The following is a 72,089-nucleotide window of genomic DNA, read 5'->3' on the forward strand; positions in this document are numbered from 1 at the left end:
ATTGTTATCATGTGATCGTTGTGACCAATTATAGCAATTAAATGATACTCAGATAACCAGACCAGGCTCAATCACATATACATGCTGTAGACATGACTATATACACATGACTGAGCCTGCACGTGCCACCCTGTTGCAGTTTATGTACTGTGTCAATAAGTGGTTAAAAGTGTCTCCATTGCTCCTCAATCCAGAGTGGAGACACTCTAAGACAGGGAGTAAGTTACTGGCCAGATCACCAGGTGAAAACTAATTAGAAAAAAAGCTGCAATATATTATAATTGAGCTTTTAGGTTTAACCGGTTCCGCACCACCCTATAGCAGAAATACTGCTACAGGGCAGCACGGGTGCACAAAATCACATATATATATACATGAGTTTGCAGTTCCAGGTAGGGGGCCCTACCCACGTTGCCATTCGTGGCCTCGGCTGTCAATCACCAGGTCCCGGCCGGTGATTACTTGCCGGCACCCAGTGATGGCCGAGTATCTCCGGCCGGGTGAGAGACCTGTGTATAAACAACACAGATCTCTCCCCTGTCAGCCCCTGCAGAGCCATACAAAGCAGTGCGCTTACAGTAAACAACACACACAGCCAACATAGTGAAACAGCCCACAGTTAACCCTTTGATTGCCCCATATGCTAACCCCATCCTGCCCAGTGCCACTGATCACTGTATTGGTGTCACTGGGGATGTCAGTGACACCAAGTCAGTTCGCCCCAGTGTCAGAATTCCAGCCACAGTCCTGAAGTCCTGCTGTAAGTCGCTGACCGCCGCCATTACTTGTAAAAAAAAATTCCAGTATCTATACCGCCATTTGTAAACGCTATAACTTTTGTGTAAACCAGGAGCAGACTGACCATTCGAGCACTCGGGCACCGCCCGAGGGCCCGGAGTCAGTAGGGGGCCCCATGAAATGCCCCTGGTACCTTTTATAGGCTTTTTTGGGTGTGTTTTGAGTGTGGGCAAGGACACAGGGGCCCCATGATCCCCTATTGCCCGGGGGCCCCATGAGTTGTCAGTCCGCCCCTGATGTAAACCGATTAATTTACACGTACTGGGTTTTTTTTTTAGCAAAGACATGTAGCAGAATACATTTTGGCCTAAATTTATGACAAAATTTGATTTTTTTACTGGACGTGTTTAATAGCAAAAAGTCGAAAATATTGTGTTTTTTTCTCAAAATTGTTGGTCTTTTTTTATATAGCGCAAAAAATAAACAGTGCACAGGAGATCAAATACCACCAAAAGAAAGCTCTATTTGTGGGAAAAAAAGTATGTTAATTTTATTTGGGTGCAGCGTTGCATGACCGCACAATTGTCAGTTAAAGTAATGCAGTGCCATATCACAAAAAATGGTCTGTTCAGGAAGGGGGGTAAATTCTCAGGATGGCAAATGATTAACAGCGCTTTAAGAGTGGAGTAAGTAGATCAAAACGTCTGCACTATAGACCTTACATTTTGATCCTTTTTTATGCTTGTTGTTTTTTTACAGGTGAACCACTTTCTTACCTGTAATGCTATAAATAAAGTTGTTGAAGTGGCCGGAGATGTGTTCCACAAACCAATGCATGTGCTTTAGTACACAGTATTGTGAAACCATATAAAAAGGCAAACATATTACAACTACAGAATTCATATTGTTGTTTAATGGTGTCACTTAGATGAGTCTTTTTCTTTACCTATAGATTACTACCCAGGGCCTTGACATTTAAAAAGCAGTTCTACCACTAATTGAACTGACAATTGTATGCTTCCTTTACCTATTGTCAGAGCTGACCTCCCACACCTTAGAGTGATTTTGGTTTATGTTAATTGGCTCCCAAGGGAATTCTCCATGATGAGTGAACTTCACAGAGGGAAACAGGAAGATCACTTCAAGACAAGACATTGGTTGTCACTGGGACAGGAAGCTATGGGATGCAATGAGCCACTGGCCACTGTTTACCTCCTGGAACTCAAGGATGATCTGGTCCTTTATCTCCGCCTTCTCTTGTCCTCTTAGTGGTTCAGGCAGTCATCCTGTGCTAAGGACAGGGTACATGAACCATCTTCTGGAAGATATTTAGCTCTGCAGCACATTGCTGACATCAATCTACACCAAGGTTGTAGCTGGCTTGATGCACTAATCGAGTGGCCAAGCAGGTTTTGGTTTGTCTGAAGTTGACAGGTATTCTTGTGACTGCTCCTTCAGTTACATCTTGGCTCGTTTGTGACACCTACTTCTGAACCTGTTTCTGGGTTGTCTTCTGACCACTGCTTTGTTTGACTGCTGTTAGTTATGATGAAGCAGTAGCCATGGAGAAAGATGGATGGCGTGATCTCATGCTGAGACTAAAGAGATCAACAAAGCTCAAGTATAGTCCAAATTCTGTTTAAACCAATGTAAATAAAACCATTAGCAACTCTTGGAATCTTGCAACTTTACCACAGTGAACCTGGAATTGATGGTAATGGTTTCATTATACTGTACATAAATCACATGACTTTAAAATATCATGGAGGTGGTGATATCCTCAAAGTTTGTGTCAGCTATCGAACAGGGGCTGAGTGTGACTTTAATTGGGATTGTCTCTTTAAGAAAAACACCAAACAAAGCTCATATATGTAGGATAAAAACCATCTTAATTAGTATCAGCCCAACCTTACATGGATAGGCTGGAGGTTAGATAAAAATCAATGGAAACAAATACATGCATCATCATAAATAGAAGATTAAACCCCAAGTCTTTTTTCTATCCCATTCACAGCCTAGATACAAGAAACATCAAACTGCTCTGAAATAAGGCCATAATCATAGGCACATTGGATATATACCATTTACATACAGTTCATATACATATTACACTTTCCATCAAAGAGAGCTATGGTAGGATGGCAGTGTCTCAACATGTTTCGTGAGATAGCTTCATCAGGAGAGGGAGTATTCAATAATTATATCCTGTTAGGCACCAGGCTACAGCCACCAAATGGCCCTCATCATAATGCAGGGGAAAGAAAAGAAAGTCCAAGCAATGACCCCAAATCCCTAAAGTGGCCAACTAAGGAAAATCCAAATTAGTTCCAAGTACCAGTATATGTAAGAAGCCAGTCCCTCCATGGGAAAGCTTGCAAGGTGCACAAAATAAGCACCTATAGAGCCAGTGGAAAGATAGATAGCGTGTAGTTTATCCACAACCATACAAATACATAGGTTTTGTTGGATATACACTTTAATTGTATTCTCTAACTAAACTTGTCTCTGGCCTGCCTTGATCTCTGACTCTGGATCTCTGACCACAACTCTGCTTTACAATTTGTCATTCGACTATTTGAGTGTCAACTGTTGCCAGTAAAACATTCCAGAAGACCACAGCCTAAGAGTTCCCCGAAAAGCAAATCCATTCCCACCATTAGGGGCTCTGGTGAAAAATAGACACTTTTAGAGCCTGGGCAGGTGATTTACTAAAGGCAGATAAGCACTTCATAAGGGAATGTGGTAATACTTCATTTTGCAAAGAAGACCCAATTAGTTGCAAGGAAAAAAAAAAAAAAATATCCTTGTTGATTGCACATGATGGGATGATGGAAGTCAGCAGAGTTTTTCCTCATTTACTAAGCTCTGGGGAACTTCGTTACAGGGGCAGACTGACTATTTGGAAACTCGGGCACTGCCAGAGGGCCCGGGTCAGTAGGGGCCCCATGAGATGCCCCTGGTACCTTTTTCATAGGCTTTTTTGAGTTTGGGCAAGGACACAAGGGCCCCATGCTGTTGTCAGTCTGCCCCTGCTTCTCTAGCAACATCTCTAGCAGCGTAAACAGCCTTTTTAGCAAATCAACCCCAGTGTCTCAGAAAGAACACTTTGGTGACACAGCAGGGTTGATTTATTAAAAACAGTTGCTCCAAAGCTTAGTAAATGAGCAGAAGCTCTGATGACTTCCTCCAATCATGTGCAAGCAAAAATGTTTTTTTTTTTAATTTACGTTGCATTTGATTGGGTATTCTTTGCACAGAGAAGCTTAGCCTCAGTTACTAAGCTCTGGAGCAACTGCACTTGCAGAGGGCAGGGGGAGATTTACTAAAACTGGTGTTCTCAGAATCTGGTGTACCTGTGCATGGTAGCCAATCAGCTTCTAACTTCAGCTTGTTCAATTACGTTTTGGCAATAAAACCTGGAAGCTGATTTGTTTCTATGCAGAGCTGCACCAGATTTTGCACTCTCTAGTTTTAGTGAATCCCCCCCCCCCCCAGTCTATTTGCCTTTAGTAAATCAAAACCAGTGGGTCAATAATGCATGGCAATGGAAATTTCTCCCAGCAATAAAAACCTGACAGAGTATAAAACCCTTTCATGCACCTCCCATTTTTTTTTAAATTGTATGGCATTACGCTTAACATTTGGGCTCCTTGAAAACTGTTACAAAAAAAAAAAGTTGACTGCATTGATGTTAAACCACAAACAGGCACCTAAACACACTCCCCACAACCTCACTAACACCCCCTTCCCTCTCTCTGACCACAACCTGATTACCTTCTCTATCTCCTCGTCCTCCAACGCCTACCCCTCCAAATGTCATACTACTACCAGCCGTAACCTCCGCAACCTTAACCCTGCCTCCCTCCACTCTGCAGCTGATCAACTCCACGACCGCATCCTCCCCCTGTCCTGCCCCGACTTGGCTTTGACCGCCTACAACAATGCACTCTCAACAGCCCTTGACTCACTAGTGCCTTTAACCACACGCAACATCAGACCCCGACCGCTCCAGCCTTGGCAGACTGATCACACCAAAACCCTCAAACGACAAAGTCGTGCCCTGGAGCGACTATGGCGCAAAACCAAATCCCAACAAGCCTTCACCCGCTATAAATCTGCCTTCCGCACCTACACCTCCTCCCTCCATGCTGCCAAACAGGCCTACTTCTTGACCCTCATCAAGGCCCTCTCCTCCAATCCTCACCGACTCTTCTCTGCCTTCAACTCTCTACTCTCTCCACCCCCACCTCCACCCAGCACCTCACTCACTGCCCTTGAGATTGCCAATCACTTCAAAAACAAAATTGACACAATTCGCAAGGACATTGCCGCAACTCACACACCCTCTCAACCCGTCCCCTCTCACACAGCTACCCCCTTATCCCCCCTCCCCCTCAACATAACCCGCAGGGACTTCGCCGCTGCTCAAACTCTCTCCAACCCCCTTCACCCTCACTCAGCTACCCCCTCATCACCCCTCTCCCACAGCCCCACCACTGCTCTGACCTCCTCTTCCACCCCACCCTACATTCCTCATACTGAAGCTCCCCCCACACTCCACACCTTTGACCTTACTACCATCGAGGAAGTCTCCAAGATCCTCTCTGATGCCCGCCTCACCACCTGCCCCCTCGACCCTATCCCCTCACAACTCCTACGACCTTCCTCCTCCTCCATCCTACGCTCCCTCACCCACATCTTCAATCTCTCCCTCTCCTCAGGCACTTTCCCCTCCCCTCTGAAACATGCACACATTCCCACCATACTTAAAAAGCCCTCCCTGGACCCCAATGACCCGAACAACCTCAGACCCATCTCCCTGCTCCCATTTACATCTAAACTCCTCGAGCGCCTAGTCTACACCCGCCTATGCTCTCACCTCAACGACAACAACCTCCTCGATCCCCTACAGTCCGGCTTCCGTCCCCTACACTCCACCGAAACTGCCTTACTCAAACTCTCCAACGACCTGCTAACCGCCAAAGCTAATGGCCACTATTCAGTGCTCCTACTCCTTGACCTCTCTGCGGCCTTCGACACAGTCGACCACCCCCTCCTCCTCAAAAAACTACACTCCCTCGGCCTCAGAGATTCTGCTCTCTCCTGGCTCTCATCCTACCTGTCACAACGCTCCTTCAGCATTACCTATAATGCTACCACCTCCCCCTCACTCCCCCTCTCTGTTGGGGTCCCTCAAGGCTCTGTCCTCGGGCCCCTTCTCTTTTCCATCTATACCTCCTCCCTTGGCCAAGTCATACACTCTCACGGCTTCAACTACCACCTCTATGCTGACGACACACAAATCTATCTCTCAACCCCCCACCTCACCCCCTTGGTCTCAGCCCGAATCACACACCTACTGAGCGACATATCAGACTGGATGTCGCTCCACTTCCTTAAATTGAACCTCTCCAAAACCGAGTTTCTTGTCTTCCCCCCAGCCCGGACACCACCCCCCATTGATTTCTCCGTCACATCCAACAACGCTACCATCAAACCCGCCCTGCAGGCCAGAGTACTGGGTGTCATTCTGGACTCCAACCTATCCTTCCAGCCCCAAGTCCAATCTTTAACAAACTTGTGCAGACTCCACCTCCGCAACATCGCCAAAATCCGCACGTTCCTAACCCCAGAAACCACTAAACAGCTCATCCACTCCCTCATCATATCACGACTCGACTACAGCAACTCCCTCCTCACTGGCCTGCCTCGCCGCTGGCTATCCCCGCTTCAGTCCATCCTGAATACGGCTGCCAGACTCATTCACCTTTCCAACCGCTCTGTCTCCGCCACCCCCCTCTGCCAATCCCTCCACTGGCTTCCGATTGCGCAACGGATCAAATTCAAAATCCTAACGCTGACTTACAAAGCTGTCCACCATACTGCCCTGTACTACATCTCTGACCTAATATCCAAGTACCGCCCAGCACGCACACTCCGCTCCTCACAAGACCTCCTTCTCTCTAGTTCCCTGGTCTCCTCCTCCCATGCCCGCCTCCAGGACTTCTCCAGGGTGTCACCCATCCTCTGGAACTCCCTGCCCCAACCCATCAGATTATCACCTACTCTCCTCTCCTTTAGGCGCACCCTGAAAACCCATCTCTTCAGGGAAGCCTACCCCACCCCCTGCTAACTTGCCGACCTCCTCCACTCTTCCTACCACTCCATCCCCCACAGCTATCTCCTCCTGTGCCACCATCCCCTCCCTCCTAGATTGTAAGCTCGAAAGAGCAGGGCCCTCGATCCCCTCATGTTTTGCATTGTATTGGTATTGTTCTGTCACATGTTCTGTCCCCCTTTGTAATGTACAGCACTGAGCGAACTATTGGCGCTTTATAAATACTGTATAATAATAATAATAATAATAATAATAAACACGTGCACATGCAATATATTGCAGATATACACATCACTACATACTCACTAATCAGTATAAATACTTTTGGATTCAATTCTACAAAATATAAGTTTTTCCTTTCTAAAGTAGAATTATTTTACTGCTCACGGTATACATACATGTATCAATATTATGTTTTCATTGTAACAAGGACTAAATGGGATGGAGTCTAAGCCACTTTTACAATGCTGTTATGGCCACCCAGTCTCATGAATCTCCTTTAAAATAAATGTGTGTTCTCCATGCAATGACCTGCTAATTCTTTATCATTTAATCCTTGCATAAAAAAGGTTTACATAAGAAGGTGCCCTGAGTCCTTTACATCCAAAGGCCCCATGTATTTTACCCAGAACATTTCCTTGCTTAGCTGGATCTATTCAAACACAACATATTGTGACAGTTAGTTTGAGTCGATTTTTCTTTGCTGATAAGGAAAAAAAATATTTTGCAGTACAAAGTAATCTTCTAGCCTGGGCTGCCCCTAGGCACAAGCCTACTGTGCCTAATGGTAAATCCTACCCTGTTTGGCATCATGTTTTTTTTTTATCTAGTTTGGTGGGGTTTTATTCTGTTGATGTCCCTCCACAAAGCCGTATAATTGAATAATCCCCAGATGAAAGTATAATGTGACAGATAATCAAAGAATGAGTATTCTTGTTTGCTTTATTAGGAACTGATGTTTTGGGGCTAGAGGAAAGGGTCCTAAAAATGACATGAAAGTAGCTGAACGACTAAAATTTGTAATTTAAGAAAAGAAGGGAGAACCTTCTTAATAAAGGCCCGGGGAATTATTGTTGGGGAAAAAAAAACGAGGTGAAAAAAAAAAGCGCCTCTGACAGTTCCGTCTCCTAAACGAGAGATGACAGCACCCTCATTAAAAGAATTAATAGCGGGCTCAGCAATGTTAACCTCTTCAGTGCTTGAGGCTGGCAATATGTGCTCTGAATATTTGCTGATGCCGCTCTTCCCGAAGTGATGTGTGTGCATGTAGAAGGCGTGTAGCAAAGAGTATAAATACATACGTTCTTTACAAGGGGCCTAGCTGCAGAATGAAACCCTACCGCCTTGCTGTGCTATACCAAATCCTTGTTCAGCAGAGAGCTCCTGTCTGTAGATGATCACACATACTTTTCAGCAAAAGCACTGACTGCTCATAAACATTTGAAAACAGTGCTGACAGTGTGTCAGATACGCCGCAATATACCTCTGCAATTGCATAGCCAAGGATGCAGCTTTCATGAATCATATAGTTGATGTCATCCTACAGACACATACAGGATACAGCCAGACTATATAGTAAATGATGGGAATGGATACATCACATAGAATGTGCTGCATAGAAATGCCTGCAGTGGTCTTGTCAAGGAATATATGTGTGACTAATCTTTATTCTGCTATCTGAGTGGTGCCACTAATGGGCCTTATGTATAAAAATATTTTTGGAAGATCTGCTTTGTGACCTATGGCAAACAACCAGTTTCCAACTGTCGTTTTTGAGGGACATAATTATATTTATATGTACACAATATTTTTTTTGGTGTATATTATGGTCTTCTCTTCTTCACAATTCCATCAATTTAGCTCAACTTGCTATCTTCTTAAAGTCATGATAATTTTCTTCTAAAATTGTTCACGTTACAAATATAAATATTGTGTACAGTACATGTGTAATTCTTTAAGTATATCAAAAGGGGTTTTTTTTTGCTTTGGTTAGAGTGGAGAGGGATTAGAGCCTCTGTCGGGTTTTATTGCTGTCTTTGCCCGTTAGGGAGATTCACTCCTCTTGTTATCCTGTTTACCATTATCATTAATAGTGAAAGAAGAAGAAAATCCCAAATTTTGGGTTCTCACCAGAGCAAGAATTTAACAGAAAACGTCCAATGGGGACCTTAGTTCTTGTGACAACCAGGGATTCCTCTGCATTGAAAGCATTTCCTCCCACTTCCTATTTTGGTTAAAGAACAAGAAAAAACAATAATAGATAAACATATACATATACCAGTCCCAAAAATATAGACCCAGTGCTGGTGCTGGGATATCATCTTAGGAGTATAGGAGAGTATAGGATCATAGTATTGGAAACCACCGGCATTTTGGGAATTACCCCGGATAAGCGTGAATGACCATTCTAGAAATAGATGGTCATTGATTAGTGGTGAGTGTCAGTCCACGTGGGGTACTTTTGTCAAGCACAGTGGAACACTTTTTTGAAGATAATATATTGAGCACCAGCACCTGGTCTATATTTCTGGGACTGTTATATGTATATGTTTATCTATTATTATTTTTTCTTATATTTTTAATCATGCGCAGTCTCATTGTTTTCTATATTATTTGTGTTAAATTACACAAGTGGAGGACTGCAGCAATAGGTTTCTCTGGATATCACTTATATTTAAAAAAAAAAAAAGCCACACATCCAATAGCGCATAAGCACTTTGTTTATTAAAGAACAAGAAAAGAGGGGAAATATCCACATTGGGAGACAGAAAAAAATGACAATCATCATGACCCCCATTCTCTATCCAAAACGAAAAAAAAAAGTTTTGCCTTTAGTGTTACTTTAATTTCATGCATGGAATGGACAGTTAAAGTATATGTAAACCCTCGATACAAATGGAGAAACAGAAAAAGGGCGCACCGACCTAGTGGATTATCGTTTAAAATAATTTATTGAAGAAACAAAATAGGTATCATACTCACAATGGACATAATAACACAGGCATGTCAAATCTTTGGTTGGCTCTGAGGAAGAGGTTGTGTCCTCGAAACGCGTTAGCCAGTTGGTCATCCAGGGTTCCATCGTATGGATTCAGATGTTGTTTGGATCATACATCTTGTTCAGTTTGACATGCCTGTGTTATTATGTCCATTGTGAGTATGATACCTATTTTATTTCTTCAATAAATTATTTTAAACGATAATGCACTAGGTCGGTGCGCCCTTTTTCTGTTTCTCCATTTGTATCCAGTGTATTTGGACCACTCCGGTCTGTTGAGGGCAGCAAGCAGTGCATATTCCAGAAAATTCCAGAACATTCCTATTGGGTCTACTGAGTCCTTTCCTAGCGCAGGAGTAAAGTGTTTGTTGCGTTGGATATGTAAACCCTCACCTTGTAAAACAACCCATATAGTTTAAAATAGAAATGGAAGGTAAAACATTTGTGTATAGATATAGAAAAAAATTATAAATATTTTTTTCCCTTTTTTTTATAAGAAGTGATCACATACTCTCTGTTCTCAGCTGCACACAGAGGTGTAGAAGGAGAAACAGCAGGACACTGATCTTCCTGAATGGCTGTGTAGGCGGGGTGCGGGTGGGGTTTAATCTTTGGAGGAAAACATGGTAGTCAATCAGCTTCTAACTTCAGCTCGTTCAATTAAGCTTTAACAAAAAACATGGAAGCTGAATGGTTTCTATGCAGAGCTGCACAAGATTTTGGACTCTCCATTTTCAGTAAATCAACTCCACTGAGTTTCCAGAGTAGTTAGAGAACTGACCACACTGTACTCTCATGCCTAGTGTGGTCAATTTTTTATGGGAATGCAAAGGGATTTGCAGGAACACCAGGAATTGCACACAAAGGAAGCAATACAAAGAGAACAGGATACTTTTTCATTCAAGTACATAGTCCAACAAGCACATATCAGGAATATAAAATGTTGAGTTTACATATTCTTTAAAGCTGAACTCAAGGAGGATATAGAAGATACAATTAATGCTGATATTTAATAATTTATACATTATAAAAAGTATTATTTGTAAATGCAAGCAGTCTAACTGGTGTCAGCCTCTCGCAGAACTCAAGTGTGAGAAGAAGAAGCACAAGGAGCCAATCAGTTCATGTGCTGACAAGGAGCATGCTGTTAAGAGGACAAAGCAGAATGACAGTGAGATGAGCTCATCACTGTATGGCTTCTTCCAGGACTACCTGAGCACAGAAGAAGCGGGTTGAATTATTCTGGTCATCAGACTGAGGACATCTTGCAGCAGTAAAGAAATATGGGGGATGGAGAAGGCAGCTCTGGATCGAAGCTGAATATTTAAGAAAAAAATATTTTTTTATTGTGTCTTTCAATTTACTATTAATTTTTATCTTGTTATTTTTTGGAGTTTTGTTTATTTCCACATATTTTTTTTGCTTTATCTCCTGAAGTGTTAATTTATCACCAACCTTTAATGGCTTCTTTCACGATTTCCTGAACAACACCTTACTGAAACACAAAGTTGACACCAGTCTAACACTGCTATTTTAATGAGTGTGGTAATCTTTCTGAATTGACTTTTACTTTTATCATCATGCCCATGAAAATAGTGCTGGATATTTGGAAGGTATAGGTCAGAGGCACTGAATCTACAAATAAATCAAATCTCACTTTGTGGAGCAAAGACTTGATTACATGGGCAGCACAGTGGCAAAGTAGTTAGCACTTCTGCCTGGCAGCACTAGGGTCTTCGGTTCAAATTCCAACCACGGCACTACGTGCCTGGAGTTTGCATGTTCTTCCTGTGTCTGTGTGCGGTTCCTCTGACGTTCCAAAGACATGCTGGCAGGGTAAATGCTCCTGTCTAAATTGGCAATGTGAGTTATCGCCCTTTGATTGTAAGCCCCTTGAAGGTAGGGACTGATGTGAATGTACAATATCAGGGGCGGACTGACAACTCATGGGGCCCCCGGGCAATAGGGGATCATGGGGCCCCTGTGTCCTTGCCCAAACTCAAAAAAGCCTATGAAAAAGGTACCAGGGGCATCTCATGGGGCCCCCTACTGACCCCGGGCCCTCGGTCAGTGCCCGAGTTTCCAAATGGTCAGTCCGCCCCTGTACAATATATATGTAAAGAGCTCTGTAAATTGATGGTGTTATATAAGTACCTGTAATAAATACATTATGGAGTACAATGACCCTAGTTAGGCTGTTCAGAAAGACATCTTTGAGGGACTTTAGAAAAATGAAGGCAATATAGGAAAGAGAACAGCAATCCAAAAATTGATAGTCCAAGTATATTTATTTAATTATACAATTCTGTAAAGGCAAGACAATGTTTTTTCTATGTTGATGAGGGTCCTATTTCATCAGGGGTAGAGATGCGAAGGCCTGGGGAAAAAAATTAAAAAAACGTTTTTCCCTTTTTTTTCCAAATCCGTTTTTTTTTTTTTTTACAGAAAAACTGGAAAGAAATAGAAGTGTGGAATATGTTCTTTTAGAATGATAAATAATATATATATGGCATTGTAATCAAACTATATACCATAAAGACCTTACTGAAAGGTTTCTGAGACTTTATGTAAAGTCTTAAATTATTGCAAGTTCTCTCAGCTGAAGACAAGCAACTCCTAGAATACAATTCAAGTAACACTGTACTTCTCAATGCACTTCTCAGACAAGAGAAATATGCATTTCTACCACTAGGGCGCACTGCAGTCAAAAGGATCCAGTTTAGTTTGCTTTTGGGCTCCATCTTGTACCTCCTACAGTTGGGTGATTGTTGGAATACAGTAGTTTCTGTCCTCTCAAGCATTCATTGACAGGTAAAAGGGTAAATTTGTCTGACAAATTAGTTTATCTGTATAGCCTTAAAAGTATATCTAAAGGCAAAACTTTTTTGTTTTTAGTTTTGGATAGAGTGGAGAGGGATTAGAATGTTGGTTGCTGTCTGTGCCCCATTAAAGAGATCCGCCCTCTCTATTTTTCCTGTTTATTATAATCATTGAAAGTGAAAGTAAAAGAAAACCCCAAATTTTGTGTTGTCCCCAGAAAAGTAAAAGAGGGGACATCTCCCAATTGGGACACTAGCTCTGGTGACCAGGTTCCTAAAGAATTTACCTAATTTGCAGAGATTTTCTCTCCCTTTCAGTTTGACTATGGGACAGGAGGGGAAGGGAAATCTCTGCAATGGGATACAGTTGGTGAAAAAACTAAATTTTACAGGGGTTATAACCCTTCCCTAATCTATCCAAAATGAAAAAAAGTTTTGCCTATAGTTCTACTTTAAATGATCCCTATTGATGTTCTCCACCATCATAGTATAATGTTTACCTATAGTCTGGGCTGTACATTGGTTATTCTTTTCCTCCTCTCCAACATTTAGAGTTTGGAAACATTTCCACAGTGCAAGTTCTGCTGAGAGCAAAGCTACAATTTGCAAATATTGTTGGAAGAACAACACTTCTTGGCATGCCAGAGGTTCTCTAAAGCAGGGGCGGACTGACCATTTGGAAACTCGGGCACTGCCCGAGGGCCGGGGGTCAGTAGGTGGCCCCATGAGATGCCCCTGGTACCTTTTTCATAGTTTTTTTTGAGTTTGGGCGAGGACACAGGTGCCCCATGATCCCCTATTGCCTGGGGGGCCCATGAGTTGTCAGTCTGCCCCTGCTCTAAAGACATTAAAACATACTTTATGGAATCAAATAATGGAAACCAAAAAGTACGAGGAGCTGTTCCCTTCTGAATTCTAATTCCAGAAACACTATTTCTACTGCTTCTGGATCATCACAAAGTGTTTCTTAACCAGCAGCATCTTCAAGTAAGGAAGTGTAAGGCTACTTTCACACTGATCTGTGGTAAAAACACAGCAAAAACGCACAGGCTATTGCCGCTCTTTGTGAACATTTTTAAAGGACATGTGACTTAAAAACTGCACCAAAAACGCTTCCCAGAGGCGCTTTTCAGGCGTTTTTCAGGTGGTTTCTATTGAGTTCAACGGGAAGAGACATTTTTAGGGTGTTTTTTTTTAACTCCCAAAGATGCTGTGATCAGGAGTTTTTTCACCGCACCTCAAGCGGAACGCTTGCGAAAACATAGATATATATTCACATACAAAATGTTGTCAAGAATGTTGGTAACACTAGGTCTAGAATAATCCACTATTTGAGCAAAACGGAATAAGGAACTTAAAAAAAATGGCTAGATTCTTTCTACATGCTTTTTACCAGCTTTTGTTTTTTTGTTAACAGTTATTTATGCTGCACTCTAACATCATCATTTCACACAAGTTTTCCTTGTCTTTGTCCAATATTCTCTTGATACTGCACCTTACATACCGGTAACTCATATCACAATTCCGTTCATCAAGGTGCATAACATTTTATTTAGCTTGTACTTTCACCCTCTTCCTACCCAGGCCAATTTTCAGATTTCAGTGCTGTCACACTTTGAATGACAATTGTACGGTCATGCAACACTGTATCCAAACTAAATTTTTATCTTTCTTTTAGACAGAGCTTTCTTTCGATGGTATTTAATCATAACTGGGTTTTTAATTTTTTGCTAAACAAATGAAAAAAGCCTGAAAATTACAAAAAAAATGTCTTTGTTCTGTTTTAAAAATTAGCAAATAAATCATCTTTCTTCTTCACTGATGTGCGCTGATGAGGCTGCACTGATGGGCACTGATAGGCGGCACTGATGAGGAGGCACTGATGGACATCGACATGCATCACTGATGGGCACTGAAAGGCAGCACTCATATATGGCACTGATAGGCGGCACTGAAAGGCAGCACTGACTGGCACTTTTAGGTGGCACTGACTGGCACTGTTAGGTGGCACCGATAGGCGGCACTGATTCACACTGATAGGCAGCACTGACTGGCACTGATAGGCTGCACTGGCTGGTACTGATAGGTAGCAGTGAAAGGCAGCTCAGATGGGCACTGATATGTGGAATTGATGTGCACTGGTAGGCACTGATATGTGGCATTGATGTGGCACTGATGTGCACTGGCAGGTGCAATTGATGGGCACTGGCAGGTGGCATTGATGAACACTGACAGGTGGCACTGCTGGGGCTACACTGATCATCAGGGCACACTGATCATCAGTGCCCTGATGATCAGTGTACATGTCCCCTCTGAGGAATGCCGATTACCGGCTCTCCTCTTCATGAGCTGTCAGTGTGACAGCTCATGAGGAGAGGAATGCCGATAACCGGCATTTCCTTATTTACCTGTGATCAGCTGTGATTGGACACAACTGATCCCATGTCATCGGCTCTTTCCATTGATCGGTGATCCGCTGTGTCCCAGGGACCCAGCGCACCACCAATTGCCACGCTGCGCGACTCCGGGGTCGCGCATGAGCGGTTAGAGTGGGAGGACATCATCCCAGAACGAGAGAACCGCCTTGCGCCCGTCATTTCCTTGTATGGTGGGCGGGAGGCGGGTAAAAATGAAGTTATTGCTGAATCCATAGCCCCATACCAGAAATGTAAATATTGCTCTGGTACATAAGGGATATACAGGTACAATGACTAAACTTTATATGAGATGCCTGGTATCAAGGTATAGTGTCCAGCTCCTCTTTATGGGTGTTTGTTTTTGTCTAAGTGCAGATTTTCTGTTATATTAAGGCTATTCTAGGGAGCTGTCTCACCCCTGAGAATTTGATTCTGATCATAATTCTGAGGAGGATGATCAGATCTGCATATTTGAGGGACCTTGGCCAATCCATTGGCAGGAGGCTGGACATAGTGACCAAGGCAACCCTTAAATATGATAGAGCCTGTGGCATTGAGAGGATAGTCGGGTGGAAGATGAAGTAAGGAAAGCTGGAGTGTGGAGCCTGGAAGAAGGCCCCAGAAAGGGGTCCTACCTACAGGCTGATTGCTGGAAAAGAGGATCTCAACTGCCTCAACATCCCCAGGATGTAGAGCAGAGAATGAGCCAGCCTAGCGTAAGGCCTAAAGGCAGCCACCAACCCACTAAGCAAACAGGAAAGGACAGAGTGAATACTTTTATACCCTCCTGGGCCAGATAAGGGGAGAGGGTGGTCAGGTGCAAAACCCAACTAGCTTCTCATCTGGAACTGTTCAGTTGACAGCTCTTGGGCCCTTTGATCAGGGATACCCTCAGAAAGCTGGGTGAAGAGGAGGAATCATCAGGGGTATCAGGAAGTACACCAAAAAGCCTTTAGTGCTCTTCAAACAGGCTGTTGCTATCCACATTTTTGCACATAGTTGCTCAGAAGTTGTTCTCAAGTTTACAGATCCTTGGGCATCCCATATAATTATAGACCCCATCCAAGTTCTTAACCCCTTAATAAAATCACAAAACCAAGCTCAAGGACTGTTTACTGACTCCCCTGTGCAAGGTGTGAAAAATGCTTGTTGCCTGGCTGTGCATGGCTTAGGGGGACCCAATCAAATCCAGCAGCCCTTACAAGGGTAGTGCTACAAATTAAAAAAGGGGGAAAACTACTCCCCAGTCTTACTGTCTCCGACATGCCCCTTACATTCTTTGGACTTCAGTTCTTTCAATTATAGAGGCTCAGCATCATATGTGGGCATTTTCTGTGGCAGGCTGCATGCACATACAGCCTGCTTAGTAAATGAGCCTCCCACATACTGACATGCATCCATGAAGGCATATTGATATTTGCATAACTACTTCCTCCCCCAAGAGCCAACCCAGTGCTTGCATTAGGGCTGAGGGCTCTTGAGAGAAGTACTGAGGCAAGGTGAGGTGATGCTTTTATGAAGCTATAGTATGTACAGCACCCTGCTGACCCCTCCCACCAACCATAAACTTATTGCATTGCATAGAGAAGCACAGATGCCCTGTGATAATGAAAACAGAAATGCTTTATTTAAAAATTTCATTAGCATATTGGAGAGGAGGGTGAGAAAGACCCTGGGAAAGCAAACTATAAACAAATTAAGTTTCATGTTTAAATTACAACTGAAGACAAAACTTTTTTTTAGTTTTGTAGAGTGGAAATAGATTAGAACCCCTGTCAGATGTAATTGCTGTCTGTGCCTCCATTTTGGAGATTTAGCCTCTCTATTTGTCCTGTTTACCATTATTGTTGAAAGTAAAAGAAAATCTCTAATTTTGGGTTGGTCCTCTAGGGATTCCCTTAAATTACAGGTATTTCCTCTCACTTCCTGTTTTGGCTATGGGATAGGAAGTGAAGGCAATTCTACCCCAATAGGATGTAGATGGCAAAAAAATAAACCAATGCTATCCAAAATGAAAAAAAAAGTTTTGCCTATAGTTCTACTTTAAATTATTTGTAAAAATAACCACATGAACTGTCCTCAGTTATGCAGTCATTACTGCGTAGGTGGGGGTGAACCAATTATTACTATTGTATTTTTGGTACAATTACTGTTGCTCCACAAGTCCTATTTCTTAGAAGCCCTGACTTCATATTGTACACTGACAACAATTATGATCTTAAAAAGAACAAGCTACTATTTCTTATTCAATCATTTTTATTGGTTTTCAAATATACAGACAAGAGATAATTAGAATAAGACATAATGGGGTTGATTTACTAAAGACACATAGACTATGCAAGTGCAGCTGTTCCAGAGCTTAGTAAATGAGGTAAAGCTTCACTTTTTAAAGAATACCCAATCACAGGGGTGGACTGACAACTCATGGGGCCTCCGAGCAATAGGGGATCATGTGGCCCCTATATCCTTGCCCACACTCAAAAAAAGCCTATAAAAAAGGTACCATGGGCATTTCATGGGGCCCCCTACTGACCCCGGGCCCTCGGGCAGTGCCCGAGTGCTCGAATGGTCAGTCCGCCCCTGCCCAATCATGTGCAAGGAAAATAAAAAAAATGCATTTTTGCTTGTACATGTCACGGCAGGAGCTGTGGAATGGACAGGCAGGCCTAGTGGCAGAGTCACGCACTGACTGACGACAACCACCACCCACAGACCGGAGTCCCTCAGGGCGTGGAGTCTAAGTCCCAGGCTGCCCTTCACCAGGGCCCCTGATGGTGGGGATGGACTTGACGCAGCCAGGAACCAGGTCGCGGCCCCCAAGACACCCCAGCTGCGGTAATGGCCGCCGCCAATGGCGTGTAGCTGGTAGGAACCAGATCAGACAATAGCGTAGTCGGGCAGGCCAGGTCGACAACAATGGGACAAACGGTACAGAACAGTAGACAAGAATAACAGGTCACAGGCCGGGTTCAGCAACGGGAGCTCAGATCAAAGGAAAATGCAGAGAATGGTCTAGTCAAAAGCCGAGTCAGATTCCAGGAGAGTCACGAGAGTATAAACAGAGCTATTGCTACACTAACACACAAGACACGAATGCAGAGGGCATTTGCAGACAGCAGGCTTAAATGTGATGAACCACACCCTTCTGAGGAGGAACCGCAGAAGCCTGAAGGCATAAAGGTTCCCACCATGCTTTGCAGAAACCCAAGATGGACACCAGCACATGGGATGCACAAGCTCTGAGGAAAGGTAGGACCTTGACAGTACATGATTGGATGATGGAAGTCAGCAGAGCTTCCCCTTATTTACTAAGCTCTAGCGCAACTGCACTTTGCAAAGTGCTCAGTCTATTTGCCTTTAGTAAATCAACCTCAAAGTGTCACAGTTGTACAGCACCTCCACTGTGTAATATAGGTCTTAGAAGTAAGGAATAAGGTATTTCATAAAATCATGGTACCAAATGGGAACAGATAAGCCATGGGAGGCAAAAACTAGCATAAGCTAAAGGAGGTGTCAGAGAAAGGCCTCATGGGAGAATCCAAAGAGAGACAGTAGAAAATGAGGGCAAGAAGGGGGGAGAGGACATAAAACAAAAATAAGGAAGAACTGGTAGTGGGTAGGAGTGGGAGTAAATGACAAACAGGCCCAATGGAAGCATTTTACAATTATACATAACTATATGTTGACTGTATCTCAGAGCATCTGAGACACTGCTGACTATAGGAGCAAAATTGATGGTATGCCTGTCTTCTTGTACAAGTTCTGATTTTATAGTAAACTTCTCTTCCCCTAGATTGAAAAGTGTATGCAAAAGCCAAAAATTTATTTTTTGCAGTGCTGGATAGCTTATGGAGTGGGTTACTGTAAGGTAATTTTTGCTGAATGTGTCTCACTGGGGAGAAAATCTCTTAAAAATGTACCCTCACCTCCTGTTTTGGTTAGAGCTCTAAATTGCTGGATGTCCCATTATTTTCTGACTCAGCGAAAATGATCACCAGGACTAACACAATGGGCGAATGTTCCTAGAAGGCTCACAGACAGTAATATAAACTTGACAAAGAATCTAAATCTTCCCATCTCTATCGAAAACTAAGAAGAAAAAAAAAAGTGCATTTACATACACTTTTAGAAGGCAACTGCTGTAGTTACTGTAATATTTATCACACAAAAAATATATAAATAATCAGTGAATCACTGAATTATAGAAGTCTTCCTGCAACTTTGCCAAACATATTTTTTTCTTTCTGCAGTAGCTCCCTTCTGAGTTTTACTTTCATCAACTAACAAGATAAATAGGCAAAATACATGAGCTTTCATCTTCTAAAACATACTGCAAACCTGCCACCAAAACTGTCTCCTGCATGTAAAGAAACCCAATTAGGCCTTCATAATAATAAGGCCATGCTAGCAAAAAATTAACATATATGATAATTATGGAAGCCGTTCTCTTGCTAGGATCATATTGATGAGGTCAATCTATCATTATGACATAGTGGGAAACAGCGACAGCTAGACTATTCTAATTGCATCACAAATATCACTACACTTTAACTCTTTGATTGTAGTGGGTTGTCCAGCTCCTGGCAGAGGTAAAGAGGAATAACACCAAGTAAATAGGTTTTAAGGTACCAATAGCCCTAAGATGGCGTTCACACGATCTGGCTTTATTTGGTTGAATTCAGTGATAAATTAAGGTCAATTAGAAATGTTGAATATCTGTTATTGGAATGATTAGTATTTGTCCACTTAGGCCCGTTCTCTCCCAGCATTGCCTCTCTACTGTTTCATATTGAAAACATGTACACTTAGCTAAGTTTGCATGGACATGCCTGGGAAGAGACAACAAATCAGATTTGTGGATCATGCTTACGTGTTCATGATCCTTCTAATAACTATATCCAATATAATATTGCTTCATATATTAGTGGGGCATTATTTTTGCTAGCCTCCTGCATCCGAACGCACATGGCTTTATGAAGAAATTGATCAAGCAACTGTTCTCCCAAAAATAAAAATAATTTTTTTTGGGGGGAACCAGGGGCGGACTGACAACTCATGGGGCCCCCAGGCAATAGGGCATCATGGGGCCCCTGTGTCCTTGCCCAAACTCAAAAAAGCCTATGAAAAAGGTACCAGGGGCATCTCATGGGGCCCCCTACTGACCCCGGGCCCTCAGGCAGTGCCCAAGTTTCCAAATGGTCAGTCCGCCCCTGGGGGGAACAAGTTCTGACACTCCCAGGAGGTGTGCATAACATCACATGCCTCAAGGCAGAGCAGGTCACTCGAAATCCTGCAAGAATGCCTTTCTGTAATGGGATGAAAGTGGTAGAAATTGGAGTGGTGTATTTTTTTTTTAATTTTTGTGAGGAAATGGTATACTGATCAATAACATGTTAAAGACATTTAAGTTGGAGTAAAAAAATGAATATTTGCTGTTCATGAAGTTACATTGTCACTGGCTCCTTATTTTATTCTCAACATGCCAAGAATAGCAATGGAATGTACACAACATGGTGCATGCAGAGGAAAAAACAAAAAATTACCAAGGGGTGGGGAAAGTTTTTTTGGCAAAAGAGACTTTGCATGTCTCTTCTACCATATAGCTTTACCTCCTGGTGATTTTTTAAAATAATATTTTAATATTTTCTATTACTGAATTCTAGGCATTGTAAGCCCAATCTAACAACATAGTTACTGTACTGTATAAAACATTGTAATAAAAAAATCATATAAAATTAAAATTAGGTTTTTGGAGACATACATTTTCACATCTATTAGACTTCCTACAGAACTCCTACTACACCTCTGGAAGCATAAGATGTCTGCCAGCAAAAGAAATGAAACTATAGCTCAGGCACAATAAAAAGAACTAACACTGCACTAGAAGTCACTAGGAAATATGAATACTAAGCCAAATATTTCATGATGTGCACTGATATGTGAAATGTACATGATATCTGTTAGAAATATAATTGAATGATGTTGAAGCACAGTGGCTTAGGCCAGCCATAGGCGGTTTGAATCTCGGCCAGTCCAGCAGGAACTGGCTGAGATTTCGAACCATACATGGGTAGGCTGTATTTATCCAAGTTGAGAGATGGATCAGCTTGGGTACAACCTGCCTGCCAGATTTTACATTTGATTATTGCTAGTGGCTGTTATAGGCACTAGAAAAATGACTGTGTTCTCCTTGTTGGGACAGCTTCCCCTGCCCCACGACTGGGAGAACACAATGGCTCCATAGGAGGGATTCCCCTGTCAACACTGTCTGTGTTGATGAGGGGATCAAGCAAATCGCATTCCTGCAACCCGCGGTTGCAGAAAAGAACTTCACTCCATCTATGGCCAGCCTTGGTGGTTCACATCTCTGCCTTGCAGCACTAGAGTCATTGTTTTGAGTCCCAACCATGACCCTACCTGCATGGAATTTGCATTATTCTCCTTGTGCCTACGTGGGTTTCCTTTGGGTACTCCAATTTCCTCTCACATTCCAAAGACTTGCTGGTAGGCTAATTGTCTCCTGTCTAAATTAGCCCTAGTATGTATGAATGCAAGTTAGGGACCTTAAATTGTAAGCTCCTTGAGGGCAGGAACTGATGTAAATGTACAATATACATGTGAAGCACTGTGTAAAATCTTGGTGCTATATAAGTACCTGATAAAAATGCGTATTTTGGTTTACTACTCCCATCCTTATAAAGAACCAAACACTTGCTCTTTTGTTGAACAATTCTGCTCACTGTAGGCTCCGGAATGATGAACATTTGTTTTTATTTATTTCCTGCCTTTAAATGTTCTCTTCATATCAAGTAAAGTTAAACCCTTTATTCAATTGATTAAAACATCAACCTGTCTAAGGAGAGCATAAGCCATTAAGAAATGCAGCAACTGCTTTCTTAACAATAACATTGACATAGAGGAGCCATTGTGTATGAAAATCCTTTCTAAACTGAATCTGGCTTTCCAAAACATAACAGTTTCATGCTTTTGCAAATATGGAGATCCTTTTCAAGGAAGGGGATTAAAATATCTGAAAAATACAACCTTGAGTCTAAACTTTGCTTAAACTTAAATCCTTTTGTGCAAACAGAAAAGTTGAGATTGTAAATCAGTCAGGAAGAAAATGCAATAATGTATGACCCGCAGTTTCGACAGGCCTGGAATGTGTAGAAAGGCATTGTATGGAAACTGAAAAACCATTGTCATTTCTAATAGATGACATGTTGGTTAAAGGCTGTGCATGCAAGGCAAGAATTGCAGGGTGTTCCTTTTGGCTGAGTAATTTCTCTTGCCTTCTGAAACTGAGCAGATCGGACAGGAGGAGAAGGGCATGGGCTACAATCTACATATATGGCTTCTCAATAGGAACTCATTAAGGGGATCTGTGCTTATCTAGCCAGTAGAATATTTGGACAGTCAGTGGCTGGTTATTGGGCAGTGGACAGGCTAATGCCGGTCCTGTCTGAGTCTGCACATACACTCCTAATTAGAGAGACCTGTTGTCCAGAAGCATAGCAGGCTTGCTGTTTGCATTTTCTACACATCCCATTAGCTGCCTTGTGTCATGTCGAGTTACGGGACATGTGCTGAGCCCTGCTGCTTCTTGTTGAGACACAGGATGAGCAACATCCCAACTGATTTAATCAGAGCAGATGGGTAAAAAAACAGGAGGGTAGACTCATTTTTTTGACCACAGTGATTTCCATGAGACCCCAGCATTCTGCCAAGCTAATTATGTGAAGACGAAGGCTTGGCAGGTGACGGCATAAAACAGGTCATTGGAAAGGAAACTCCAAAGCTGACAATACAAGGCTTTCACACCAGGCCGGCATAGAAAGAAGGCATAGCAGTCATAAATGCAGAAAAAATATGGAGGAAGTGTTTGGCAAGGCAAATCACAGAAGCCTCAATCTGACATCGCAGTGGCGGCACCAGATACACGCATTGACGCTTGGCCATCAGCTGACGTGTTTTGTTTAGTGGGCACAAAATTATTTATGATAGAATGCACAGAAATACATTCTGAAAAAAATTAATTAGACCTCCCAGGAGGAACAACATTTTATTTTTCTTCAGTACAGTTAGTTTAAATTGTTACAGTTGTCTATACCTTAAAGTAATTTTTGATGTGACTGTTACATTTTTTTTTGCTTGCTGCTCTAGATGTTAATGGATGTATTGTATATACAGCTGTGCAGCATTTTCCACTGCTCCCAAGCCCTGAGCTGGCTCATCTCCTTAGCTTAAACGTTCTTACACCGATACGCATTCCAGTAAAGTAAAATTCATGCAATGAAAGAGTCATCTGCACTCCATGATATACTGCGTGAATGAAACTTTATTGTTCCACAATGATACAGGATATAACCCCGCCTGGGACCTCCCTGACTCATTTCAACCAAATATGGGTCAAAAAGTATCGTCCAGAACAATAAAGTTTTATTCACACCGGGTATCATGGAGTGCAGCTGGCTATCTTTCTATGCAGGGTATTGCATATATGAGTTTGTAAATGCTTGTTTTATTGGTCATCTGTATTACAGGCAGTTTCATGAGTATTAACTGTTTGAAGCAACTCTTTCACTTGAAAAAAAATTCTAAGAAAGAATCATGCCTGCAAAAGAAGACTCATAAAGCAGTACTAAACTCAAAATCAAAAATGCAATATGTTGCAGCTTACTAATCATTAGATGTGGTGGCTGCATTTGTTTTTAGTCTTTTACCTTCTGTTTTCACTTGGTGATCTAGGCAGTATCACACATCCTGCACTAGAGTGCCCCCACTCTGGATGAATAAACACAGGGGGCACCTTTGGACAACAGCATTGCCAGGCTGGGGGGAGGGGAGTGTTTGATGCACTAGCAGATTTAAGTACATTTACAAATTAAAGCCAAACTTCAGCTAATACTTTATTAGCAGTTACAGCATTTTTTTGGGGGGGAGGGTAAGGTTTTACAGTAAATAAATAAAACTGATCATTGTTAGCACCCCTGCCAGTGTTAATTGGTGTGTCTCATTCCTGTAACTGATACATTCTGCTGGAGAGTAAACAAAGACACTGCTATGCAGATAGATATACCATTGCTAAACCTATGCAACCAATAGAATCTGTGCAATCAATACAACATGCTACGCTAGATTGGAAACATGGAACCTCAAAGATATATATTCTTACTAAGTTAACAAGAATGGTACTGGCATATATGGAGAGATGGGAGATGGGAGAGAGAATTAGGAATAAAAATAGAGGAAGATAAACAAAAGAAGATTTATAAGTTAACAAACGAGATGAACTATAAATGTCTGGTGAGGTGGTATATGACACCAAATATAGTACACAAACAAAATAGGGAGAAATCACCTTTATCTTGGAGGGGGTGTGGGGAACAGGGCACAGTAGGTCACATTTGGTGGAAATGTCACAAAATTCAAAAATATTGGGAAGAAGTACTTCACTTGACACAAGAAATAACCGGGATAAAAATATTAAAGGAGCCAGGGGTATGTCTCTTACATGGAACAGAGTTAACGGTTGAAAGGTATAAAAATTCTGGGTTACTACACTATATTAATACAGCAAAGGGTCTGATTACTAAATTCTGGATGGAACAGGAAGCACCAAGAATATCGGACTGGATTAAAAAGGTATTATTATTATTATACAGTATTTATATAGTGCCAACAGTTTGCTCAGCACTGTACATTATAAAGGGAGATCAGATATATAGGATGGAAGAACTATACCATATAGAGGAGGACAAAGTGGAGTGTTTTCGTGAGAAATGGAAAAAGTGGGAGGAGTTTAAGAAGGTTAAATTAATTGAAATTGTATAGGAAAGAAAAATTATATGAATACCCTAGGACTCCAAAAGAAAGAGAAAAGAGGCTGAGAGGTGGGGGTGGGGAGGCAAGGGGTGGGATAGGCAGGGGGAAGGGGGAGTTTGTATTTTTTGTATGTGGGGTGAAAATAATGGAATAAGTTATGTTGAAATTTTAACTGATGGAAGAGATAAATCATAAAAATATACAACCAAAGATCTGTGCAATCCATATAAAGTGCTACATGCAAATTAAAAATTCACAACAGTATGTGACAATGAAGTTCAATAAAGTGCTCTTAAAAGGTGTCATAAAGTGTTCATTGTGCTTCTTTTTATGTCATAAAAGTTCTCAAGTGTCAAAGTAAAGTACCATTTTTTCACTCCAGGTTCCGATTCTGTTTTCTTCCTTAACACACAACACACTCACCACCTATCCATAACCCCTTACACAAAAAAAAGGGTCTATTTGTGCTTGTTATTGCTCCTCCAAACTCTTCACTCTCCTCTCTCTGGTTATATGCGAATACCAATCCTTGTCCTTCAGGGATCCGGTACAGGGATACATAAAACAGACAAACAACGTTCCTAATAGTGCATTAATGATGATTTATTAAAATGAAAACACATAAAACCACTCACATTTTAAATATGCTTGACAATCGCAAGCTAAAACCGCATTATGATATGTCCGGCACATTTCTGTGTTCCACGGACCGGAAACGAGCAAACCGGATGTGACGTGGGTGACTTAAGGAAGCTCTGCTGGAGAACTTGTTCATTTGAAAAACAACAGACTTGCTGTCTAGATTTCAAATTAGAAGTAAGAAAGCCTAAAAAAGAAAATGAATGCAGCCATCACATTTAAGAATCGGTAAGCTGCAATATAAAAATTGTTTGCTTTTGGGTTTAATACTGCTTTAATACATAGCTCTCTGGGTGCCAGTAAATCCTCACTTTGTTCTCTTCATGGGTAAAAGCCTCAAGCAGTATCTTCACATCTGACTTTGGAATATATTCATAAAAATGTATTTCATCAAACATTGAATGGTGGTAAATCAGTCACTGTCATTTTGCACATATGCGTTAGGAAGATTCACTTGTAGTGAATGTTTGGTGAATATAATATTCCTTGGTTCATAGATATGCCCTTCCTGTAGTTTCAGATGTCTCCCCAGGGACACGTTTCCGCCCGACAATGCTGTGATCCTTCTCACTGGCCACTATGTCACTTCTGTGTCCTGCATATATGCAGGGGTTGGTAGATGAGAAAAAACATCCAGTCACTCTCTGTTCCAGTTGTGTTCCAGTCATTTTTTACTAGGTATTTTTATAGGATTCTGGCAGGCATCAATGACATTTTCTTAATTTTTTTTCTTGAGAAATTGGGGGTTATTTACTAAAACTTGGTGCAAAATCTGGTGTAGCTGTGCATGGTAGCCAATCAGCTTCTAACTTCTGCTCATTCAATTAAGCTTTGACAGTAAAACCTGGAAGCTGATTGGTTTCTGTGCAGAGCTGCATCTGATTTTGTACTCTCAAATTTTATTAAATAACCCCAATTGTGTCCCTGTCATCCCTGAACTCTAGGAATTTGCCCCTGTGATTCTTCCCTAGGTGCATCTTTGATATTATCAATAGTCAGTGCTGGAATAATTGTTTCCGCATCTTTAGAAATGAGCATTAGATTGCTTTAGAAAATTTTTTTTTTTTTGCAAGATTTGAATGGAGTTGACTTGTCTTTAACTTTAAACCTATATAACCTTCAGACCAGGAAATCAGGTCCTGATCCATAAAATACTGGTGTTTGGTGGGATGTAAGGCTGAAATCCAAACTACACAAATATTGGCTAAATATCAGAGCCATGTGTGTATTCTTACTTGACTTATTGGTGTCCTTTGTGTATTTCTCCCATATTGGAGCTGTAATTCAGCAGGGTCTGAGATTAAAAACACCATTTCAGTCTTTGCAGATGACACCAAGCTGTGCAGTGGAATAACGTCCTTACAGGATGTCTTCAATTTACAAGCCAACCTCAATGCACTGTTTAATTGGACAACTATGTGGCAAATGAGGTTTATTGTTGATAAATGTAAGGTTATGTACTTGGGGGCTAAGAATATGCATGTATCATACATACTAGAGCAGAACTTAAAATTTAGAGTCCAGACATACTAGCCAGGCACAAACCTTACTCTCCACCAGTTGCCCCACCCAACCTTGCCCAGGCCCGTCCCCCAACCCCGCCCCAGTCGCATCCCCAACCATGCCCCCTTAAAGCTTATGCAATTAAATTTTTCTTTAGAATAAAGAGTCCAAAATATAAAAAACTGCAATTATAGTAAACATTTTACCAAAGATGTGCTAATAGAGCAGCCATGGTTTTTGTTGTACAGCAGGACCAAGACTGTAATACCCTTTTTCTGATGCAAAATACCACTTCAATGGCTGTGTGTGGATTGCAATCTATTCCATGAAGAAAAAACACACCAAAAAATGATTTTTTTTGGATGACAAAAAGCAGTAGGAAGCCAGTTTCACATCACGATTTGCTATGGTTTTCATTGTACAGCAGGAACAAGCCTCTCCTCATGTCCCCCGCGGTGGTGGAGAGGGTGTCTCCTCTCAGCGGAGGAGAACGGACCTCTCCTGCACCTGTCCCTGTCAGTGTAATGGCGGTGCCGAAGAAGCAGGAAACTAGAAGTTGGAAACTGGAACTCGGCTTCACAATGAGGCTTGGCGCACAGGTGCAGCCACTCCATCCATCATCTGTGCTCGCCGCCGATCGCCACACAGGAATTTCTCCTTGAATTTGGAGAGCGGGCAAGCGGCTTTTTCAAGTCCTGTACTAGGGGGAGTACAACTGGGGGAATCAATGGTGGAGAAAGATCTGGGGGTTCTGGCAGATCACAAGCTTAATAATGGCATGCAATGCCAAGCTGCGGTTTCTAAAGCGAGCAAAATCCTCTCTTGTATTAAAAGAGGTATAGACTCCAGAGAGAGAGATATCATATTACCCCGGTACAAATCATTAGTAAGACCTCATCTGGAATATGCAGTTCAATTTTGGGAACCAATTCATAAAAAGAACATTGGGGAACTGGAGAAAGGACAGAGAAGGGCAACTTAACTGATAAGAGGCATGGAGGAGCTCAGCTATGAGGAAAGATTAGAGGAACTGAATTTTCTCTCTCTTGAGAAGAGGAGATTAAGGGGGGATATGATCAACATGTATAATCAGTGGTTCATATAGTGAACTTGGTGTAGGTCGTGATGACAAGGGGGCACTCTTTACGTCTGGAGGAAAAGAAATGTAATCTCCAAACATGGAAAGGTTTCTTCACAGTAAGAGCTGTGACAATGTGGAATAGACTCCCTCAAGAGTTGGTTCTGGCCAGCTTAGCAGATTGCTTTAAAAAAGGCCTGAATTCTTTCTTGTATACTTAGAATATAACTGGATACTAACATTTATAATTAAGGTTGATCCAGGGAATATCCTATTGCCTCTCGGGGATCAGAAAGGAATTTTTTCCCCTGCAGGAGCAAATTGGATCATGCTTTGCTGGATGGACATTTGTCTTTTTTCAGACAGACTAACTATGTAACTATGTAAACAACTAATGCGCCTTGCTTCTGTGCCAAAGTTTCCTGTACTAAAGACCATTCACTGTTGCTCTCTGTTGTGGATTTGTGTCCTCCCTTTTTTCCTCTCCTTGTGTCCTCCCTAATTTTCTGCAGGCAGCATGTAGTGATTGTAATTACTGGGCCTACTGAGTCCTACCCACTGCTCTTCTCTCTAATAAAGACCAGTCTTTGCCGGTCTCTCTCCTCATGCTGTGTTACTGGTCTTGTATCCGCCCCCTCCTGTAATTTACTGCAAGCAGCCTGTATTGGGTGGAGCTTGCTGAGTCCCTCCCATTGCTCTGCTTACTGAACAGGCAATGTGCACTACTACTTTTACAAAATAATATTTAGATTTGCAATGGCATTTTGTACACACAAAGTAGATTTATATCATTGATGGCTATTGAGCTATTTATTTCATTGAAAAATTTTGTGCTCAGAGTTCAACATTAAAAAGTTTTTGGGAATAAGTTGGCATTGGGGAAAGGATGGATGTCCTCTACAGGCCCTGGATGACTTTTATCATATCTTTGGTTCATAAAGTCCAATGAAGCCCAAAGGGGTAAGGTCTGAGTGAACATAATATAACCACGTGAGCTCAGAAAGGTTTTACCCCCTTCTTGACCAGGCCATTTTTTTGCTATTTAGCACTGGGCTACTTAAATTGGTGATTGCGCAGTCATAAAACACTGTACCCAAATAAAATTAATTTTTTTCACACAAATAGAGCTTTTTTTTAGTAATATTTGATCACCTCGGGGTTTTTTAAATTTTTATTATATAAAGAAAAAAAGCCAGAAATTTAAAAAAAATATATGTTTTACTTTCTGCTATAAAACATATCCAATAAAAATATTAAACAATCTAATTTCTTCATAAATTTAGGCCAAAATGTATATATGTCTTTGATAAAAATAAATCCCAATAAGTGTATATTAATTGGCTTGTGTGAAAGTTATGGCATCTGCAAACTATGATATATATACTGGAATTTTTATTTATTTATTTTATACTAGTAATGTCAGCAATCTGACACTAATGCTGGCAGGGAGGTACAATAACTGACATCACCGGTGACACTAATACAGTGATCAGTGACAATAATATACACAGTCACTGCTCTAATGACGCTGGCTGGGAAGGGGTTAACATCTAGGGGTGATCAAATGGTTAAATGTGTGCCTGACAATGTGTAATGTGTGTATTGTGTGCTGCTTTTTATCAAATATCTGTTTGTTTCTTCTTCCTGCTTTGCAGGGAGATGAAACAAACAGATTGTCGCTTCTGTATAGAGCCCTGTGTGTTTGTCAGCACAGGGCCCTGTGCTGTGATTGGACACAGCCGATCAGCAGGTCTCTTCCATGAGTCATTGGCTGAAACCTGTTGAAAAAATTGGATTGTGATTGGACACAGAGGGAGTCAGCTGGGGATATCCGTGCCAAGAACCCAGAAGAAGGTGCTGACGTACAGGTACGCTATTGTGCCTGTCTGAGCCCCCCACCCACAGTAATCTGATAAATGAACTGTGTCAGACCTATACAGATCAGGCAATCCACGCTCAAGGTTAACATGCTGATAAAAAAAACCCACCAATAGTCTGCAAAAATTGTTCCATAGATCTGTAAATGCACTTACAGATCTTATCACAACTCAGGGTGTCATAACCAACAAAAATGTGGGACAATTTACGCAAAAGCAGATGTAGGTGCAAAAAATTAAATTTGAGTTGAGCAATGATGTCTAAAGTATTACGAGCACTGATATCATTACCAGCAACATGCAAAATAGGAACTTGAGGGGAGGCCAATGAATGTGCAATAAAAACAAGGTCTGGTGCAAATTACACAATCTCATGCCACTCAATCCAAACCACCAAAAAACAGAGGCCGAAGGCAACCCTGGAAAGCAAAGACTCATAATCAAAAATACAAACGGCTTGAGTGGAGCAACAAAGATGCCGTAGAAGGTAATAGGCAAGTGAGAATCCAAGGACACATGTTGTTTTTGAATTCCTTTTAAGGTTTGTCGTACCGAAAACAAACTGGTCCATGTAGGAAAACTGTATAAATGCCTGAAAAAGGATATGCCAGCCAGCTGTTTTAAAATATGAGAATAAGAATATTCCCGAGCCATCACAGAACTCAGAAAAGACAATATAAGATGTTCAAAAAAGCAGTACATTCCTGACCTTGAGAGTCCAGGAAAAACACCAGGAAAACCTGCTTGATAATTTGCCCATGTGGTTGGAGCCACAGACTGCTTAATTGCAAGAGCCACAGGTGTCAAACTAGATTCCACAAATGTGGCGGACACACAACCCTATGCGTTTCCACATTTAGAACCAAGGTCCAAAAATTATCCCACTGCAAATGTGACAAAGAATCAGCTATAACATTTTCAACTCCAGGCACATACTTAGCCTTAATCCATAAATTTAAATCCAAACACATGAAAAGATTCATAAGGACTGTTAAAATGGGCAACGATTTAGATGATAAGCAATTAATTGCATATACCACCACTTTATTATCAAAATGCAGCAGGATTCTATGATCACGAAATTGGGCCCCGCACAATTCAAGACAATGAAAAGGGGAACATATTCAAGTGGACAATATTTCTAGTTAAACCTTTTTCCCACCACTCATCAGGCCAAACTCTCGTGCTCCAATGCCCTTGCCATAAAAAAACATAACCTACAGAACCAGATGCATCAGTAAACAAATTAAGCTCTGTAGCAGTACAAAATGTAACTTGCCAAAAAGAACAGCTATTAAAGGAAGAAAGAAACTTCCTACAAACAAGCAGATCTGCCTGTAAATACAAAGTAATACGAACAAAATGATACCAGTAAAAAATTGATAAAACTAACAATCCTAATAAGGATTGACGTGTATGCAGAGTGACTTTCTGTTTGGAAAGTACCAAGAAAAGAAGTCTGGAGACCTTTGAAGGCAGGAGACAAAACTGCATCACTTCGATATCTATAGTCACTCCTAAAAACTCTAAATGTAGTAGGCAAAATCAATTCCCCTGGAGCAAGAGGCACTCCAAAATAAGGACACATAATGTGAAATTCCAAAAATAAATATAAACATTCCATTGTGTCAGCTGTACTGATGAAAAGAAAATCATCCAGGTAAAGCAAGAGGCTCCAAGAGCCAGTCTTATAGCTGACCACCCATTCCTAAAAAGGTAGAAACATTTCGAAATAGCGACATGCTAACGAACATCCCATATGGAGACACCTATCAAAGTAAAAAAGATCCCCAAAACAAAAACCCAAAGAATTAAAAGCATCCAGGTGGATAGGTAAAAGCCTAAAGGCCGAATGTCCGCCTTGGCTAGCAATACACGGCAACCAACAGCCCTGATCTTGACCAAGGCATGATCAAATAAAGAATAAGATACTGTACTAAGAACAGGATCTATGTTGTCAATTAAAGAAAGACCTTTAGGGTTAGATAGGTGGTGTATTCAACCGAAATTAATATGGTTCTTTTTTGGGTATAATGTCCAAAGGAGAACCTCTGAAATTTGTAAAAGAGGGTGAATTAAAAGGACCGAAACTCTACTCTCCTTGGTCTCAATCAAAATTTTGTCTGCAACAATGGTCTCATGATGAGTTGCCATCCGTTTGTTTGGCCATAGCCGAAGCCACAGCAACATGTATAGCAGGTTCATTGGCGTGTTCACTTTTAAGCAAAAGATCCTTCTGTTGTTGATTCGAAGTAGCTGTCAATTTCTTAAAGCAGCGGGACGTCGAGTGAGCACCTGAGAAATAAACACATTCGTGCTCATATTTACAGCTGTTGGGCCATTTGCATTGACCTGCATTGAAACTAAAACATACTCCATGCTGAAATACCCTGAATATTTCAGGGCCAGGGGGCATGTCTGGCAAAGCTGACAGTGAATCAGTTGCAGGCTCAGCATCAGTGGCATCACGAGCAGAAACGTCATCAAATGAAAGCTGTGGAACACCCTGAAGAATGTGCCTGATGCAAAGCTGGATGCATTTTACCCACAAGAGCACCATTGGAGGCCTTAGTGGGGATATTCTTCTTCTTCTTAGCAAATTTTCTAGAGGCTCTACCCTTATTTATAGCAGTGGGTAAGCCTATTCCTATTTTAAATGCTGGAGGCAGGGGCCAGGATTTGATCCTGTGACATCACTTCACAGGATTCAGTTCTATGTCAGCCGGAGGTACTGTGCATGCTCCAGTTTCAGATGTTGGATCCAAGCACACAGAATAGGTTGGGCGACTTGATGTAGGTAGGTAAGAAGGATGAGACCGGGGGGTGGCGAGATGACCTGGAAGAGGAAGGAATGGCAGCCAAGACACATGGGAGACACACAGGAGGAACAACCTGGGAAGCAGAGACAAGATGAACCAAAGGGGCACAGGAAACAGCCAACTTAGAAGGTGGATCAGACAGCTCAACTAAAGAGAAAGCAAGGCAGCGCTTCATCCATTCCTCTCCACTGGCAGCAGTGGCCCTATCCATTATCATACACTGTAGATTTTCCAGTGTTTAGCAGCAGCTTTGTTCCTCTAGATGTCCAGTGCAGACTGACAGGTTTAACATACTTTTCTTTTGTTTTACAGGTACTGCTCCTGCAAGACCATTATTCAGCAACATGTGACCTTCAAACAGCCAATTACGGTAAGTATGCAAATTAACTATTGACTGTCAAATTGTATTAAGCTCAAAGGTCTGCAACAGTCCCATAGGTGTGTGTGTGTGTGTGTGGGGGGGGGGGGGGCAATTATTTGCCCTGCCCACCTTCATTCTATTGAATACTAGTAAAATTGTTTTGTTTTGAGTTCCAATTTGTAATTGTTCTTGTCAACTCAACCAGACTTTAAAAAGTTATTTAATTCCTATGATTGGGAAAAAAAGACAACACAGGTTTTTCAGAAATGAGCAGTGGGTAGGATGTTATTTGCACTTATTTTTGCAATTCTGTCCAGCTGAGTTTTTACTTTGCTTTGTCCCTAGAGAATATTTTTGAATATGAACCAAATATGAGCATAAAGTGAATATGAAGCAATATTTGTACATTGCTTGCATTTTTAGCTTTAATGCTTTACATCAGCCAAATGTTCATATGGAACAGCAAAAATACAATATTGATATTAAATGTAGTTTAAATAGAGGAACAGTAGTGTTCTGTTTCATATATTTAGATACGTTTATCTTATCAGCAGCACACAGCCCAGTTCTTCATATTTCTACCCTGCTGATTTACCATTAATCTGAAGTAGTTTTCTGGGTGACATTTTGAGTACCTCTCTTTTTATTGCACTCCCTGCCAGAGCTCCTGGCAGAAGGACTTTGACATTTAGCATTCAGGGAGAAAATTGCTTACAATTGACCTTTTTTACCCTGTGTTTCAAAGTAAAATCAAATGATTTAATTAGTAACCTGAACTTCTGAAGTATATATGGGACACCATCAAAAAAGCACAGTTCCAACCACAATCACCCATGATTTCAGTTTCCACATTATAGGTGAAAGAACAAAAGCTATTCAGACACAATAATGCTAAAGCTTTTTCCATCCAAAGTTGACCATATGCTTCAGATGATGGTCAGATGTTAGGAGATATTCTAGCAAAATGTTTTTTATTCTCTGAACAAACATAAATATTATATATACATATATTGTGGGATAACATCAAATGGCAGGGATGTTAATGTATCTAAACCAATATTTCTCAACCTTTTTGTTCCATTTAAAAAGTAAACAAAGCTTGTTTGGCTGTACTTCTCCTGTGAATCACAGGAGTGCAGTTCATTCTGCACTCCTGTGACCCGATTTCACTCAGTCAGTCCAGGGTGGGGATAGATCCTGACTTTAAAGTTGGGATTCTTCCAGATGTCTGGACTGGCACCTGGCTCAGCTTCTCAGCGACCTGCTGAGAGCTTGAGCTAGCCACTCCTGCCTTTCCACAGCCCAGCGCTACAGTGAGTGCTGGGGGGCAGAGCAGAGATTGATTACTGATAGTCAGCAGTTCTCTGCTCATGTAGCACTGAGAACTGAGTGGTCAATGGTCTATGATCGCTCAGTTCTCAGTCTTAGAACTGGCGGGAGACAGATACAGCATCGGACCAATGCTGCATCCACCTAGGTAAGTATAATTTCTGGGAAAAAAAAACTAAACTTTACTTTTAAGGCACCCCTTAAAATCCTTCACAATCGTTAGGCACCCCATTAAAAAATGTAAAAAAAAACCCCTAAACTAACAGTTTTACATATCACAGCATCATCCATGCATGTAGGACACCCAACTTTAGAGGTGACCTATCCTTACAAAGGAAATACATCTTTTCACTCTGATATTGACTAGCATTCAAGAGTTTCTCTTATCTTCCACACTCGGCTAATGTAACCCAGTGTTAAAGGATAGGGGCAGTAGAGGGGCAAACAAGGATGTTGTGCAGGCACAGGAAGTCCTCATTTAGAATGTATGACATCATTGGTTTTAGGATGCCAACATCTGGCATGTACAGTACTCAAGTTGTAATGCTGAACAATAATAATCTGTGGCTTTGTGTGAAAAATAAAGTCGGCTTGATCCACTCACCAGCTTGTTATACATTTTTGGGCAATTTTTTTGGTAAATGGCATAGGTGTTTTCCCAAGGCACCCCTGAAGAACCCAGATAGAACCCCAGGGGGTCACAGCACCCTGGTTGAAAAGGGCAGATCTAAGCCCAAACACTTAAATTTGAACCTCTGGCAGCTTTAAAATACACAAATCCAAACTACTTTATTACTATCAATTTAACTAAAACTAAACGTTTTATAAAATGCAACAGTGTAAGAACCAACATTTGACCTGGTATCCTTTTGCAGCCCCTGTACAGTACAGTAGGACTGTAGTGTGAAAGGAAGAAGCAGTTTAGGAGAGTCAATTAGTTTGTGCTGTTGCTGGTGTAGTATGTATGTCACGTACCTGATGTTAGACTGAATTGATGAGGTCGATCTCACTTGTGGCACTAGCCCTGACCCCGCTGATGTTGGAACAGAAGGAGTCTAGGGACCAGGGGGACAAGAGCGCCAGTGGTTGTTGTTTGCAGCTCTTGCAGATGATGACCTTGGAAGGCGGATGATCCTCTGATTTGGACACCGTAATAATAGACAGAGCAGGTCTTGTGGATTGCCAGGCGTGCAGCAGAGCAAGGTAGGTAGTTAGGACAAGAGACTGGAGCAGAGTCATGGGATAGCCAGGGTCATCAACAGTCGGGCAGAGCGGTACAGAATCAGAAGGAAAAGCCAAGGTCAGGAGCAGAGCCGAAGTCAGGAACCAGTATCAGGAGAGTAATCGAAGTCGGGTCAGGAACAACCCGGGTTGGTAACGGAGGAATCATACAGGAACAAGCAGGACACGGGGGGAGCTGAAGACCAGTCAGCATTGAACATGAGCAGAGGGACTCCTTAAATGGGCCGTCTGGCGCCAATCTTAGCCGTGCGTGTGCACATGCGTGTGCGCGATCACGCATTCCTGCGCGCATGCACACAACCGGCGATTCTTGTGCAGCAATTCCTATGCGCATGCGCGTTCCGATCGCAATTCTTCTTGCCAGAAATCCCTTACATTGCCCCCCCCCCCCTTAGGGGCAGCCTCCGGATGCCCACTAGGGCTCGTTTCTCAGGGTGAAGATGGAGATAGGCTTCAACTATCCATGGGGCATGGACATTAGTGGATGGTTCCCAGGAATTATCCTCTGGTCCATAACCTTTCCATTTGATGAGGAACTGGGTCTGTCCACCCCTCTTCCTACAATTCAAGATAACTTCAACCTCGTACTCTTCATTTCCCTCAACCAGCAGTGGAGCAGGCGCCTCCGAATCTCGATTGAGAAACCTACTTGGAATATGCGGTTTTAACAAGGAGCAATGGAACACCGGGTGAATCTTCATGTTAGCAGGTAGTTCCAATTCAAAAGCCACAGAGGGGATTTGAGTCCCTGTCTTTTTGGCAATATGGCTCCTACAGCATTCTCCGAAGCGTCCACTTCAAGGACAAAGGCTAGAGCAGGGTGTGGATGCTTCAGGATAGGTGCAGAGGTGAACAGGGTCTTTAATTGCTCAAAGGCTGCTTGGGCCTCAGGAGTCCACTTGAAGGGAATATGCTGCCTGGTGAGCTGTGTTACTGGTGCGATGATTCCAGAGAAGTTTTTGATAAATTTCCTGTAGAAATTTGCGTACCCTACAAAGCGCTGCACTGCTTTCCTGTCTCCTGAAATGGGCCATTCTAAGATGGAAGACACCTTTTGGGGGTCCATAGAGATGCCCTCGGGGGTGATCACAAGTCCAAGGAACTGGATAGATTGTCTCTCAAATTCACATTTCTCGGCCTTTGCGTAAAGGCGATGCTGGCGTAGTCTATCCAGGGTCTTCTTTACGTGATCCCGATGACTTTCTATAGAACTGGAGAAAACCAGGATGTCATCCAGATAAACAATTAGGAATAGATCCAGATAGTCCTGAAATATATAGTTTACTAGGTGTTGGAAAGTTGCTGGGGCATTACAGAGACCAAAAGGCATTACCAAGTATTCAAAATGCCCGAATCGGGTTCGAAAGGCCGTCTTCCATTCGTCGCCTTCACGAATTCTCACTAGGTTGTAGGCGCCCCTCAGATCTAATTTTGAGAAGAAAAATGCTCCTCGCAGCCTTTGAAATAACTCGGGAATTAGAGGAAGGGGATAACGATTCTTAACCGTTATTTTGTTTTGGTCACGGTAATCCACACAAGGTCTAAGGGTGTGACCCTTCTTCTCAACAAAGAAGATGCCGGCTCCTGCTGGTGATGTAGAAGGCCGAATAAACCCTTTTTCCAGATTTTCATCAATATACCCCCGGAGGACCTCTAATTCGATTTCGGATAAGGGGTAAATTCGACCGAAAGGAATTTTGGCGCTGGGCAAGAGCTCAATCGGGCAGTCATAGGAATGATGAGGAGGAAGAGTATTGGCACTCTTTTTATTGAAAACATCCAGATACTTGTGATACACCACAGGAACGAGTTTCATGGTCTCGGGGTCAGAGTGAATACTGAGAAGAGGAGTTGCTACACTTGTTTCTTTAGGAATACAGTGATTCAGACAATACTCCAAAGGGAAGAAGATCTCTCCAGACAACCAATTGATGGTTGGGTTGTGTGCTTTTAGCCAGGGCATGCCAAGAATAACTGGGAAAATCAGGGAGGTAATGATATCCAGACATAGAAATTCCTGGTGTCCTGAGGAGTAGCATAATATTGGCATGGTTTTTTGTGTTACAGGGCCAGAACTGATACCGGACCCGTCTGCAAGATGAACTGCAAGTTTTTGTGCCTTGGTACGGAGCGGAATCTTATTCTGGGTAGCGAAGTGAGCATCCATAATACAACTACAAGCACCCGAGTCTATAATGGCCGGGACCGTGATTGTCCTTTCGGCCAGTTGTAGTTGAAGATGAAAGGATAGATGCGTTCGGCTTGTCCCTTGGGGGTGCATCATATAGAACCAGTTGGGAGAGGACTTATGAGGTTTTATCGGGCATGTCGCCACATAATGACCTGCATCACCACAGTAAAGGCAGAGGTTGGACTTCTGCCATCGAAGGCGTTCTACTGCGGACAACTGTGGTCTCCAAAAGCTCCTCCTGGCTGACTTAGTGGGCAATTCTGATGGAACAGCATTCGTAGAGGGCACGGAGGACCCAATTTCTGAGCATATCAGAATCTCCCCGTTAGTCTTCTCATCCTGTCTTTCCCGAATCCGATGGTCAATGTGGATCGTCAGGTCTATCAGGTTCTCCAACCTGGTTGGTACCCCCACTCGGGCAAGCTCATCCTTCAGGGTGTCAGAAAGACCAAGGCGGAACTGGTAGCGGAGAGCAGACTCGTTCCACTGAGTATCAGAACTCCAGATGCAGAAATCAGTGATATATTCTTCCACAGGCCTTTGGCCTTGCTGTAGCTTACTAAGCATAGATTCAGTGGTTTGACGCAGGAAGGGATCAGCATAGATTTGTGCCATTGCTGTGAAAAACGAGTCCACTGAAGTTAGAGCCGGATCATGTTGTTCACGAAGGTGGTATGCCCAGGACTGCGGTTCATTCCTAAGAAGTGTGATGATAAATCCCACCTTAGTATTTGGTGATGAAAAGGTCCTTGGAAGCAGGGAAAAATATAACTCACAGGAGTTACGAAAAGTCCTGAACTTCCGGTGGTCTCCTGTAAAAAACTCAGGAGTAAGCACCCGGGGTTCCGGTAGGGCAGGAGTTCCAAAGATCATACTGGGCTCTGTTTGAGTGGTATCTAAGGCTGCCGTGAGATCCGTGTCTGTGAGTACATTAGAGTCGGTTAGCAGTTTACTCTCCAGATGCTCAAAGTTTTTCTGCAAGTCTTGCATCAAGTTAAACAAGGTAGCTACTGATTGGCAAATGTCCCCCAGTTGAGAAGCCTCCCTTTCAGACTCCATCATTGGCTGACTGGTACTGTTACGTACCTGATGGGAGACTGAATTGACGAGGTTGGCCTCACTTGTGTCACTAGCCCTGACCCCGCTGATGTTGGAACAGAAGGAGTCTAGGGACCAGGGGGACAAGAGCGCCAGTGGTTGTTGTTTGCAGCTCTTGCAGATGATGACCTTGGAAGGCGGATGATCCTCTGATTTGGACACCATAATAATAGACAGAGCAGGTCTTGTGGATTGCCAGGCGTGCAGCAGAGCAAAGTAGGTAGTGAGGACAAGAGACTGGAGCAAAGTCATGGGATAGCCAGGGTCATCAACAGTCGGGCAGCGCGGTACAGAATCAGAAGGAAAAGCCAAGGTCAGGAGCAGAGCCAAAGTCAGGAACCAGTATCAGGAGAGTAATCAAAGTCGGGTCAGGAACAAGCCGGGTTGGTAACGGAGGAATCGTACAGGAACAAGCAGGACGGGGGGGGGGGGCTGAAGACCAGTCAGCACTGAACATGAACAGGGGCACTCCTTAAATGTGCCGTCTGGCGCCAATCTTCGCCGTGCGTGTGCACGTGCGTGTGCGCGATCGCGCATTCCTGCACGCATGTGCACAACCGACAATTCTTCTGTGGGAATTCCTATGTGCATGCGCGTTCCCGATCGCGATTCTTCTTGCCGGAAATCCCTTACAATGTAGTGATGTTTTGTTTTTTTATTTATATTATGCTGCTGGATCTGTTGACTCTTTTGTTACATTTAGATTTAACTTTTTGGGGGTTAAGTTCTAGTTAATATGTATATATGAAGTTTGTGCACAAATTATCCAAATTGTGTTTCCTTGCTATCACAGTATCTGCGGTTGCTGTATATGCTGTTTTAAAGATCAATAAAGTGGATGCAGTTTTCAAGTGTGCAGTCCCTTGGATCCTATTGCACTTGTTCCACATGACTGGATGAGCGATGCTTGCATCTGAATATGCAGGAGGTGAAAGGGACTGTGTGGCAGAATCACTTGGAGCAGCATCATACATATTGACCCTGGTTGAAAAAGGCTGATCTAAACCTAACCACTTAAATCTGAACTCTTGGCAGTTTTAAAATCAAGCCATAGTTGTCACACAGGCTGGTCTTTAACTGCTTCCCCTCCGCCCTATAGCAGAAGTACGTGATTTTGCAATTCTGGGTGCCTTGGCTGTCAATCACCAGGTCCCAGACGGTGGTTACTCGCCGGCACCTAAGAACTTTATGTAAAGTTCTCTCACCTGTCAGCTCCTGCACACTGCTTTGTATGGCTCTGCATAGCAGAGTCATACAACGCAGTGTGCTTACAATGGAAAGCACACACACAGCATGCTGTGAAACAGCACACAGTTAACCCTTTAATCGCCCCAGATGTTAACCCCTTCCTGCCCAGTGCCATTAGTACAGTGTCAGTGCTTTTTATTTCATTAGTGCAGTTTCAGTGCTTTTTGTGTCACTGGGGATGTCAGTGACACCAAGTCAGTTCCCCCCAGTGTCAGAATGCCTGTTGCAGTCCCGTAGTCCCACTATAAGTCGCAGATCGCCACCAAAAAATTCCTTTCACGTAAACCAATTAATTTACACGTATTGGGATTTTTTTTAGCAAAGACATGTCGCAGAATACATTTTGCCCTAAATTTATAACAAAATTTGATTTTTACATTTTTTACTGGACATGTTTAATAGCAAAAAGTCAAAAATATTGTTTTTTTCTCAATATTGTCAGTCTTTTTTGGCGCTACCTGCTTATGATTATAGAAGGAAAGTAGCTATTACCTGACTATATGCCTAGATAGAACATAAATTAATACAAAAAAGTGGTGTAGCGCTATCCCAGCGCCATAACTCAAAAAATGGCCTGTTCAGGAAGGGGGAGGGGGGGGTAAATCCTCTGGAGGGCAAATGATTGAACATATCTGCCTTTGTTCATCTCCATTAACTGCTATTTGGTAGGATAAATAGGCTTTAAAAAAAAGATAACATTGTTTTTGCTCTATTTTCAGCTCACAGGAAGTTTCAATGACACAGTATTTCTGGCAGGATCAATAGGGAATTTCTGTACCTAGCCGAAAAAAAGAAAACAATTTAGCCATCACATCTAAGGACCGATAAGCAGCAATAAATTATATTTGCAATGCAATGCAATGCACATGCAAGGTGGAATTGCAGTGTTAAAGTCTAAGTTCACCTTTTCATAAAAAATTAAAAGGTGAACTAGCACCCTATACCCTTTGTGACGTTCACAGCGTCAGACCCCCAGCCCTTCTCACCAACTCATGACCGAAGGACTAGCCAATCTAAAACCACGCTGTCACATGCGTAACAATGCCACGCTCAGCTGAACCCTGTACAAAGATTTTCCAGCTAATGGACCACAATCTATGTACTGTAGCCTGAGAGCGATTGTTACTGGGTCAGGTTAATTATGCAATTAACCCTTCACACTGCCACCACCTCCTTTTTGTACAGAGAAAGAGGAAACTCACCAATCTTAGCAATAACACTATGATGTTTGAATAAGCGTCTATATACACACTGTCACCGCAGGCAGATGTATACAGAAGTTTTAAAACACACCGTTGCGCTCTTCAGAGACAAGGATTCTTACTTTGCATTAAAGAGCTTTTAGAAACAGTTCAACACTTTTCAGAAAATACGATTTATTACTAAAAAGGGTCAAAATGGTGCAATAAAAATATTTACAGAAAAAGATGTAGCCAATATATATATATAAATACAGAGAGCAATACCACAACAGAGAGATAACAGAAAGAGGTTTAGAGAGGTAGAATACTTGCCATCAGCCTTGGTTTAATCCACTCACTTAGCATTCAAGTGTCAGAGCAAAAGGGTGCCTTTTCTCCCAAAGTTGGTTCCTGATGTTAAAAAAGGAGAATTCTTCAACTTATTTCTCTCACGCCTGACAGCATATTTTCTAGTCCACCAGCAGGGTGTCTCCTTAAAGCAGAGAACCAATCGCCTCATTTGGGGAGGGTGTTTAGGCGGGGAACTCTGCTATGACCAAATCCCTCACACATTTATACCATGGTCAATAATCTTCCATAGGTACATGGAACATCCTATCCACTGGTAGGATAATATGCAGAATCATTTGCTGAACGTCTAGATATCAGATATGACATATCTACCTGTGCCGGTTAAAGAGATATCGCTTTCTGCTCTCGGGTAGACTTAATCTAGGGGTGTAAGATATCAGGCGACTCGCATTAAACTGAGCTATCCGAATATATCCTTTGTGTGATTGTATGTATTCCCTATTTTAAGTTATGAAAAGTGTTTTTTCAAATAGGATATATGTTTTATGGCTGTTCTGGAATGTGTTTGAAGTCCAGTGACTGACGGGTTTATGGCTTTACGATTAGCTTCAGACCAAGAGTTTGCCAGACACCCTGGCATCAGCTAATTGGGTTTACAACCATGAAGGATATCCAGCTGTGTCCTGTGCACTCCTGAACCCAGCACACAGGGACCACGTGTCACTCAACAGAGAGGGAGGGGGAGCTGATTTGGAGTGAGAAATGATACAAGATGGAGGGTCTTTGGCAAAATGGATGTTCTCATCCATATTTGTACGTACAATTGCTACACCCTCCTCCCCCTTCCAGTCCACATTGCACATACTTATGTGGGATATGAGCTGTCATTGCCCACGCAGCTAGTGTAGCAGTGTGTAAAAATTTGAACTCCCCGCTTTTCTTCTCTGTTTTCTGCAGGGTTTCCAAGTCGGATCAGAGCATTTCTGATTGGTCAGCGCCGGCACAGAGAGTCGCTATGATCTGTCTTTGAAGCCCTGCAAAAAGATGGGGGAGGAGAGCTGGGATTTCAAATCTCCAGACCACTTCACCAGCTTCTTGGGCACTGACAACTCATCAGTGTAAAAGGTGTAGGGCAACCTTGGCACTCCAGCTGTTTTGGAACTACAAGTCCCATGAGTCATTGCAAGACTGACATTTACAGGCATGACTCCCAGAGGCATGATGGAATTTGTAGTTTCACCACAGCTGGAGTGCCATGGTATAGGGCAGGGGGTGTCAAACTGGCAGCCCTCCAGCTGTTGTGAAACTACAAGTCCCATCATGCCTCTACCTTTAGGTGTCATGCTTGTAACTGTCAATCTTGCAATGCATCATGGGACTTGTAGTTTGGCAACAGCTGGAGGGCCGCCAGTTTGACACCTGTGGTATAGGGTGTATTCTTTTCTGCAAAGGAGAACCAACCCTTAAAGCTTACTTTGCATTCATTATAGAAAACAGTGGTCAGTTGGCAACAATTTAGCTGGCTTTGGATGAGCAAAAGGGACCAAAGACTTGATTTTTTGCTACAATTATAATTATAATTTTCTTATCCAATACTTACATGCATGTGCATGTATCTCACATATGTACCTGTATACACGAGTCACAGTCAGTCTTTTGTTTCTTTTCTTATGCAGAGTGAGGAGGTAATAAGCTATTGGAAACATTTTCCAAATGTACAATGACAGGACTTGGCACAGGTGGCAACGATAGTGCTTGTGTATAACGATTAAAACCTGCAGCCACTATTTTGTACATTTTTTCTTATTTTAGACAAAAAAGCATTTAGAAACTGTCTAGTTGAAAGCTGGTATTCCTCGTAATACATGTTCTTTATCACAACAATGCTACAATTATAAACTGCTGGAGAGAGATGCAAATTGTGGGCATGGCTTCACTCTGTAATATTTGAGCCCCTGAGTTTTCTTTCTTATTTTAATGCAGACGTGGGTGTTTCACTGCAGGTAAATCAACAAATAAAGCAATCTAATGAATATTTTATAGGTTGCGTGCATGTCTTTATGACTTGCCTTCCATGTATGTGTTATTATACGCGTCGCTCATCTGCTTTCTGCAGAGCTTGGATGGCCCACTAGGGTGCTGTGATTATATTAGGAACAATAACAATAATATATTTAGTATATGAAGTACATAGTGTTATACATAATAACTAAGGCTGAGTAAACTGGAAAAATGGGTGACATTTGTTCAATTCACCCGAATGCCTATGACCAGTTAATACATGCTAACGTGCTGGTATGCTCAGATTTGTTTGTTCTTAGGTGAAATCAGTGTAGCCCTAAACAAGAATATGTTTGGTATTCAAAAATTTCATGCAGCCATTGTCCTGAACTCTGTTTCAGTATTTGTAAGAAAAAGTAATTTTCCACAAAGTCTGGTTTGTAATGGTCAGTTTACATGTCCTGCAATATCCCATGGGTATAAACTAACCCTTACAAACAAAGAAGCATCTCCCTAGCCTACACAATATGCTAACTGAAATCCTGCACACATACACATACAACCTGGGGTACACAGCAGTCATAACAGGACGCTTTCGGCTTTTAGCCCTGGTTCACATATATGCGGTTCCCAGTACGGTTGCGTTTTCCAGTGCAGGCGGCGTGCCATTAGAACTAATGGCACCCGCCTGCGGGTCCGCATTTATCTGTGCGGGTGGTGCGGCTGCACAGATTTTCGTGCGGATCCACAGCGGCACCACCCGCACAGATGTGAACCTAGCCTTAGACTCCAGACCTTGCAGCAGCTCCATCCATCTCTGCCAGCAGTGTAATTTCCACTTCAGCCGTGCTTTCCCCAGCCAGTGGCCAAGGCGGGGATCTGGGATAACTCATACACTGACTCTGGACTTATCCTCTAAGCCACCTGACAAGCCTCTATACCCTTCAGATGTTTGTGAGTGCAGATATTGATTTTATTTAGTCCAATAAACTTCCTTATGCAAGCTACACTATGGGGTGTGTGCTCCCCTCTCTTTTCTTGTTTTACTTTAGAATTGGCGTGCTGTGATAGACCCTGTTTTTTTTTTGCTGTGGACACACACCTGGATTTTGCATGACCTGTTACCGCACAAATATAGGAATATAGCTCAAGACTCAAGATGGTATCCATTACCATTAGAAAGTGAAAAATCTTCTCTGCCCCATGATGATGCTGATTTGCAACAGAGATATCTGCTAGACTTAAATGAACTGTTAAAGTGATTGTAAACCTCTGAAATGAAAAATGAACACAGCATGTCCCTTTGCCATCTTCATGAGTCACTTCTGACATTCTATGCTGACACCAGATTGCCTCTCCCTCTTCAGCACAGAGCAGTTGATTGACAGTCTCAGCTGTGCATGTTTCCATATGAGACTGTCTAGGCTGGGGGGGGGTGCCCATTCCCTCCACTCAGGTCTCAAATTACACTGAGTTCTCGTTTCTATGTTTTTCAGTGTGTAACATTTGATCTCTGACCCCTACCTTCTGAAGCTAAGAAATGATACATAAAATATATGCTTTTGGAGGCTGTAGAGGAGGGAAGGCTGCAGAAAAACAGGTAAAATAAGTTTATGTAGGTGGATTTGTTTCATCTGAGGCTAATCACTTTAGTGGGTATATGTAAGGGTTTACAACAACGTAAATCCTTTCTTAAAGTGTAAAGAGAATTTTGAAACAAACAGGGCAGAAATGTTTGATAAGTTATCTGGTCTGTGAAACAGAACTGGGCAATGTATGACCGCTGCTGATGAAACATGCAACATACATACACAATTTGAGGTTAGAAGAAATGAGATTTAAGCTTAGATTGCAGAAAGATTTCTTTACTGTTAGAGCAAAAGACATAACAACTCCCTCCCACAGGAAGTGGCACTAGCTGAGAATGATGACAGCTTTAAAAAATCTTTTAGATGTCTTCCTCAAAGGACAGAATATACAGGACTTTGGGAATTGTTAGAGAATAAAAAAACATACACACACACATAGTTTTTTTAATCTTTTAAATCGTGAAACTATGTAGAGCAACTAGGCAGTGCACTTGTACTGCTAAAAGAAAAACTAGTGAAAGCTGTAAGAGACTGTCTGACAAATATCCTTCTGTCTGAGCAAATATTTATTTACAGAAGTCTATTTAAAAGTTAAAAAACTTTACTTTTCTTAACCAACAAAGACATGTTATGTCCCTGGAAGCCAAATCACAGATGAACAAATATCATAATTGCACACAGGCAAAAGGACATCTAAATGTCCAATAAAAGAAAATAAAGGAAGTAGCAGCTCTGGGCATACTCAGAATTGTGGAACAAGCTACAAAAGGAAAGAAGTACGTCATCTGATTTTGACAGCCTTTGATGACCCTGCAAGAGGGAACTTGCAATTTATCCTAAGCCAGAACAATGTGTACACAATAATTACACAGGACACCCTGAAACCCTAAATCCCACAATTCATTCTCCAGCAGGAGAAGTTGTAGCAGTCAATCACACAAATCACAATGCCAAATCAGACCACCCCCCAAGTTACTGACACCCTATGCAGGAGTTCATGTGCCATCACAAACTATATTGAATCCAGCTCACCAAATCATCTGAAAACCTTCTGAGATTGGTCACAAACATTATGAAACCCACACCACATGACCTACTCCTCCACTCAAGACCCATTCATGTCCTCAGATCCCAAACCTTCATCTGTACTGCTACTCCATTCTCTCACCCAACACCTAAATATCAGGTATTAAATATGGACACTTCCATCAATGGAAGGAATACCTGTTGCAACGACTACTGAAAGAACTGATACGTCGGTCCTTGCTACGTGACCTGCAGAGAACCTATTAATATACCGTAGACATTTTGATGTTTGATGATCACCCAGAGATCTACAGTAGAATGACGTCCATGTTAAAGTCGGCAGTGCAGGATCTCAAGATCCCGCCTATGCAAGAACTTGATCTGCTGATCAGATGGATAGGCCCTAAATTGTCTGGCTGTGTCAAAAACCTAATACTGTTCACATCCACAAACCAGAAAAAGGTTCTAATCTCACATATGATAAACACGAGAAGATCTATGGCTGCCCTGAAGCAATAGAATTTGCCTTATCAAAAAAACTAAAGGACTTTTCTGGATTTTCCAACAAAGACAACCAGAAGCTCCAGGAACTGAGTGAATGTCTTCCTGAGCTTGAAATCGAAGGACTCTCATCTACCAAGCCTTAGCTACCTAGACACTACACATGATGTGAACCCAGTTATAGCAAAATTTCCAAGAAAATTAATTAGAGCGGATCCAAGATATAAAGAGGAATTTCAAGTCTCCCTTCCATCTTTCTCCTTCTTTTCAAAATTCATCAAAGACTTAGCCAGTGCTAAGAATGATCCAAGCTTCTCTGTATTTGACTTGAACAGTCCTAGAACCTGAACTACAAGAAACACCAACTAACAGTTGCAACAACAAAGAAAGATTAAGTGCTCAGATTGTGATAGTGATAGGGAGTATCAGTCAATTATCATGAGTTAAAAATGATAATATTTGGCTGTAACAGGAGGCAGTTTGTTAATGAAGGGCTGGAAATACGTACAATAATGAGTGTCTGCAGGCAACAGTAAAGCATGGTGGAGGTTCCTTGCAAGTTTAGGGTTGCATGTCTGCAAATGGAGTTAGAGATTTCATCAGGATGAATGGTGTCCTCAATGCTGAGAAATAATGGCAGATACTTATCCATTATGCCATACCGTAAAGGTGTGTGAATGGTCCCAAATTTATTCTGCAGCAGAACAGCAACCCCAAACATACAGCCAATGTCATTAGGAACTAACTTCAGTGTAAAGAATTACAAGGAGACCTGGATGTGATGGTTTGGCCCCCACAGAGCCTTAATCTCAACATCATCAAGTCTGTCTGGAATTACATGAAGAGACAGAAGCCTGCATAAGGTCTGTGGTTAGCTTTCTAAGATCTTTGGAACAGCCTACCTGCCAAGTTCCTTCAAAAACTGTGTGTATGTGTATCTAGAAGAATTAAAGAATTGATGCTGTTTTGAAGGCAAAGGGTGGTCACGACAAATATTGATTGGATTTGGATTTTTCTAACGTTCAATTACTTTTCATTATGTTAACTGATAAAAAATAAACCAATAACACTTGTTTTTCTGAAAGCATTCTTAATTTACAATCTTTTTGCACACCTGCCTAAAACGTTTGCACAGTACTATATCATGATGAATCAGTGTCCACTTTTTTCAGTCATGTTTTCGTCCTTTTTGCTGTCTTGGAGAGTAAGCTTATTTTTTTAAAGGCAAATAGACAAGCACGTTTTCTCCAGAGCTCAGTGAATGTGGTTACATTTCACTTTGCAAAGAATACCCAATATTGTGCATGGAAACAAATAACAGCATTTTTGCTTAAACACGATTGGGTGATGGATATAAGCAGAGCTTCCCCTCATTCACTAAGCCCTTGGGGAAATTCTCTTGCAAAATGCAACTTACCTTGCAAAGTGAATAGTTTCTTTTCCTTTGGCAATTCAACCTCATTGTGTCTTCTGTCAGGATTACACTTCATACCAAAGTGGACAGATCACAATGGTCCAACCTGGACTTACTGAAAGAGGCTTCCGATTATGAAAACCTCACATCACTACCATGCAAATCCCCATCCCACAGCTGCTTGTTTTATTGTAACTGAGATTAATATAATGTACTGGTATACATCATATTATGCAGATGTGTATTGCATCACTTTGTAAAGGGCACAGGGCCAGATTTACCATTAGAGCACTGTAGGCACATGCCTTTAGGTAGCAGAGGCAAAGAGGAGGCTTTTCCAAGCATCATTCTTGGGCACACATTTTTCCATCATCAGTGGTAGCAGCCTACTCATACAGTATATGGTTATTTTCTCATGATCACAATAATTTAGCTTGGATAGCACCAGGAAAACAAAGAAATGTTCCTTATAAAAGAGATGACACTAGAAGAGGAAGTTACTAGGGATGCAAAAGTTGCAAGCCTACAGGTAGACACCTAACCATTCACATAGGTATAAAGCTCATCAAAATTTTCTGTCAAATGTCACTCTGGGGTCACCTTTAGGCACAAGCCAGTTACTTTATCAATATTTTTGTGGTTTGTGGGAGAGTATGAAGCAACTATAAGAAACCAATGCAAGCACGCTAAAAACATCTGTAGTAGTGGTGACTGAACAGTGTCATAGTCCCGACCACTAAGCTTCTGTGCAAACTAAATAGAACACTGAGTAATATGAGAGCAGCAGCAAGGTCAAAAGCAGATGAGGAATTTCCATTTAAACTTGAAATTCCCTTTAACTAATGTTTCATTAAATAAGATTGGACTTGTGCAGGAGCTGAAAGTTACATTATGCTGAAACCTGGAAACTCATTTAACATTTTTCATCAGCTCCAAAATAAAGGTTGAGTACAAGTGGGCTGAGCGCTACTGTAGCTCTCCACATCATTGAGTTTTATTTTAGAGAAAATAAATAAATAAATAGGTTCAAATGATCATTCTTTAGCCACCGAGGAGACCATTAAGAAAATGGCTAAAGACTCAATTTATTGCAATAATCATTGCAACGATGAAAAAAAACTCCTCTTGGCTGGTAATTGATTTATGCTTCATTTAAATGTATAGAGTGGCTCCAATATAATTTCTTACTATCGTTAATGACACTAGCAGGGATGGAAGAGGAAGATGAAAATTCTCAATACAAGTTATTGCATTTAAATGGATTTAATATTTAATATTTTAAAAAATCATTTGATGTAAATAGCTGTCATGAATCATAGAAAATCTGCTGGAATTAGATAAAAAGTGTTTCTTTTATTTTCAAGCTTTTTATTTGTTACTTAGTATTTAGCTTTTTATATAATAGTGTGTCTAGCAAGTTAACTGTTTTAGCACTTAAGAACAGTAGTTTTCGATCAGGGTAAATAGCAGAATTGAAGCAATTGAAGCAATTTTTATACATTATATGTGATCATACTTTACATGGGATTCCAATGAATGGTAGATTTTTATCACTCTGGCATAATAGCATTATGGTACGTTGAAGAAGCAGCACCAAATGTACTTTATTATACTTAATAAATGTGTCTGATTTAACATCTATGGTGTAACTTCCACCATACCAATCCTAATGGCAACTACAAGGATTATGGGCTTAGAGTACCTAACGCTTCTCCACCTGTATTGTTTCAAACCCAATTGGACTTTCAGTTTAAATCAGTTAAATACATTTCAAATTCATCAAAAAAAGCTGTTAAGTTTGTCTTCCTTAGAAAGCAGCCACAGCCCCAGTAGGTAAGCCTGTCCCCTGCCAGCATTATGTAAAGAAGAACCATGCCCTCTGTGTGGGAGCAGTGGTTTCTCTGCAGAGGTCAGCCATTTGTTCTCTACTATGGGCATGACTCAGCAGGGGGTATGTTGGACCACAGAAGATAGTCTGCTGCTTTCACATAGAGTAAGGATTCTACCCTGCATTTCTGCAGGAGTCTTTCTATCTGGTGGAGGAGCATGCATTTCTACTTAACTTTATTCATAAGTCTTTCTAAAGAAAACTAACTGTGCACTCCTGCTGTTGATGTACCTGGAATGTATTTAGTTGATTTAAACTTAAAGTTCAGTTGGACTTTAATGAGACTTGTTTGTAAATCTACATGCCTTATTACGTCACGAAAAGATAGTACAACAGAGAAATAAATTGTGAAAGTCACAAAAAAATTACATTCAGTTAAACTTTATTAATAATAATTACTTCTGGGCCTATATTCATATAGCTGCAATATAGCACTAGTTTTTATTTGTGAAAGAGTATATATATATATATATATATATATATATCCTAGATTGCAAGCTCGAAAGAGCAGGGCCCTCGATCCCCTCGTGTTTTGCATTGTATTGTTATTCTGTCACATGTTCTGTCCCCCTTTGTAATGTACAGCGCTGAGCGAACTATTGGCGCTTTATAAATACTGTATAATAATAATTATATATATATATTTATACTGGAAATATCCATATTTGATCCTTACCTAAACAGGCTCTGCTCTGCAGTGCTACTCAGTGGTTCTGCTTCACTACCAGTTGGCTGACTTATTAAAAACAATACATCCCTTAGGTGGCTGATTTTTCACAAGATCACAGCAAGTACAAATATTTAATGCTTGCTTCCTCTAATGGCTAATCTCTCTATTTAGTACAGCAACAAAAAATGGAAGAACAAACGTAAAAATGTGGGTCACTTTAAAATTATTTTAAGGAAAAACTACAATTATAATTTAACACTGAAACTGCATTATTATCGCCTTTTTAAAAGTTTTGGTATCAACATTGGACATCTTTATCCTTCGTTTAGGTTTTGATTTCAGAGATGCTGTTCTATCTCTATTAAGAAAAGGTTGTAGAATGGCAGTGCTGGGAAAATATAATGCTTTCAGATTCATATAATTACAGTATTTGCATACTTGCAAACCAAACCAATTGTAGTTATCTAGTACAAATGGTAAAATCACAAGAAGAGGGGAGTAGGTTCCTGAGTCTTGAAAAATATATATTTAACCCACTTGCTATCATCCTATAAATGACCCAAGAAAAATGGACTTAAAAAGAAGGGTAGCATTGAGAAACCACCATTCGTATTGTATAATATCCCTCTTTTTTCTTCAATTTCACTTTAGTTATCTAATACAAGTCGATTGCTCCATCTAGCTGTAAATATGCTTAAGCACAAGACACATATAATTCACATATTTAAATGTGTATTCCAGAAATGGGATACAAATGTTTGTCACTTCAGTGAAACGCACTCTCATTGGGGTTTATTTACTAAAGCCAGAGAGTGCAAAATCAGGCTCACTTTTGTATAGAAACCAATCAGCTTCCAGGATTTATTGTCAAAGCTTAATTGAACAAGCTGGGGTTAGCAGCTGATTGGTGTCTATGCAGAGTTGAGCCTGATTTTGCACTCTACAGCTTTTGTACATAAAGCCCATTGTCTTCTTACTTAAAGGGGAACTCCAGCAAAACTGCTAAATATTCAGTTGTCATATAGATTTAAAAGCTGTTATAACTAACTGCTAACATACATTATTTGCAATTCTGTCCAGCCACCAGTTCCCTCATTACTCATGTTATGTGTACAAAAACTTTATATAATATATATGAGCTGTGCTGTGATAGTAATATATCCAATGGGTGCAAAGCATAAAAAACAGGCTCCAAACACTGTTATGAGGAAATAGAATCCATCAAATGCTGCACAATCAAGTGGCAAATCCACACAATGGATTTATAGTATCCTCTCCTGCACTGCAAGGAAGCAAGGTACACAGTTACCAAGGCAATTTCCTACCTATGGTACACTGTAGCATAATATAAATCCATTGTGCGGATTTGCCATTTGATTGCGCAACGTCCTTTTCTTGGATACTATATAAATACTATAGTAAAGTGTATATATAGCCATTTTTTTATAGAGCAGGAAGGGGTTAAAATCCCTGTTAGTTCTTTTTTTCTATGTCAAGTTGGGGGAAAAGTCTTTCATTTCTTTAAGTGGAAATCTCTCAAAAGTGAGCTGACTTTCCCTCATGGACAAATGCCATTGGAATAGTATCCTCATGGGAAGCTCCCCTTGATGATACCTTCTCACCTGGTATTCTGGTGACAACTGTAAAATGTTGGTTTCCTTGTCACTTTTTGTCCCAGTGATAATGGTCCCCTGGACGAATAGAAAGGGTGAATCAAACCAGTCGGGAAACAGACAGCAGTAAACATCTGACATTGTTCATAGTGCTTTCCTGCTTTATCCAAATTATAAAAAAAAAAAGATATTTGCTATACATACACTTTAAAGCCCGACTTTGGGCTGCTGTAAAATTTAACCATACAGTGCTCCCCCTTCCTCCACAGCAAGGGTAGATCCCTATGTCTAGAGTAACTGAAATAAGTACAAATACTTACCATATTCCTCACTCCGGCTGGCTTCATCTGCATGGCTGACCGGTTCCACAAAGTCGATTCTCTTCCCTGTTTGGCAACCTTTCTGACATTATTATGTACAATGCAGGACTGGTGGTCTTGAATTGTACGTAAAAATGGAGAGGGCCTGCATTTTGGTAGCGCTGGAGAGAGAATGAGTGCCAGTTGCCAGGGGTGCCAGATTAGAGTATATTTATACCTATAAATCACTCCCTAATTAAAATGAGAATTAAAACCTTGAGGTATGTGTGTGGGGAGGGGAAGGTGGGTGAGGATTGGGGGGGGAGTAATTGCCCATTACATGGTTAAATTTTACATCAACCCAGAGCTCAGCCATAACAGTTACAAATACATAAGACATAACCAAAGCTCAAATTTTCTTTAGGCTCAGTTCACACTACTGCGACCTGCAAGTCACACGACTTAAAGTGTGACTTTGCCAGGCGACTTTTTGGCGATTGGTGACTTGATGTCACTTGAGCATGACTTTCATACAACTTAATGCACAACTTTCATGGCATGCAACTTTGCCTGGGTAATCTTCCTGTAATGTCGGATCCAAATCAAATCAATATAGATGAGCATCCAACTTGGAGGTGACTTCCATTAAAGTCTATGGGCACAAGTTGGATAGAAGTCACCTTGAAGTAGTACAGGAACCTTTTCTAAAGTCAGAGCGACTTCAGTAGTGCTAATTAAGACAGCTCTCATTGTCTAGCATGGGATTTCACATGTCATGCGACTCGGGGTCTCACAAGTCGTGGCAGTGTGGTCTGAGCCTTAGATGCACATTTCTATTTTATTTATTTATGTATTGATGTATTTATTTATTTTCACAAAAGACCAACTTTTCTGACATACTGTATCTGCTCTTATGAGATAGGGCAATTAAATTGCTACCTTTGTATATTGCAATTCTTTCCTATCTTGTTCATTTATGCTGGTACATACTAGTTCCCAGTGCAAGATGTTCAGACTTTGCTCTTGTCATGAAAATTTTGTTGGGTGCACTGAAAGCCAATAGAAAAGCATTTCGGTGGACACAGTTTTGGTTACATATTTTTCTTAACACCATGGATCCTTCCCAAACCTGTACATGGACAGAGGAGTCAGGCTATTAATCAATATTTCTTGCAGAATGGCTGACTTAATATTCTGAAGTTTTCTAATGAAATGTTTTTTTTTTATTAATTTGTGATGGATTTTATTTCATATTAATGTAAAAAAGTTAAAGATGAAAATAGCACAAGCAGAACGGAAATGTCATTTTAAGCATTGTAATTTAGTGCTTTGTCATAATGCATCATTAGAAAAGAGATTCTTCCATTCCTAACGTATATCCTCTTCCCCTGAACTTTGTTTCCTGGTGGGGCTGAATGATAAAACAAAAACTTATGCAAGCAGGATATAGGATCTGGTACTCCAGAGCCTGGAATCATTGTATATAGAGGAAGCTATTTCTGGCTTGCTAACAACAAAGACTAAAATTCAGGAAAATGCAAATCTAATATATCAAATGTCAACTGTTCAAAAAGCAACATTAACCCTTGAATAAAAGGTTGAGGATGCAGTATTGGACACCTAAGCAAAATCTTACATGGTCCTCACAACTCTTACTGCTGGTATATCAATGGATTTGATGGTTTCACTTTTCAGGTCTGAATTTTTAGGGCCACATAGAAAACTTAAGAAAAATTCAAGGGGAGTGTTAGACTCCTGCTAATGAAATACTGAAACTAGACTTGCTTATTAGCTTTGTGTTTTATGTGGAATCCTGGTCAGAACTCCCATATGCAGACTCAGGTCATCTGATTGTACACTGTTTGGTTCAATAACCTTTAGAGTTTGTGAAAAGGTGAGTTTTACATATTTCTTTTTCTTTAACAAGGACATGAATGTTCTAGAAATATTGGTGGTGTTGCTAGGCCTGTTTACCTAGAGCACATGCCTTGTATTTCTTGCTTTCCCTTTTTGTTCATTTGTTTTTTATTTGTGCTTCTTTGTTTTTGCGTACTTTACATAGTGTTGATTTCCATTTTTAATTTTTTTAGTTTTGTCACTGCACTTTTATTTATGTAAAAAAAGTAAAATAGATTTTAACATATAAGCAGCATAACTAGAATAGTTTAAAGTGGTTTCCATAACTCATATCCCTTGAATCCTTAAAAACATCAAACTTCTAAAACAACCTTAAAGTGTATCTAAAAATAGAAACAAAAATGTAATATATTTTAGCTTACCAGTCTTTAGATGAGGTGACTGCATTTATTCAGGCTCCCCCACCCCTTTATTTTTATCTAGTAATCCTTCCATAAACACACATACAGTTTTATTTACTAAAACTGCAAAATCTGGTGCAGCTCTGCATAGAAACCAATCAGCTCCCAGTTTTTATTGTCAAAGCTTAATCAAACAAGCTGAAGTTAGAAGCTGATTGGCTACCATGCACAGCTGCACGAGATTCTGAGTGCACCAGTTTTAGTAAATCTCTGACAATGTGAATATTGTGCCGAATGTAAAAAAATCCCACAATAGTTTGTGACAAATTAATAATTTTTTTTTCGAAAATTGGTTTTTCAATATTTGGCAACAAGTTCTCCATGCTGTGACATAATAGTTTATATGAAATGCAATTTTCCACAATCAGATGTGCCATGTGGCACATTACATTCCTCTACAACCACCAATCATTGTTTATCTGGCCCTCTGTAGTTTGTTTCTTTACTCTGCCACAGGTTTGTGCCTGGCTGTAATTACCAGGGGCGGACTGACCATTTGGAAACTTGGGCACTACCCGAGGGCCCTGGGTCAATAGGGGGCCCCATGAGATGCCCCTGGTACCTTTTTTATAGGCTTTTTTTGAGTTTGGGCAAGGACACAGGGGCCCCATGATTCCCTATTGCCCAGGGGCCCCATGAGTTGTCAGTCCGCCCCTGGTAATTACCATTGAAGTTAGAAGCTGATTGGCTACCATGCACAGTTGCACCAGATTCTGAATGCTCCAGTTTTAGTAAGTCTCCCTCATACTGTCCTTTGGTGGCTCCTTTTTTTTCTTCTACTGTATCTATGGCGGAAGCTATGCTTTGAAAAATGAAGGTGTATAATTGTCTTGTCTCACATTGTTTGTAAAACATTTGTATTAGGTCTTAATTTAGGGGCTATCCGCTCTCCAACAGTCACTGTAGTCCTACTACACTGTACATTTTACATGTTATTTATAAAATGCAGAGAGTCTGGACTGGAGACTGTAGTGCACCACAGAGTATTCTCTGCACTCCGTAATTGACACAGAAGCTAGTCACATGACGTTGCCTTACAAGATTGTCCTCTTCCTGGTTATTTTCCCCTATTTCTTATTTGAATAGGAATCTGGAGGCCCAATCACATCAGCCTTGTTGGGCAAATTTGCTTAACACAGTCCCAGGGGCTGACTGACCATTTGAGCACTCGGGCACTGTCCGAGGGCCCGGGGTCAGTAGGGGGCCCCATGAAATGCCCCTGGTACCTTTTATAGGCTTTTTTGGGTGTGCTTTGAGTGTGGGCAAGGACACAGGTGCCCCATAATCCCCTATTGCCCGGGGGCCCCATGAGTTGTCACTCTGCCCCTGCACAGTCCTAACATATAGACAAGACTGTTTGCCCTAAGCTCTATTAATTTAGTTCACACCAATGCACTGTGTTCATGTGTGCTGAGAAATAGTAGAGCATGCTGCGCTGTTACATAGTGCAGGGTGATGCAAAACACTACACTACATTACAATGTGCTACAGGGCATAAAAATGAAAGTATTGTCATTTTGGGGTTTCTTTAATAAAATTGGAAAGTGCGAAATCTGGTGCCACTTTGCATAGAAACCAATCAACTTTCAGGTTTTATTGCCAAAACTTTATTGAACAAGCTGACTTTAGAAGCTAATTGGCTACCATGCACAGTAACACCAAATTCTGAGTGCTCCAGTTTCAATAAAGCTACCCCTTTGTGACATTTCAATAAAGTTAAAAGAAAGAGGCTTTACCAACACATCAATTGTCCCTTCACAGGTCACACCAGTGGCTGCACATTAAACATAGTGTAACATGCTTTGCTGGTGTAAATGGACCAAAAACCAAGCAATGTAGAGAACAAAATTGTGCTTTATCAGTGTATCTTTTAGAGAAAAAAAAATTAAAATATAGCGATACGGCTGTAAGACCCCTTTGTAATTGGTTTACTTACTGTTACTAAAGAAGTGATGAAACCCTATAAAATAATATATAAAATAACCCTATGAAATAGCATATTTCATATTATAAATATATTATACGTTAATCCACTTGACTTTTGTAGTTTGTATCATATGTTGTGATGCTACAAAGATCATTTTAAATGAGATATATATATATATATATATATATATATATTTATATTAAACATTCAGAATTTTTTAAGCATTATAATGCATGTTGCAATGGTGCAAATGCAAAATTCAAAAGTCAATGCGGATTGATGTATAAACTGGAATTCATTACACAAGAAATAAAAGACTGGGGATCGTTTCTTTTGGCATGGTGCAAGCTGGGCCTTAAATTGTGCTTTAGTTGCAGCTTATTTCAGTCTGACACAGGAACATTTGATTCACCTCTGAAGAAGGGTGTTTAAAGCCAGGAAAGCCTTTTCTATACTGGCTTTAGAAGCACTGTTGTCAATCTTCTAAGAGATGGAGAAAATCCTATCAGCTCCCTGCAGCGCCCCAGCTGACAATGCCAAAGCAAGTTTAACCTTTTTGTCCTGCTTTAAAAAGCCTTTGGTCCATTAAGTATTTTCAGCTAATATCAGTGATCTCGTACCTTAAGCAGTAAAAGGTTAGAAATCAGTTTAACACAGAAAGGAATAACAGGGATCCATGCGGCTTTCTTAGTGAGCGCTGGTCACACAAATACAAGTGCCTGCGTTCTATACATACTGCTTATATAAAATACCTAGGCTTTAACTAATGAACAGCTTGGCTTAACCAGCAGAAATATAGCTACGTTAAACCATAGGAACAGCAACAACAATTTTCCTAAGTATTACTGCTATTAACCACCTCCATGACATAGACCCCTGTGGTCAATCCTACAGAATACATCCTAAAGCATCTGACTATCCTAAACCTACAGAAAACATAATAAGGAAATTCACACTGCTGCTGCCGAGGGTAAAGGTCATAGGCCAATAAGAAGCCAGATTTTTACCGTAGTCACTGCGATTCTACCACTTTGTACAAAGTTGATAACATTTTTCAACAAAGAGGAACTTCAGCATGATCTTGAATTTTTTGACTTTTAACACTTAGCTCTCTATGGAAAAGTAGAAGTCATAAACAGAATGAACAGGCAGATGAGAATATCCATGTGAACACCCATGCGATCCGATTCCTGCACCTTTTTCGTGTAGACGCTGTGCGATTTAAGCCCATACATAATGAAAGGTCTCAAATCGCACTGCAAGGAATGGCATGCGATTTTAACAGGAATGCAGTGTGATTCCTGTTCGAATTATATGCAATTGCCCACACTGCTAATGTGTGAACCCATGCTTAGTCTCTCAGTTTGTCCTGGAGGCCATTGTCAGTAGGGAAATATGTGAATAATCTTTTAAGAGTTAAGTATTTCTATGCCAGAGCTCATATACATATCACATATCTGTATACATTAGTTGATCATGTCAAAGTTTCCTATGCAGTTGCCAAAATGTATGGTTGGCACTGAAACAAGGATAAGGGGGAAATCTTTCAGTGATGCCAAGTCTTCTGGTAACAGCTGTTTAACGACTTGACTACCAGCTTGTAATACCCCTTCATTACCAGGCCATTTTTCAGTTTTCAGTACTGCGGTAGTTTGACTGACAATTACTCCGTCAGGCAACACTGTCCCCAAAAGAATTTAACATCATTTTTTGAGTCAGCTAAAGCTTTTTTGTTGGTATTTAATAACTGACCTTTTTTTTTTTTTTGAAGGAAAAAAGACCACAAATTTTGAAAAAAAAAAAGTTTTCCTTACTTTCTATCAAAATAAAAATGTCTGAAAAGGACGAAAACCCTGGAAATAATAGAGGAAGGAGGAAGTGAAGGGGTCACACATGTACTGGTCACATACAGTGGCAGGATGGAAGAGAAGGGGTTAATGTTCAGATGGGCAAGATAAGGGAGGTGAGGGGTTAATTTACAGGTCACTATGGACAGTTTTGGACATAGTATGTGTTGGAGAGGAGGATGGACAGGAAAGGGTTAAAAAGATCTCTGTGTTAATGCAATAGAATGAATGGTTTAGCAGCTGCAGCCACTGATTTGTTTGGTCTTTGTCCATTCATATGTACTGATCTCTCTCTATCCCCTGTTGTAAAGGGTAGGGGGGGATCAACAATGTAAATAGTACAATATAAATGCTGTGATTAATGATCACAGAAATGTATGGTACCCAGTACCTCAGTTTTGCTGGGTACAGTATCCCTGTGTACCCAGCTGTTTAAAAACAGCTTGAATCACAGCAATCACTGGGCAGATCAGCTGCCTGATGGCTGTTTATGTAGTGCCATTCGTAAACAGTAATGGGTAAATATAGGGCCAATCCACTCTTGAAAAACGTACAATGGTACAAAAGTGCTTAAGAATGGACTCACTTCCTGTTGTGTTTCTGGGACAGAAGGTGAAAGCAAATCTCTCCAATGGGGCATCTACAGAGGTTCTAACCATTTCTTATTCTAGACGACACTTAAAATAGGCTTTGTTTTTAAATATACTTTAAAATGTGCTTTAATATACAAAATTGCACAGGAACAGTGAAATAAAACATAGTATAAATTTGTACCAGTACATGTGTGCTAGCATGTTGCGAGTTCAAGACCTTTATTTGCCCAGTATCATATACTGGAGGTTTCAAAGTAGTAATTTGTTTGAAAATATATGGTATAATCTGAAATTCCTTTTAAGATTGACTTTATATGTATGTAACAACACTACCATTGCCACAATTCTCACACAAATATAAATCTTAGAGTACAGGAGGTTCTAGTCATTTGAGAGCTGAGTGCTGGCAGCTGAGATCTGAGAGAACCCTTAAACCTACATGGGTTGTTCTAGAGAACCCTTAGACCTACATGGCTTAATCCAGAGAACCCTGAGACCTACATGGCTTAATCCAGAGAACACTTAGACCTGCGTGGCTTATGCCATCTGGAAAGAAAAAAAAAAACGTACCTATTTATGAAAAATATTTCAACTACACCTTTTATCATTTTTATTTTGTTGTGTGTAGTTTGTAGTGGCCTATAAACAAGAGTTGTAAATGTTGCAGCTGCAATGAGCCTCGGGCTAGCATCCAGTTAACACCAAACTGATTGTTTTCTAACCTTCTAATGACTGTGAAACGAGAAGATAACCCCCAACCACATTACTATTTTACCTGTAATCAACTTAAATGTAAGTCTACTCCTTAAAGGAAACTTAGAGAAATTCTGGGGCTGCCACTGCTGACTTCCCCAGCTTACCTCTGGAAGCATATCTTATGCAGTCTTCATGTTCCTGGCAGGGGGATCCATGTTCTTACCTTATCTGTGGAAGGATGGCCTATGCAGTGATGACATATTTAGTGCAGTGCTTATGCAGTCACTATCTATCTGGCAGAATAACTCTTGTAGCTACTGAGGTACCATTATGCCCCAGGCAGGGTACCTCATGTGATTGTCTTACTTCTGGTGAGGTGTCCCATGTGGTTGTCACATCCTAGTTGGCCACCTGATTTGGCTTTCATATCTCTAGTCCTCACATCTCTAGAATCATGCCCCATGTTGTCCTCAAATCCATGTAAGGGTGCACTATGTAGTGACCAGGTAACTGGCAGGGTGTCCCATAAGATCTTCATAATCTGGAGACAGTGTGCGCCAGGTGCTTCCAATTACCATGGCAGGGTATACAGCTGTTGGTGGTCACTGGTTGTCCTATGCTATAAAAAAAATTACCTCCAGGCTCTGGAGGATATATATTGAGGCTGACATGGGCTGCAAGCAATTGGTCAAAGCTGAACAGTAAGATCTATGTGGATCCCTCTATGCAGGAGATCTGAAATGAGGCATATCATTTGGTCCCGAATTGGACATCAAATAAATATTTGAGTACAGTGTATACTTGTATGGTTAAGATGTGCTTCGAAGTCTTTGCTTAGCACAAAGGACCATTCACATTGAAAACATTGTCATGCAATTTGCTGCGTTTTCTTGAGCAGGCATAATGAATAGTCATGAGAAAATACATTGCTTTTAAAAGGCCTTGTTCCCAACAACATGTTGTGTTTCAGTGCATTAGGCGAAAATCTAGCATGCTGTCATAGAGGTAGGCATTGACTGTAGAACCTACAAATGTGTTCATGAAATAACCTCATGAAATATTAAATATACAGTTTATCTATAGTTTCCTTGACATAACTCAAAAGGGATAAGTATTGCAGAAGGCTGTAGTATATTTTGGCCATCCTCCTCATTCCATCAAACATCCATAAAACTCCTTACTGGTCCTTCTGCCTTCAGCTGTCTATCTACAAGAACAGCACAGCTTTCATTAACCTTACTTACAAATGTTCTTCCACACAGCTTTCTTAATTATATATGATGACACTCACCTGGAATCTCACTGCAGTGATTGCTTTATAAAAAAAATGCTGAGGCAATTTAATAGTAATCAGAGAATGGGCGTAAAAGTCACACCTTTTCCGGCATCATATAGCATGGGAAACCTTTCCTTGTTATTTGTTTAAAATGTATCCACACCTCGCACCATTCTATTACCTTATATGCAGAGTGCTAATGACACACTTTGACCCTTTCATTAACTAGGCCTATCTGATGTGGCAGGATAGAAGAACGATGTATGCAGGTATTGTATGTGCACTGCACTGAACTCCTAAAATGTTTTACACTACAGGAGGCTTTGCTGTTTTCTAAGCAGATCTATATGTGATTCTTTTCATGGCCCTTTATCCCAATATTTGCAGATATTATTGTATGAGCACCTGTTAATAAAGGGTGTTTTATGAGCATTTAGGGGCTGCATTCTTGACCCTCAGTCCTCTCTGTCAATACAAGCTATACACTTGAGTCAAAATTGTAGTGACTAAGATACTGAAATGTAGTTGGAAAAAGAGAAAACATATGTAAGCAGGTGCTAATGGTTGCTGTCACTTTTCTGTTATTTTGCCATGTTATTGTATTTCTAGTGTAAAATTGCTTTAAATTTGTGGATAATTGTTATGCGGATTGGGTGGTGTGTGACTTTTGCCTCTGTCTGTTTTGGGCTATAAATACATTTTGCAGAGGACCAGCTCAATGTTTGGTTGTTGACCCATTGGAGTTTGTTGGTCACCACAAAGTGCTGCAATGTAATTTTTTTTCTGCTGTTGTTACCCCTCAAATGGGTCCATCTTCAGGGACTCCAGCTGCTATGGACTTTGTTGGTATTGATATTATCCATAACAGGTACAGTATGGGCTGCACTATGTTGCTTATGCACCTCATCTTTTGGGAAAACCACTAGGGATGGCGTTATGTTCCGCAGCACAGCCACTTCTACCTCTGCCAAATTATGTGAATTGATCATACCCGTATGTGAAGATTGATGAGCAATGTATCTGTATTTCTCAAGTGCCTCAGTAAAAGGAACTTTAATTATTCAAATATGTGGTCATTGGTCAGAAGAACCTTCATAAAGGGGTTAAAGCCATTCAACCCTCTGGGTTAAACAGCCTTGCGCTGCTGCAGGACAGTTGTACCAGATTAACTCTTGTGGTTCAGTATGTCTTGGGAATGCACATATTAACTTTCAAGGTTGGGACACATGGCAATATATAGCAACCATTCTGAAGAGGAAGAGGGTGACTATGGCAGGAGATGGCAGCACTGGTTGCTGAGAATACAGGTGCACTTCTTGTTCCTCACCTTGTAACTCACTTCCATACTGGAGTCTGCCATGGCCCAGGGTTGGCCTAGTAATCTGGCCTGCATAGTCACAAGAGCAAGGCCTTGTGTTAATAGAAGTGTGGTGGCTTCCTATGAATACTGCATACCAAATAGAGAATGAATACTAAAAACTGAGTACAACTAAATTTCAAGTCTACTGTTTCAAGGGAGGACACAAGTGTCTATAAAGGACATGTGCAACTGATAAGAAATGGGTCATGTTCTGCATCCCTTTACTAAAATGCTCATGTAAATAAAGAAGAGATATGGAGTCCTCAGTGTCTGTTGGTTCCAGGCATGAGGAGGTTTTATGCCTGAAGAACCAAAGTGTGAGAAATTAATCAAATTGTTTCAACATGCCCTCTAAGGGGAAACTCCCTCGTATGCCCCAAAACTCGGTGCAGTCGAGAGCATACATCTGGTCTCAGGTTACGCTGTCCAGAAGCTTGGGGAACATTCTGGAAGAAGAACATGTGACTAAGCCATGTGGAGGAGAGAGTGACTAGAGTGTGATCAATGACGTCAGATGATGTAATCAGTTCCTATTGGCTGTTGCTCACATATATGGTGCAGGTTTGGAACAGCCCTGCCTGCCACGTGCTTTTTCTTACATGTCAGAGATACATCACAATGGCCAAGCAGCTACTTCCTTGAAAGGTGTTGGTGGAGGTTCAGGTGCCCATCCTAAGGGTAGACTGAAGCATACATAAATGATAAACACTGATGTATTCTGTGCCATCTGCTGGTTTTCAGTAATCTTCTTGCCATGGGCAAGGTGCCTCAACTGCAGATTTCCCTTTTGAGTGGTCTGAAGAAGCAGAGTAACCACAGGTCTTCGATCAGTATGAAATGGATTGGTTCATTGATCAAAGATGCGGCTTCACCAACCCCATTCCACCTGAGGATGAACCATCTCACCCCATAGCAGCCTGTTTGGCGCTGCCGTGCACTGATCCCCCCTTTGGCTCCAAGGCTGAGTGAAAGTGTGGGGGACCGAACACTGCTACTGCATCTACAAGAGACTATTGCCTGGTTTCTTTCTTTTTTTTTTTTTTTTATGTATTTTATCAAATATATTTTCTATATTTTATACATTGCTGCAACATGTGGAGTTTTTTGGACAATTGGTGATGTTTTGAAGCATTGTTGATTATGATCATAATCTTAAGCACTTGCACGATATTTCAGTACAGTGATTTGTATATGTGGGGGTGCCTCACTTTTGTGGGAGGGACCTCCTAATATTGGTCACATGATACTCATAGGTTGGCTTAAATTTGAATGTGATGAGCAGTCATATAATGCTCTAAGGAAGAGGGTACATCCCTTGGAATGCATCAGCATTCGTGCCTGCGCTTGTATGATACCTGAGGCAGTATATGGGACTTCCACATCCTGTGTTTTGAAAAGGGGTGGACTGACCATTTGGGAACTCAGCACTGCCCGAGGGCCCGGGGTCAGTAGGGGGCCCCATGAGATGCCCCTGGTACCTTTTTCATAGGCTTTTTTGAGTTTGGGCAAGGACACGGGCCCCATGATCCCCTATTGCCCAGGGACCCCCATGAGTTGTCAGTCCGCCCCTGGTTTTGACATAAACATTTTGGTCTATGCTTTCATCATTTTTGTGAGTATGTTTTTGCACTTAGCTTTTTTTTAAATAAAAAATGTTAAGAAAATGCATTAGCCCTTTGCAACATATTTTTCATTTTCTCATCTGAGAGATTTCCCCAACTGAAAGAAGGCAACATTCCAGTGCCATTTTTTACAATCTAAGTGAAGGATCATGATGTTGATTTAGTTTCTGAACTTGAGGCAGCTTCCTTTTCCACCTTAGCGTGGTGTCATCATTGTTGTCTTTTTCAGATTTGAATTAAACTTTAAATATACATTTAAAATAATCTTCAGGCAGATTTGCTGGAGTGTCAGAAGCAGCACAAGGAGCCAATCAGTTCATGTGCCGACAGTAAGTAAGCTGAAAATAGAGTGACGGAGAGATGAACTCATCTCTCTGCTCCTTCCCCTTTCACTGTTCAGTAACAGGCTGAGTGCAGATTTAGGATGTTTTTTTCTTGGAGGAAGTGGCTTGAATACTGCTGGCCATCAGACTGAGAGCATTTAGTACCGGTTCACACTGCACATAACATGTGATTCTCACAGGAATAGCACCACATTCCTGTGCAAAACACGTGATTTTTGTGCAGTGCAATTTGAGCCATACATTTTGTATGGCTCAAACTGCACTGCATCCGCATCAAAATCTTGCAGGACCCTTTTTTTGTCCACACCCATGCGATCCGGTTCTACACATCGCACCGCGTTTTCCGAACCAATTTCGGGGTGTCATTAACATACACACCCACAGTGGTTAACATGAACGGGGTGCAGTTTTGATGCAGTGCTGGAACCACACAGAAACTGGTGAAAATTCTACACCACATCAGTATGAATCGGCACTTAGTGACATAAAAAGTACAGTGGGGGAAATCTCTGTAAAAATGTTTGGCAAAAATACTGTTTTTTATTTTATCATTTAATGGGCTATTAACCCCTTGGCGACGGCACCTCCCAACCCTTTAAGGGGTTTGTGATGCTGGGACGTGGGGTGGGGTTTAGGGTCATGTGACCACTGTGATTGGCTGTCACGGCAGTGACATAATCGGAAAGCTCCTGAACACAAATAACAATCAGGACCTTTCTATGAGGAGCCGGTAAATGAGCTGAGAGAGCGCAGGGCAAGCGCTCTCAGCACATGTTTTGTTTACATTGGGTACGTAAAAATGCAGCTCCTCTGTGGCAAGGCCCAGCCGCCGAGATGCCTCATATTTGTGTAAACTTGGCGCAAAGGAGTTAACTTTTACCTTTTTATTTTTGCCTGGATTTCTACTTTAAATACAAAATTGTATACATTAATATTATGCAATGATCTATCCAGCCAAAAGATGGAGCTCTAGTCTTCTTTTCACATATTTAGCTGTTTTAGCTTTAGCTATGCTGACAGAAGTCCATTATTTACAGAACTAAATACAGGCTATACTTTATGCAACACTGTCTGCCCTCCCACAGTGCAGTGGGAAGCCTTCTCACTGCACTATAATATGCTGACAGAGTTTCCCCACCATCAGAATAAAATGATAACTGCCAGAGGCTATAGCCACCAGCAATTACTGCACAAAAAAAAAGAAAGATAGTTGTACTGAAGTTGATTGATAGAGCCTGCACAAAGATGGATCAAAATTCTGCAAGTTTCTGCTGAATCGGCCAAATTTTGATCTGTCTATTGCTGCCTTAAAGTGGAGTTCTACTCACCTGTTAAAAAATAAAAGTCAGCAGCTACAAAACTGTAGCTGCTGACTTTTAAAAAACAGCCACTTACCTGTTCCTTGGTCCCATGGTGTGTCCCCCGTAGCCCGTTTCACTGGCTGTCCTGGATTCCAGCTGACCTCCGGCTTCCTGAATGGTCCTGTAGTCTTCTGGGACCTGTCACGTGTCCCAATAGATTACAGGAAGGGAGGGAGGTAGGACACCTTCCGTTTCCGATCGCCTAGGCAATCGGACCGGAAGTAGGTACCTGTCAAATTCGGGTACCTGCTCTTCCCCGCCCCCCAAAGGTGCCAATCCTTAATGGGGAGCGGGGGAGCAGTCCTTAAAGCGGAACTTCCCCTTTTGGGTGGAGCTCCTCTTTAAATAATCACAGAAGTTACTCATCCCTTATCAGATGGCTCAGCAGAACGTTTTAATTAGACAAAAGGGAGCTGCAAAGCAAGCTTTGCATGCTGTGCTGTCCCTTTAGCTAAAACTAAACCATAAAGCTTAAAAAAACCTAAATATCTGCAAATGTTTACATATCTATTAAAATTTCCCATTTTGCATTGAAGTCAGATTAGTACTTGGCCCAGATGTTATGGAGTTAAGTATATGGCTAGGTTTTAGGGGGTAGATAAGGTGTAAAGCGATCAATCAGGGGTCTCTGAAGCGTTAAGGGAAGCTTGCATGGGATAGATGTGATCTTTATGAGACTGTGGGAAGTTCTATGCAACAAAACCCTGTTGCTGCAGGCAAAGCATTTATAATGGCTATTCTGTACCTTTAAAAAGTCTGTTGTAACATAAGAACAGTTCTTAGTTCTGTCACTGCACCAGATGCAATATTGTTGTTGTAAAGGGAATTTATAATGTACTTTCAGTGTACATTTTAAAACAAGCCCCAGTTCATCTTTATAGCTATAGGCATTGTGGAGAAATTCATCCTCAAGGTTATCAAAGTGGATGAATTATTGCTATTCAGCTTTAATTCAGCAACCAATCAGACCCACCTTTCTTGAAGGGGGCTGAAGATGAGATCAGAACAAAATGTTCATGCCTCTGGTGTATTTAGAACATGTCTCCTAAGGTTTGGCCTGGGTAGAAACTTGACAGGTAAGATTCTGGCACTTCCCAGTGTTTGTTTGGGAGAAGTCATCGGTGGTGGTTTACAGCCTGTGTGGAGGGAGGCAAGGCCCTTATGTGTGTCTTTAACACATGAACTTGGGGAATAAAAAGTGTACCCTGTACCAGTGGTAGTGCGGACAGATGAAATGAAGATATCAGCCATATGGGGAGTGCATATTCTATAGCTGTTTAGTTGACTCCAGGGGTGGACTGACCATTTGGGAACTCAGGCACTGCCTGAGGGCCAGGGGTCAGTAGGGGGCCCCATGAGATGCCCCTAGTACCTTTTTCATAGGCTTTTTTGAGTTTGGGCAAGGACACAGGGGCCCCATGATCCCCTATTGCCCGGGGGCCCCATGAGTTGTCAGTGCGCCCCTGGTTGACTCACACAGCAAAAAGTAGAGCCTGGGTACGTAATTTGCAAACATCAGTGCTCTGATGTAAACATTGTACATATACTCTATATGTACAAAAGTTTACATAGAAACATGTTTTATACCATGAACATACACTAATAAGATAATTTTATTTGAAAAATATGCGATCTTTTGCAGTGCAAGATTTATAAGGGGGCAAAAGGGGCCCCAGACTTCCTTTATAAAAAAAATTAATAATTATAAATTAGTTTTATTATTTTAAAAAAATTAACAAAGTGTGTGTAGCCGTCAGGGTAAGAGGCAAAGAAAGAGATGAGGGCTTCTGGCAGATGTTTTACATTTCAACTTCTCATATTAATTTACTATTCAAGATGTTTGTTTTAACATGACTGTGTCACCGAATTTATTGCATTGTTTACGGGAGACAAGTGGGCGGGGCAAGGGAAAAGTTCGAAAAAGTTTGGAAAGTGCCAGGCAACCCCATCCTGTGGGAGTGAAGGTAATGAATAGCATCCACTTATTGCAGTGAGAAACATGAGAGAAAAGCACACTCCCCCTGCTTGACCCTGATTAGGTCAAGGGGTAAATCCAGCACTCTTCAATCTCGAATAGGGTAAAACTTTGTTAGCAAATTTTACCTGAAATTATGAGATTGGTCAAATTTGGGGCAGGAGTGGCCCTGGACTGGAATTCAGCTAGAATGAGATAGCAGTGTGTGGGACAAAATTGTCATAGAGTAGAGAACCTTCCTTGGGTGTCTTGCACCAAGTGTAGTAGTGACATTGGCTTCTAGCCAGGGAATTTTTCTGTCTCCATTGGAACCTTACTTATATTTTTTAGAACAAATGTGGTTTATCATTCATTTCAGTTCACTTTTTTATTTGTCATATAATTTCATGTTGAGAGGCCCCCACATTAGAAGTTCCCAGGGCCCCACAAGATCTAAATCTGGCACTGTGCTATTGTCTGTGTTAACATTTTACTCATCTTAATTGAGTTGCTGTTTGCAGGATACCAACCCAGCTTAGCCTGCATTAAGAATTCAATATACAGTATCTTATTTTTGGAAATCATAAAAATATGTGACCTGACTTTTTGTGGAAACTACTGGAACAATTTTTTTTTTAAATGTATTAGCACAAAGTATTTTATAAATATATAATTATTATACAGGATTTATATAGCGCCAACAGTTTGCTCAGCTGTTTACAATATAACGGGAGACAATACAGCAACAATACAATTCAATACAAGAGGGATAGGAGGTCACTGCTCCTTGGAGCTTACAATCTAAGATGTGTCCCTGTTCTCCTGTATATCTTAGATCCTCTAACAGTGAGCTCTACCTAACAATCTCTACATAATTCCAGGCTCTGCTCCTGTCCATATATATGTATATACCTATATATTGAATTGTTGATGCAGGCTAAGTTGATCTTGGAGCATTAGAAGTAAAAAAGATAATAAGATTATTTACATAAACCTGGTCTACCTCTTACATGTATACCTAAAGCACCCTTTAACTTGAAGTGCAACACTTTTTTGAAGGTAAAATGATGTCTCTAGTCATTGTAGTGAGATTAAACTCGGTTTCCTGATGTATTACGACCTGTGTATGAACTCCAAACTCTTCCAGTGCATGAAATATGACGGCTTCAGCAACAGATTGGAACGACTGCAGAATTAAATCAGTGTCAGTCTGTTCTGCTCTGTCCCCCTCTCTGATTCCAACAACTAGTGCAGATAGTCCTCAGCCTGTTTTAAATTTCAGCTTGTGTTCAGTGGATTATTGATATATAATGAAACACTAAAGGTAATTATATATAGCATCATTTTTAATATTCGAAAAAGTATGTATATATATATATATATATATATTGAATAATTATAATTAAATAATTTGAATTCCACCAAAATGAAAACAGAGAAAAGCAAGCCAAAATATTAGTACAGTATAAAAAAAATTGTATCATAATTGAATGTAAAAACTACATAATAGACCCCACTGTCATTGTGTGCTGAGTAAGATTCATATTGTGTTATCCTAATGTGATTTAATCACGGCAATTAAAATATAAATTCCTAAGCTAAAATAATAGCAGTGAAGTTAAGGTGACATGTGCACAGGACAGGTTACAGAAAGATATAACCATTTTCCTCAATGTCTATTATTTTGTGCCTTCCAGTATCTAAAATGGGAAAATTTCAGGGGCTAGAAGTCTGATACTGAGAGATTGGCTGGACTCACAGGCCCGCAGATGTAATTCAAATGTCTTCTCTCTCAGACTTCTCCTTTGTGATTAGGAATAAATTGTAGGAACAGGTCACTTGTAGAAATGCTTCAATTTGCTTTCGCACAATGATGGTGGTAAATGAAGCAGTATTTCTAAAGCCCCCTGCACCTCCCTTTTAGCTTCATGAAGCAGATGTTGCAAAATCTCTCCCGCCCCTTATTTCAGGCAAATTTCTCCATTACTCATCAGGGTCATTAAAGACTAACAGGGCCTTTCTGCCATTAACTGAGGACAGTAGTTGACTAGACGAGCAATATCCTACAGCCTGTACGTAACACAGAGGTTCTGCCGATAGGACCAAAATCACCAGTTTCCAGATATTGCATGACCCTGGGACAGAATCATTTGTGGCAAAAAGGAATCTCATTAAAGCAGAGGCAAATCATTTACTAACAAGGGGGATTCCATGCTCCTTAAAAGTAATAGATAAATTCATCTTTCATTCAGGGCTGAACAACCAGTCAGTGCTATCAACACAATAAGGAGGACATTATGAGTGCTCAATTCCAGCAGTGAATGAACAGAAATGGTAACAGAAACAAACACTAATTTCTCTCTCTCTCTATAAATAAATACAAATTATGTACAGGGAAGGATTGTTTAGGAAAACAGCAAAAAGAGACCACAGCAGGGTTATTATAAAAAAAAGTAATCACACGTGTAACACTACATGAAAAAGAAGGGAAACGGAGGATAAAAGTGTTGGTGAGTTTATGGAATGATCAGTGTTTTTTTTAGAAAATATTGGAAGATTCTATTTTGACTCTTGAAATACAAAAAGGCTTTTTAATTTAAATTGAATAAATTATCAACTTATCTCCCACATTTAAACATTAAAACTAAGATAATGTTTCTCAGTTTAGAAACAACTGAAAATTCACTACAGGAGTCTACTAATGCACTACTAGTCTCATAACCCTCTCACATGCCATCCCCACAAGTAGAAATGATAGAAACATAGAAAAGTTATGGCAGAAAAAAGACCAAGTGGTCCATCCAGTTCGTCCCATTTTTTTATATATAATATAATTTTTATTTTTATATAATATATAAATTTTTTTAAGTTTTTGTCTTAGAATAGATCTATGTTTGTCTTAAGCTGGCTATAGATGGATGGAACCCAAGTCAATGCATCAATCCACTTGGGTACAACCAGCTTGTTCAAGTTTTAGCATGTGATTATTGCCAGTGGCTATACCCGCTAGCAGTAATCATTGTGTTCTCCAGGCAAGGACAGCTCCCTGTGCCACACCCCCCCGCCAGAAGAATACATTAGCTACATGGGAAAGATTCCCCCATCAACCCTCACTGTGTTGATGAAGGAATCATGAGCCTTTCCTTCCTGCTGTCCATGGTTGCAGGAAAGAAAGTTGCACAATCTATGGCCTGCCATAGGCATGTTTGAATCCACTTACTGTTGAATGATGCATTACCTCTGCTGAAAGTCTGTTACAAGCGTTGACTACTCATTCACTAAAATAGTACTTTCTAAGGTTAGTTGTGAACTTTCCTCCTGCTAGTTTGAGGTCTGTCCCCATGTTTTTGATCTTGATTTCATATTGAAACTATTTCCTCCCTGAACTTAATTCATCCCCTTGAATCATTTAAAGATTTCAATAATGCCTCCTCTTTCCCTTCTTTCCTCCAGACTGTACATATTACATTTCTAAAGTCTCTGATATGTTCTATCCCTCAGACCTTTCGCCAATTTTATCTTACCCATATATTTTTGTAAGTGAGGTCTCCAGAACAGTACACAGTATTCTCAAATGTCTAACTAAAGATCTATATAGGGGATTCAGGACCTCCTTCCTTCTGCTGATGACCCTTCTAGTGAAGTTTCTTAGAGTTTTATTGGCTTTTCCTATTGCCACACTTTTTGCTCATTTTGCAATAATCTAAAATAAGAACTCCCAAATGTTGTTTTTCCTCTGTAGTGCTGGCCAACACTATACCCCCAATATTGTACATTATTAAGGGATTGTTTTTCCTAGGCACATTATTTTACATTTAGAAAAGCTGAACTGATGTAAAGCAGTGTGTGAACAGTCTATTTGCCTTTAGTAAATCCACAGTTATGGGTCCTTCACATTCACAATGCACTATTTTCCCTTAAGTTCTGTGGGAATGTGATGTAGCTTAATTATGTAATATTTACTTGAAGCATGGAAAGCCTATTACACTTTACATTA

The sequence above is a fragment of the Staurois parvus genome, unplaced genomic scaffold (assembly GCF_062004578.1).
Source record: "Staurois parvus isolate SC_StPar_1 unplaced genomic scaffold, SC_StPar_1.0 ptg000104l, whole genome shotgun sequence".
In the NCBI taxonomy this organism is placed as follows: domain Eukaryota; kingdom Metazoa; phylum Chordata; class Amphibia; order Anura; family Ranidae; genus Staurois; species Staurois parvus.